The sequence below is a fragment of the Furipterus horrens genome, unplaced genomic scaffold (genome assembly GCF_987537825.1).
Source record: "Furipterus horrens unplaced genomic scaffold, mFurHor1.1.pri manual_scaffold_12, whole genome shotgun sequence".
Taxonomy (NCBI): domain Eukaryota; kingdom Metazoa; phylum Chordata; class Mammalia; order Chiroptera; family Furipteridae; genus Furipterus; species Furipterus horrens.
The window spans coordinates 31,222,280-31,294,368 of record NW_028327182.1 but is presented as its reverse complement, the minus strand read 5'-3'; positions in this window follow the sequence as shown (position 1 = coordinate 31,294,368).

The window sequence follows — 72,089 nt, the reverse complement described above, 5'->3', positions numbered from 1 at the left end:
TATGGTTGTTTGGGAGGAAGCAAACAAGCCTGAGAACAATCTGGAGGTAAATATAGTTGTATACAGGAGAATGATATATGTTTAAATTCAGGTGGTAGAGTGAGCATGAAAACAAGAGGCATATTTTATGCAGCATAAATCAAATTGTATCAATCATTTCCAAGGGCACTACTTCTACTTTTATTGACTAATATGCACACAATATTTTGTCTTCAGATATGCTAATGAATCTCTGTTGTAATCTGTAAGAATGTTGGCAATGCACAAGGAAGTTTAGGATAACTGTTGGTGAGAGTATATCCATTTGTGAGGCTGCGTTTTCAGTGACAACCTGTATGGGTTATTTACTGGGACAAAAATCATCAGAACTGTGAAAAGTTGGAGACTGTAGCTATCACACATCAGGATTGTTACAAGTTGAATACAAGATGCGGAAACCTTTGTCTCAGTGACTGGTTTAAAACAGGTACTTGAGGTGGACAAAGGTGGGAGGTTGAATGGGGGACATCTGTAATAGTGTCAATGATATAAACAAATAAATTATGAAATAATCCCTAGGCATTAAAAAAACAATACAACAACAACAAAACTGGCACTTGAAACACATGTTTCTTCCCATCCTTTTTTTCTTTCTATAACTCTTACTGGTCTTCTCAAATGCTTAAGTTAATTGTATTGCATTGAAAGGAAACAATATTTAAATTGCAAATTACTATTTTATATGTTCGAAAGCTATTTTGTTTAATTTATGCACATACACAAGAGCACAAAACAATCCAAAGTTATTAACTTCCATTATATTTTGTCATGTGTGGGTATGTAGATAGAAAAATAGGTATGTAAGTAGGTAGGTAGGTAGGTAGGTAGGTAAGTAGAAAGATAAAAATATAAAAATAAAGATAATTATTCTCCATTTATGTAAACAATGTATTATAAAGATAGGATTATTTGTTTTACTTGGACAAATGAAGGCACTTATATCTACTTGATCATCAGTACAATGCTCCATTGTCATATTTGCAAGTATAAAGTTTTAGAATATCAGCTATCCTTTTGCTAACCTATTTTAAAGAAGCTCATGTATTCACAGAAATATTAAGATACTTTTTAAAAGTACTCCGGAAAAACCTTTCTTTAGATCAATTTATTTGAAAAATTGCTTAGTAATGCTTACATAAGCAGATAATACTGTAAATATAACATTCTTACTACAACTACATTGTCTAAGGGGAAAATAAATATTGCATAATTTTTTACCTTGTTCATTCAGAAAACCCAAACAGCATCTGTTTAAGAAGGGGTAAATGGATTTTTTGTTCAAAGGACTTTTCAACATAAAAAACAGCAAGAAAACCTTTTACTTATGATCTACATAACAAACCTTTTACTTATGATCTACATAACAAACAACACTTTGCTCTCAGTAAAAAAGATTATTTTCTCCTCAGGAACCAATATGTAACAAACAAGGATGGAAGATAAAGGTATATTATTCAGACCAATTACACTGAAGAGAGACATGAATAAAGGCTGTGGCTTTGTGGCAGTTTTGACCAGGTCCCCAGTTGGGGGCGTCTGAAAGGCAACCACACATTCATGACTCTCTCCCTTCCCCTTTCTAAAAATAAATAAATAAAGTCTTTAAAAATAAACTTTAAGATTTCAAAAAAATTAGAAACTTTGGAAATTAAAATTATCCTTAAAAAACAATATATCATTGCCATTTTGTCATTTATTGTTATAATTGAGTTTAGTGGAACATTTTTGCTTCCATTTTAAAAATCTTAAACATTTATTAAAACAACATTTTCTTACAGGATAAAAAATTTATGATGTTCATTTTATTTATGTTTTTCTATGAGAAATTAAACTGAGTATCTGATAAACTAAAATACTAAGCTGAGATTTTTATACTATGATATTCTCACATAGAGAAGTCAGAATATTGATTTTTAAAGATCCACCTTTATTTGATAGACTTCATAAATATTTTATTTTTTTACACAATACAATTTTTACTCACTGAATGAATTTCATCTTTTACTATCTCTAAGTTAAGACATGAGTAACCTTAACTACAGCCAAATTTTTGTTGTTTTATATTTTTCCCATTGTTGAAGACTCAAGCAGAGTTTTTCTTAAATTAGCCACTTTAAAATTAGTAATTAATTAAAAAATTCTTTGAAGATGTCTGTTTGATTATAAAAGTATATTGGTTATTGGTATTTATAACTTTCTATAAACTTATAATTAACATCAGAGCAACCATGGAATTTAAAAGGCCTTATAATTAGTTAGTAATTTTTTTCTACTTAGTATTATGTAAACCTGGACTAGATACTTCTAGAGTGTTCAAATATAATGACAGATTCTTATAACCAATTCAAAAGGTGGATTGCCATAGAATTGAAGTAGTCCTCACGGAAAGGGTCAAGGCTGTGATAAATGTTTCAACATTGTGGTGCCGATATTCACCACACAACAGATCAAGAAATGATTCCTTTGTCAGGGGAAAGACAAATTTAAGAATGCCCCCCAAAGGAGAGTAATAGATTCTCTTTCCAAAACAATTACAGAAAAAAGGAAAGAAAATAAGACTGAAAGCTCAGTGACAGATGACTGATGGTTGAAATTATAAAATCAGTCATGAGCTACAGTAACTCAGAGTTAGAATAGCTCAAACAATTTCAGTAAATGAAATCAACTTATGGAGGGCTCAAGAATAAATGAGATTTTAGTCAGTCACTGCTACAATTTTCACCCACAGCACAAGAACACTGAAGACACAAACTGAGCACCAAAAGCACCTGTCATTTCTGTCCAAAATCAGGCAACACTGACTGGCACCAATAAATAGGGCCAACAAAGTAATTTTGGTGGGACTCCCAGAATATCTAAGAATAAAACAAAGACCTGAGCTGAAGTATTACTTCTATGGCCACTATCACTGCAATACTAATAACTACATAGCACAATTTATTAATTTGCTAAGCAAGGGGAAATATACCAGTTAAGAAATTTACTAAGTTGCTGAGGTGGGTCATAAGAGCTTTTTAAGTAATTTAAAAGGGGGTGTTCATGGTGATTGTTCTAAGTAAGATCTGAAAGTAGCACACTGAATAAAAGTAAATGAGTTCGTATGACTACACTATTCTGTAGTCAGGAAGGTGTCTTTAGTTGAATTAGTAAGTGAATGTTTGTTCATTCAAACAATTCAAATCCATGACATTTTATCAGCTTCAGCTGTTTAGAACCAGTTATAACTAAACACAACAGTTTTGTAATATTTTAGGGAAGTGCTATTGTATATATTTAGATATGAAATTGATTTCTTAGAATGTATCTCTAGCAAAAAAAGAAAAAGGGGAAAAAAAAAAAAAGAGCACCACTGTTTTAGATATAGGCAAAATGATTTGTTTGTCACATATACATTGAATTTTCTTTAGACCCTGAATGCCCAGAAAGTTTACTATTTGAAAATCCCAGGCTTCTTAAAGATGAAAAAGAAGAAAACTACTGACTGTTTTTGTAGAATTATTTGCTAAAATTAGGTTAGTGTAAATGCAATGTTTTCTTTCCCTTGCTGATCTCTTTGCATTAACGTAGAAAGACATAAGAAAATGAGCTTCTCAGAAATTATTTCATGAACAAAGTAAAGGAGAGTAGACAGATAACAGCTATCACTGTTGCATATTGTTAAAAGAAGCTTTACTAATCTTAGGATAAAAAAAAAGATGTACCAGGTGCTTATCAGCAAATTCAATTACAAACGCAAAGCCAAGATGTTTATAAATGCAAAGCTAAAATCGGGTTTAGATGATTCTGAGGAATATGGGTTGCTTTTTTTTTATGAGTCTATACCTAACCTTGATGAGACAGAAGTAAAATGGAAATCATGTATTCACAGGCAAGGGTACATATATTAAAAATAATGAAATTGGCCTGCATGGAGTAGCTTAGCTGGCAGATTGTCACAGCATGCTCCCTCATTAGTATAGTTCCTTGAAGCTTAAGATTGTTAGTATAAGCAAGGCTGAAATATCCAGGTGATTCATCTTCAAACTAAACTGTTCTTTGAAGAATGATATGGTCCACAAAAATTTTAATACTTATGTATCAGTACCAATAAAAATTACCACGAACTTTAAATGAGCACAGTTTGCTCTGGCTTACTTACACTGACATTTGAGACTAGTTCTCCTTTATGTGTAGATATTTGAATAAGCTATATCCAAAGTAAATTTTACTCGTGAAAATTATTTTTGCTTTACTTTGAGCTAGTTTGGCTTTGCAGTCAAAAGGTATTCACACCAGTATCATAGCTGACCACGGATCTTAAAATTGCCCATCATTTTGATTATTTTGGCCTATTTGCATATTTTAGAAATATTTCAGTAGAATTCAAATAACTCATATCATTTTACTTTGCTAAATATTATTTTCTAATATTATTACTCTGTCATATAAAATTTAGGAAAAGTTTTATCACTGTCATCAGTTTTAGAAAATTTGATTTAAATTGTCTTATGCATTAGTTCCTTTAAAAAAATTAGAACTTACATGCTGCAAACCTGATATATACTTGCTATATTCCCTTCTTGAGCTATTATTTTGATTTTTAATTATATTTTATAACCTGCTATTAATTACTTACAGATAACTTGTTGATGGCCAATATATTTATTTATAACCTTTATGAAGTCTAATTGTGATTACTTGTTCTGTTCTACTGTTTATTTTTTACTCCTTTTACATTGATTAAACCTCTATGTTTTGTGGCCTATGCTAAAAAAAAAATGACATTTATATGTTTTCCTAAAATTTAATAAAATGGTTGTCACAATTAAATTTTAAGTGTATTGTTTACTGTTCAAAATATTTTGATAAGTATTTTTATCTAGTAAAGGAATGATATAGAATTTTATTAAATAAAAATTCTAATGAAATCAAGGTTTATGCTTTGAAAAAATATGTTCAAAGGAAGGTACAATAATGGAGGAACTTCATTTTCTTCTTTAGAGTTGCATAAAAGACTGTGGCTTGGGAAGGATAATAAAGTTGCAGAAGTGAGCTAGTGAGAGGCTCCATGAAATCAGAGATATGCTATCTATAGACTTTAACATCCCAAACAAGGGAGGATAAGTAAACATTTGCAAATGGAATATATACATATATTTGTTGAATAAATACATGCTTAAATGACTTGACTATCAGGGACCACCCAGACCAGGTAGATCAGTATGTAGAAATGAACATGAGGGGAGAGAAGAATAGTGTCCAATGTTGTCACAGCACTGCACAAGCTAAACTCCTCACCACATTCTGTCCCATGTAGAATCAACTATAAAATGAAGAGAAAGGTGAAAAATCTGAACTGTCAGAGGCTAAATTTGAAATTGCTAAGAAGAAATCTGATGTGACAAAGAATACTTACAACAGAATAGAGTGAGTTCTTGGTACTTGAAAAAACATGGGCTAGAGCCAGAAACTAAGTTTTATAATGGAAACTAAAAAAGGTTGAACTTTTTGCACTTCTGAGTTTGGGAACTTTAATATATCATATTTGTTGTATATGGGCCTCATTTCTGATTTTAAAAATGCATGAACAGATTAAAAAACCAAGGGCTAACTAACACTAAAGAGTTATTGAGAAAATAGCTGTCTCACATACACACAGACACACACACACACACACACACACACACACACACACACACACACTGGTAACTAACTATATAAAGGTGATGATAAGTTATTTAGCTTGATTGTGGTAATCCTCACACAATGTATACATATATCTAAATATCAAGTTGTATACTTTAAATATTTACAATGGTCATATGTCAAAAATGCCTCAAAAAGTTTAAGTTATTGGTTATGAATGCTTGCTAGAATTGAGGTTATTCACTGGTATTGCTGTGTAGAGAAGTATGTCTGGCTCAGAATTTATTGTACATTCCAGGAAAAAGAATTCTTATAAAAATGACTCTAAAAGTCTTGTGACTCTGGACTACTTTAAATTTTTCTGTCAGGATCCGCTACAAATGGAAAGGAAAAAAATACACTGTTTTTAGAATGTATTGATAAGCCTAAATTTTTAAGTCTCATTAAAATTAGACACATAAAAAGCTATGAAAGAGGCACATTTCTAGTTCTTAAATGCTAAAACTTGGTCCTTAATTTTCATACCAAATGAACAATATTAAGGGAATTATGGCAATTGGCAAAGCCTGGAAAACTTTATTCAAGGCTGTTGCATTACAGGAGAGAGGCCAGAATTGTGAACCTGGCTAACTGAAACAGGAATGGAGAGTTTTTGAAAATGAGTTAGGGTGATCCTAGGCCATCCATGTTCGCTAATTGGCTTTTCTCAAAAGAAAAAATAAAACCTTCTCATGTCTTCATTACGGTGGGTAGTATTACAATTTGACTCACGGAAGCCTAGCTAAAGTTAGATTCCTATCCTCCCACAGAAACTGGGAGATAGGGGCACTAAACCTTACACTCCAAAGGGTTCCTGGGTTGTAAAACTGGCAAAAAGTTGGGAGAAGATTTACACTTCAAAGAGCAAAGAGACAATTTACAATTGTAAAAATTACTAAGTAAATGATCTCAGAAAAGGGAAATCAGATGTATTTCATATATACAATGGAATACTAACCAGCCATAAGATGATATACTGATATTTGTGACAATATGGATGGATCTTGAAATATTATGTTAAACAAAGTCAGACAGAAAAAGCCAAGAACTATATGATTTCACTCACATGTTGGATGTAAAACTGAAAGCAGCAAATGAACAAAATAGGAGAACCAACAGAAACTCATAGATGCAGACAATAGTATGGTGGTTACCAGAGGGAAGGGGAGAAAAGGCTTATTTAAGAGTAAAGGGTGTCAAATATATTCTAACAGAAGGTTTGACTTTGGTTGGTGGGTATACAATGCAATATATAGATGATGTAAAATAGAATTGTGCACTTGATACCTATATAATTTTATAAACCAACGTCACCCCAATAAATTCAATTTAAAAAGGAGGTCAGGAGCTTAGAATTTAGGGAAAAGACTGTCTAAAATTTATTCAACGTGGATGGACCTTAAGGGCATTATGCTAAGTGGACAATTCAGAGAGAATGACAGTTCTATATGATACTACTTAATACATGAAAACTAAAGTGTCAAATTCATTTATAAAATAAAAAAGAGTAAAATGGTGGTTACCAGGTAATTGAGAGGAGTAAGATTGGTGTAGTTTACGGGCAAAAACTTTCAATGAGTGGCAAATAAGTCATTAACATCTAATGCAGAGTGGAAAAACATAGGCAACAATATTGTACTTTAATTATGTAATGTGATGAAGGTGTTTAACAACAATTATACTGTAATTAAATAAATGTATCAAAATAACATGTACACTTTTACTTACACAATGTTATGTATCAAATATATTCCATAAAAATACAAGTTTAGTCAGGCTGGAGGAAACATTAATACTCTCTTGTTCAGCACTCTAAGTAGAGGAAGCATTAGATTATCCCTAAAGACAGAGCAGTGCTGCCAGTCTAGCAAACAGGTGTGGCTTTATGATCTTGTGGTCTGTAATTGACCAAGAACCATATGCCCAGGCCACTTTTGTTTCTATGTGAGACCCTTTTTGTAACTCGTGGGATAAGAAACTAAAAACTGATTGCAACATTGACCTTGAACTGTTAAATCCTGCTTCATTAAGGGGAACCAGATGGCGGGGGCGGGGTGGGGGGAGGTAATGCAAAACTACAGAGAAGAAAAATATATTTGACCTTAGTATTTTTTCTTCATACTAAGCACAGTCTTTGTAGAGGGGTTATAATCAAGAGAATTTTTGTAATTCATTGCTAGTAATTATCTGTGGTGGCTTTGCATCTTATTAGATTGAATTCATCTTATCTGGACATATTTCTTTAGTACATGGCCCAAAATTCCACAAGGTGGCTCTGAATCTCACTGTTGGAATTAATAATAATTCCAATCTCCATCTGATTTTTTCATTTATGTGCACCATTATTTCTCAAAGTAGAATAAAGCCAACATTTTCCAAAAAGTTAAAGACATCCATTGAAAAAAAATGTTGTTTTTTTTAAATGTATTTGAAAATTAGCACCATTAATTAGGAAAAAAATGGCAATTACTGAATTAAACTAATACTTAAAAGTAATAACTAATTTATAGTGCTTATTATATACTAAACATTAATTTATTTATTTATTCTTCACAATAACACTGACAACATAGTTCTTATTAAAATGGGGAAAATAAGATACAACATGCTAAGTAAAATGATACACTGAGCATTAAGTTGATGTTGATTTTTATAATCAAAGTTCATAGCGTGTTCTTCAATTAAAATACAACTTCTTAGAACTGTCCAAGAAGTTGCATTGTGAGTATGATTTGGGCATGTCAATTTCCTGAGTGTTTAAGTCATATCTAATATTTAATTTCAAATTAACTGTTTTGACTCTATTAAATAACTATATTTTTATTCTTAGATGGTGAAAGAGACTATGAGACAGCATGGATCGTATGCATTGCATCATAACCCAAGCATTTTACCATTTAACATGCTAATACCATGATAGAATGCAATCAGTAAGAATGTTTGTTTTGTTTCAAATGTAATTATACAATAATTTTTGAAACTCGGATATTCCTTTTAAATTACATGGTTTTTCCTAGCTGATTTAATTTTGGGGGAAACCAATATTTTCCTAACAATAAAACTGAATTTTCTATCACTAGTGGATACCTCAAATACATATTTGAATATTAATATTTTATTTTTTAAAATAAACTGAAAGTAAAAGAATGGAATATTAAAGAGTGAGCAATGTTTTTCACATTAATTTGAATATCAGTAGGAAACATACATTTAAAATATTTATGATTTATGAAATGGTTCTTCTAATTTTATTTTTATTTAATCAAAATCCATATATATTTTAATGTAATTCTACATATTGTAAAATATTTTATTTATTTCTAAAAGTAGTTTGTGATCTGCAGTTTCTCTAGTTATTTTTTTTTATCTGATACACATTTCTAGATGCTTCATTTATTAGCTCATCACGTGTATGTGTCTATGCATATAAAGGTGGCACATTGTTTCTTTCCTTTAGGCTTTTTAAATTCATGGGAAAACCAAGTAGATGAATTTAACAGTCAAGAGTTTTCTGGTGTCTCTCTTAACACTTGCCTAAGGGGTTATTCTTACTGCAGACATTTTACATTCAATCACAGCATAGGGGCATTTGTCAAGATTTGACAACTTAAATAAATGGTTAGTTAAAACCATGGGTGAAGGTCAATAAGGACAGGTCTAAAGTAGCTAAATTAAAAAATATATATACCAGTTATAACTTTACTTGTTATAGAAAGTGTAGCTAGGTTCAAATACAACAGAACTGCTAATGTCACTAATGACAAGTTATAGATTTACCAAAGTAACTTTTGGCTTTACAGGAAGAGGCAATTAAAATCAAAACTTTATTTTTGTGCAGGGTTTTATTACAGGACCTATTGTCATCCTCATCTATTTATGATAGGTTTAACAGGATTAATAAATCAAAAGAATTAAAAAGGAAACAGTGCAAAAGATAATTGAATTTGATAAATAAATTATATGAGTAAATTCAAGGTGATTTTTTAACCTTGTAAGTAAAAAAGTATTACTTTCTTATTTCTGACTTGCAAGTTTTAGCAACAAGTACAATGTAATTTATCTTTTCTTTTACATTGTTATATATATATATATATATATATATACACACATATATATGTGTGGGGGGTATATATACACACACACACATATATATATATATCTCAGTGTTTTTAAGAGCATGTAGTAGTTTTTACATTCAGAATGTATAACCTACTGTGAGTGAGATACATTAACTCATTTGTTAATTGAAAAAATTTTTTCTTTTGAAAATTGCTTCCAATAAATCTCTACATTTATTTAATATAATACTGTTTTTTGAAATAATTTAAATATGGTGATATTATTTGCAGAGATAGATGGAATAGGCAGTGTTGGTTTGGGTTCTTAGAGAGTGCCTTTCTGAGGAGACTAAGTTTATCTAGAGCAAAGGCTCTAAAACAAGGAGAAATTAATAAACTAAAGATGAAAGAAAAATGTGGAGCAGGAATGTGAAAGTTGTCTGTCTAATGGTACAAAATGGGATTCAGAAATGCAGAGTCATATAAAGAATGGGAAAGGGTTTAGATTTCACTTTGAGTCTCATACAAAGTTCAAAAGAAATATAAATCATAAATGGCATTATGATTTTTGCCATTTTTAAAAGGTCCTAATTTTTTGGACCTGAGTAGAAATCTAGGTAAATTTTTCTAATGTCAAGATTGATAATCTATGATAAGCAATCAATAACAAAGAAAGGTGTGTATGTATATATACATATATGGTCTGATATATAGTGTGTCCAGAAAAATTTCAGCCATTGTTAGTATAATGAGGACGGTTTACGTGACATAGATGTAACCTGGCAGCTAAGGAGAGTGGACTGGAATGTGCATGATTGAATGATGACTTCACTGTACTAGTCAGAGTGGGTGGTAGACACTGTGGAGTGAGCATGTGTACTTTGTGGCCATGACATTCAGAATGACTGAGTGAGTAGACAAAGGAATCTGCATCAAATTTTGCCTTAAGCTTGATCATTCCTCCATGGAAACTATTTAGATGATTCATAAAGCTGCAGCTATGGGCAACTGGTGACTAGGGGTGTCTTCACCACAATGCACTCACTCAAGCATCATGTCTCTTGCATAGATTTTTGGCAAAACATCTAATCACCCAGGTGCCTCAGCCCCACTAAAGCCCTGATATGGCACCCTGTGACTTCTGCCTTTTCCCAAAACTAAAATCACCTTTGAAAGGGAAGACATTTCAGACTTCTGGCCAAGATGGAGGCATAGACTGACATGCTCTGTTTCCCTCCACAACTAAGAAGAAATACAACTATCGCACAACCAGAAATAACCAGAAGTTCCAGAAAATAAACTACATGGAAGTCTAATGTATGACATTATAAAGAAGTGGTGCTCATCTGGATGGGTAGGAAGGGCGAAGTTGGGGCAGAGAGGTTTAACCGTGCTGGTGGCAGCAGCTGCGAAAATGGTGGCAGAGTGGCAGTAAGCACAGACACCTGTATTTAAGGAGAGTCAAGGAGCACCTGGGGAGCACCTCTGGCTGCAGACCAGACCCGTCACCTGGCAATTCCAACTCCAGGGAAGGCAGACCCCCCATTGCCTCAGACTGTTAGGGCCAGAGGGGGTAGGGGATGGAAGAGGAGGCTTCCAGTCTCTCAGCAGAGAGTGAATTGCAGGGATCCATCTTGGACCCCTACCCCCACACAAAATGCCACTGCGTGGTGTGAAGGGTCGCCCAGTAGTGACAAGCGCATGGGGCTCTGCCTGCTATAGTGTAGGAGGTGTAACAACCCCACACAGGAAGCAAATGTAAACATAATACTGTCAGATGGCACAGATCATGATAGATATCCTGGCAATGCAGCTGACCAGCCAACAAATATCTATCTAATCTAACTGCTCAGCAGATAGGAAATCTTTCTGAGGCATAGTTCAGAGCTTTGGTTATAAGAATGCTTAGAGACCTAACAGCAGATCTTAAACAAGATGAGGAAGGAATGAAGGCTAGTCCTGCTGAAATGAATGAAAACACATATGAAACTAGTAGTGAGGGAAAGAAAACCAGGGATCAAATCAACAAATCAAAACATAGGGAAGGGAAAAACAGTCAACGAGTGCAGAAAGACGAAACAAAAAGTGAGGAAAATGAGGAGAGGCTCAGAAATCTATGGGACAGCTATAAGCAGGCCAACATTCAAATCATAGGGTTGCCAGAAGGTGAAGAAGAACTAAAAATTGAAAAATTATGTGAAAAAATAATGAAGCAGAACTTCCCTAACTTGGGGAAGGAAATAGACTTACAGGTCCAGGAAGCACAGAGAGTTCCAAAAAACTGGACCCAGGGAGGACCACACCAAGACACATTTTAATCAAAATGTCAAAAAGTAAGACTATAGAGAGAATCTTAAAAGCAGGGAGAGAGAAGAAGAGAATTACATACAAAGGGGTCCCAATAAGACTATCAGTAAGAAGGGACTGGCAAGAAATATTCAAAGTAATGAAAAGCAAAAACCTCCAACCATGATTACTCTATCCAGGGAAGCTGTCATTCAGAATAGAAGGGCAGAGAAAGTGCTTCCAGGACAAAGTAAAACTGAAAGAGTTCATCAGATCCAAACTACTGTTATAGAAAATGTTAAAGGAACTTGTTTAGCAGAAAGAGGATCAAAACTATGAACATTAAAATGAAAACTGTATCACAACAACCAACAACAGAAGCTAGGGAATTGAAACAAAGGCAACCCAAGTAGGCAACAAGAGTGGGAAAAGAATTATAGGTATAGGGAACATTTTGGGGGTAGGTCCGTAGGGAGGGGGAAGGGGGGCAAGGGAAGGAGATGGTATAGGAATTAAGAAGCATAGCAGGAAGGAGTGGAGTAGATAGAAAGATGTTGAGAAGAACTATATGCGCAACCGATAGGCATGAACTAAGGCAGGGGGACAACTGGAGGGAGGGGTGCCACTGGGTGGAGGGAAACAAAAGGAAAAGAAATTGGGACAACTCTAACAGCATAATCAATAAAGCATATTAAAAAGAAAAAGAAAAAAGAAAGGGAAGAGATTTCAGACCACTGATGAGATTCAGGAAAATATGATGGCGTTAGCTGATGGTGATTGGGAGAATTATGTGAGGTCCCAAGGTGCCTATTTTGAAGGAGACTGAGGTTGCATTGTCCTATGAACAATGTTTCTTGTATCTTGGATCATTTTTAATAAGTGCCTCTATTTTTCATATTACATAACTGGATACTTTATGGACAGACCTCATATTTTTTTTTGCTTGGTTGTTTTGTTTTTGTTTTTTAATCTTTATTGTATTTTTTTCCAGTACCATTTAGTTCCTTTTTATCTCCTTTCCTCTGCAATCACCACCCTATTTGGAGGCAAAATTGATAATGTATAGAAGCTTATCTAATAAAGAACATGATGCATTTCCACAGGTTTTTATTGATCAAAAACAAAATATAATAATAATTGCGTAGATTTGTTCTGTAGTAAATATCTACTAATAAGAACTTAGAATTTTTATTGAGAATATCATTTTACCTAAATGAAATTTAAGTGTGTTTAACCTGTCATCAAGATTGATTGCAACTACTCATCTGTTAATACTCATCTCTATGAAATTTTTTCTTTTAACACAGAGAGATACTGCCAAATAGTGATATCAGTCCAAACCATAGTATTTTAATTTAGCATATTTAACACTTGGAATGCATTTATAGTATTCTATTAGATTTTTCTCTTAATATTTGCCTTTTTGCATACCATTTTATTGCAGAATAATTACTCTCAAATTAAGGTCAGGTGGAATATCCTCAATTGTGCAGTCAAATATATTGGAATATACTAATATTTTTTACATTTACATATATATATATATATATATGCTGCAAACTTGTGTGAGAATGATTAATGTGCTTTTTTCAAACACAGGACAGCAGAGGAAATGTATAGGCAGCATGCAAGGACCGGAAGTGCTGGTGACTGGTGCTGTGCTGTGTGTCCCAGACAGACTGGCCACAGAGACTCCTGCCTGTGATGGGAAACCAGCTAAGCCACCTGAATGATTATGCTGCAGCCACCTGCATATTGCAAAGGGTAGTATTTTTAAATGAAGAAGGAATTCCAGGCATAGCCTTGAACTGAGCTGGCAAAGAGTTGAAAGGGTTAATTGCCCTTGGGTGGGGAGGTTATTTGCCTTTGGCTTTGAGGTAGAAGCCCATTATTCCAAAACTGTGTACTTTTTAAATAAACAACCCATTTCCTTTTTAATCAACCCTCTGCCTTTGGAATTTATGGGTGGTAGGCCACAGAACCCAACATGGCTGTACAGTAACAACAATAGGTTCAAATATTTTCTGCACAATATGCTGATAAATAGCACAATTAATAACAGCAGACTTTAAGCATCTTGCATTTTTTTTAAATTACAATTTTGTCCAATTATGCCCTACTCTACTGTACATTTTGACTACTATCATTTGTAACTTGTAGCAAATTCCAATTCTAGATTAACTAAATGTGTTTTCTTTCTTTTTTTTTTTTTTCTTCTTTGAATATATCCTCAATTGTAGTTTTTCCTGAAAACTATACAGGGAGGCTAACAGATCATTGATGCATTGAAAAATCAATTATAAGTAAACAGTCTCATTTGTTTTACTTTTACTTGATGGGGGAAAAACTGGGACAACTGTAATTGAAAAACAATAAAATTTTTAAAAATGTGTATGGTAGCCTAAAATTTATCTTGAACAAATTTGATAGCTATTCTTCTATATATGGAATTTACTGCTCTTCTTTATTTCTCGGATTTGAAATTACATTGATATCTGGGAAATATTGGGCAAGTCATTTTAGGTATCAGAATTATTCCTCATACATTGTGTGTTAAGAAAGCCAAATATTTTTTTCTTCTATTCTCTTAAAAACCAGGAAAAGGGCCTTTGACTTGAATTTGACCATTTAAAGCTTTAATATAGGACTTTGTATTAGGAATGGTTTGTTTTATTAGTGTGATGGTAAACCATATACATTTAATTTTTGAGAATATACTTACTCTCTTTTAGACATAATCATTATCTTTTTGATAAAAATTGTTTGCTCCCAACAGAAATATGTCCCATGGTAAACAGAACATTATCTGTTTTGTATTGTATAGAGTAAGGCATATCCATTAGCCCTCCATCATAAAGTTTGTTTAGAAATTCTACCTTATTTTTTCTAAGTAAGTTCATTATGTCTGCTTGAATGTAAAGGAAGAAGTTCTGGCATGGTTTATGTATTGCTCTTCAGGATAAGTTTGTGCTGAGAAGGACTGTCTCAGAAGCTTATTAAGGAATTTTTTTTTTTTCCCAGTAGAGAGACTTTGTCTAGGAGTGATTGCAGCAGAGTAACAAAAAGCTAGGAGAAATCCTGGGCAAGTGTAATAGGGAAACTAAGGTAATAAAATTAAACAGGACCAAACAATTTGAACAACTTACAGCCAGCTAGTAAATTGCAAGACCTTATATTACCTAACAAAGGACGCTTGTGGACAAATGGTTTATACTTCTTCTGCCTACCCAGAGAATATATAGCTTACATCACCCTGGTCTGGGAAATAGAGAACAGAGACAAATTAATGTCATTTGTGCCAGCTAAATGCAATGATAAACCTTGCTCATTTGACTCAACTGCTTGAATATTGTAACCAAAGATTGTGAGTTTGGCTCCCAGTCAGAGCCCATACCTGGGTTTCAGGTTTGCTCCCTGGTCTGGACATGTTCAAGAGGCAACAAATCCATGGATGGTTTCTTTCTTTCCTTGATGTTTCTTTCTCTCACTTCCCTTCTCTTTCTTCCTCTCTCTCTTTCTAAAAAGCAATAAAAAAATGTCCTCAGGTGAGGATAAAAATAAATAAATACACAAACAAACAAACACAAGTACAGATAAAGTCAAGGGAACAAATAACAAAAAAACCCTAAAGTCAGAAAGACCCAAGATAAAAGTAAAACAATAAAGCAGACCAAAGAATAATCCAAAACTCTCTTATACACTTATTTTGATGCATCAGCATATTAAAAATGCACATGGAAGGTTAATGAATATCCTTTAAAATCCTCCCCTAAGATTCTCACTCACAGAAAAGAGATAAAACCCCTCAAGACAACGACGAGATATGAGCTCACTCTAGAGTATGCCCATGTCCTTTCCCAAGCATGAACTTTTTATTTCCTCCTAAACTCTAAGGGTCCCCACAAGGCATGCAACATGGGAGCTCAACCTGGGATAACCCCTTGACCCTGTCTCCAAGGCTCCTTTTTCTTTGACTTCCCAGTGAGCTATGAGCAGCCCCACCTTGGCTCATTTTTTTCCTATAACATTTCTAGGGAGCCGAGGTAGAGCACCACCTAGGCTCTCTCCTGTTGTTTCTTCTTCCTTAATTTTTTCCTTTGTTTTACTCTTCCAGCTTTAATAAACATGCACAAAAAATCTTTCTTACATGAAGTCAAGACCCCACACACTACAGGTGGGTCTGAGGCAAACTGGCACCAGGCTGGGCCCTGTCCAGTAACATAATGACACAAAGCAAGGATCTATATGAATATATATAACATGACTGATGAGTGCACTAGATCTTTGTGGCATTTATAATAATGCCTTAATGCCTCAAGATGATACTTCTTCACTAGAAAAGAACCTTACTTTCTAAAAAGATAGTAATATCCAACTTTAAAAAATTATATTTCTCAACTCATTTGCAGCTAAAGTGACACAGTTATGTTATGAAATATAAGTAAACTCATTGGAAGACACTTTTGAGAATCCTCTCCTAAATATCAAACAATTGACTGGCATGTACCATTTGGAACTTTTCCCTGTCTAGAAGAGGTATAATGTTGAAATGGAAGAGTCTATTTAGCTCATGAGATAACAAACTGCAGGTGGCATATGATTTTATAGAAGCCTCAGATTTTTGTAGTAAAGGGGCTTCTCTTAATACTTTGGCCTACTTTCACCTAAGAAAAATAAAATACTATATTTATTTATGCCATGTCTCATTCAGATTTGCTTTTACTCCTAGTACTTTTAATCATGTGGAGGATAGGATAGAGCTGACTAAAAATAACACAGAGTTTGAATATGAATTTATTTCCCTGCTTCATACTTCTGCCAACATCGCCATAATTTTATATCACCAATATATAGCTTCTGATCAATAAATTCAGTTTTTAATGTAATAAGCCAAGCTATAAAATCATTTACAAAAGGAAAGACTCTCCAAGTTTGAAATCTGCACCATTCTGAAGCAGCTGGACCCCCAGAAGAAACAAGATTGTCTAAGGGAGACCCTATTACTGAAACATTTGCAAGGAAAAGTGGGAGTGTCCATGAAAGTGCCAGCACTCACTTTATTTATTTATTTATTTTTTGCAAATGGCAGTGTTTCATCTTTTCTTATCACTGAGTAGTATTTCATTGTGTATATGTACCACATCTTCTCAATCCATTCATCTATCAAAGGACACGTTGGTTGTTTCCATGGGTTGGTCACTGTGAATAAAGCTGCAATGAACATAGGAGTGTGTATACCTTTGCAAATAAGTGTTTTTAAATATTTTGAGTAGATAAATAGAAAGGGGGGTTGCTGGGTCATGTGCTAACTCTATTCTTAATTTTTTGAGGGGCTGTCATCTGTTTTTCATGGTGGTTGTACCAGTTTACATTTCTACCAGCAGTGAATTTGAGAGGTGGGCACACAATGAAGTATATAGATGATGTGTCATAGAATTGTACACTTGAAACCCATATAATTTTATGAACCGATGCCACTATAATAAATTAAACTTTTTAAAAAGTGTCAGTATTACATAAATGATCCTTGCAAAGATGGAACACTTGTGAATCTTGCCTGCTCTCAGGCCCATACCCTTGATGTGATACTGTACCATAATTTTGCAAGATGCTACTGCTGGGGGAAACTGGTTTAAGGGGATGTGGGAACTCTGCATTATTTTTACAGTTATCTTAAAATTAGACTTTAATTTTAAAACAAGTTTGGAAACACCCTGTAAATGATAATGCTTTAATTAGGGTCCAGTGGTTTGTGTGTCATGATGGGAGTAGATATGCATGAATCTTTGACTTTGAATAACAGCGCAGTACTTGACCTGAAAAAAAATTCAAAAAATGTTTCACCTTAAAAACAAACAAACAAAAAAGTTTTAACCTCTCAGACAATTGAATGTTCTTCTACTAGTAAATATTATATATTTATTTATATTTTCTGCAATTTAATCTGTATATAGATTTGCATTTTCAGCTGTATTATATTTAAAACACCTTTATCTATATGATTTGAATAAACATAAATCAGATAAAGCTCATCTTTATGTAGTCTCATATTTTACAATATTATATATCTATGCATGTATTGAGAATCATCTTATTTACAATAGTATATAACTAAGTTCATCTTCATAAATAGAAAATACTTGAATTCATTGAAATCCAGTTTTCACGATAACAATTTTCATGTGCAGTTCTAGCCTAAAAGTGTTATATGTTTTGTCGTTTTTAATATTAATTTAATAGTAATAACATTTGAACTATTTATTACATCTAAAGCCTTACTTATTTTATTAGGATATATGTGTTCCCTTTTAAAATTAATCAGATTCAAAGAATTGATTTTTTTTTCTAGTAGAGTATGTAGAAGAGTAGATTATCTTCACCTTCCTGTCAAAAGGCTGTGTTGAAATATTAATAACTTAACATATTTTTATAAAATATGCTTATAGTTAAATGTGTAACCCAATAAACAAAAGTTCTTCAAATAACTACAATTGCTCTCATAATGCTTATCAGAGAACAATATCTCAGATTGTGGTTTTGATTCTGATTTATTTATTCATTAACTTTGTTTAAAATGTACATTGTTTTGCCATATCTGGTCAATCTAAACCAAATAATTTACTCATAAAATTGTTTTTCGAAAGTTTTTCTTTTCTCTCTTGGCTTTCTTCTCATTACCAAAAGAGTCCTATCTAAAATACATATCAACTTCAGGCTTCTTTCATGTTAAATTGACTTTTTTCTCCCCTAGCATTTGGAATGTTATGTAGTGAGGCTGTTTCTTCCTAGAAAATCATACCTTTTTTTAGCAGGTCAAGATGGAGAAGCTAAGGTATGTGTTGTTCTAGGTTTTTGAGAATATATAAATCCTTTTTTTTCCCCAGATTTATATTTTTATTTTTTTTTATCTTTCCTCAACATGAAATTATTAGATTTTGAGGACAGAGATTCAGATGTAGGCTTAAAGGATATTAGTAGAAAAAGGAGCATAATATAGACCATAACCTTTTTAGTCAAGCAAAAGACTTTAAATATTTTTTTAAATTTTTAATTACAGTTGACATGTAAAATTATATCAATTTCAGGTATACAACATAATGATTAGAAATGTATATAACTAATGAAGTTGTCACCCCAATAAGTCTAATACCCATCAGACAACATACATAGTTATTACAATGTTATTGACTGTATTTCATATGTTGTTCTTTACATCCCCATGACTAATCTTACAACTGTCAATTGATGCTAAGTAGTCCCTTCACATTTTTCATCTGTCCCTCATTCACCCTCCCATCTAGCAATTTGTTCTCTGTGTGTATGAGTTTGATGAACCACACTGCTAATGTACCAGGGCATAGTAAGTTACTCTATGTGGTTCTTTTGTTTCTATGATCACTAATGCTTCCTAAAGGAATGGTTGTAGTGATGCCTACATTCCAGAGGAGAAAAATCACTTAATCACACAATCTTACACACTAGAAATGTGAAAATAATAAAATCAGAAAAAAAATGGACATACTGTCAAAGAATAAGATAATATCTGCTATAGATAATGAGTACAATGCAGAGTCTAGTAAAAATCCAAGAAAGATAAATCATGCTGGAGAAGAAATTTGCTGTGTTGCTCACCAAGAGGAATGATCAGGGATTTTAAGGTGGAGTTTGTGGCAGTTATGTTCTCTATGTATTTAACACTAGAACTCTGCAGAGACCAAAAGTAATCTAAAAATACATACACCAAAGAATATAAATAAGTTATTAACATAAATAATTCCCATATAAATAGGTGTCTTTGAGTTTGTATATTCCTCCAATATTCAATAAATGACCATGCTAATGTGTCATGGTTGGAAATGGCAACAGCATCAGCATACTCATTAAAATTAGTTTAATGAAACCATCTTAAGTAACTCTGAAAGAATACCTGTTGTCTATGTAATTAATGTCCTTAATGAATCTGTTTAGTGTTTAATTTTTTATAATAAGTAACAAAATTTCAAACATTTGCTCATAGTGGAAATCATTCCATTGAGTTTATAGCTTGCTATTGAAGGTAACTAAATCTCTTTAATTTATTCTCTGAGGAGAATAAGCAGTGAATCTCTGGGGAGACTCTCCTGTTCTTGTGAATTACTTGTATTGACACAATCCCATTTTCTAAGCACTATTGTTCTGTTAATTCTCATTTGTGATTTCTATTAACCATGAATAAGTATTCACTGTAAGACAGTACATTCAACATATTTAATTGAATACATAGCCATGCTGAAAACCAAGTTACACAAAATGTCAAAACAGACCTAAATTTGATACATTGTTAAATATCACTTATATCTCTTCTCTTCTCTTTTCTTCTCTTCTCTTCTCTTCTCATTTACTTTGCTTTTATTTTTACAGCCCACTATTGTCTATTTAGCCAAAATGATTTTAAGGCTTTTACTCAACTGTAATAAATATTCTTGAATTATAGTTCTTGATATTATAAAGAAAGAAGGATTTTATATGCCTGATATGCAGACTGTACTTTTAATTATATTATGTCTTCTTATTTAAAACATCAAACATTTTTTAAATGCCAATTCCTTGATACAGCTATTAATTTAATTTATGCATTTAAAAAGTCTGACAGTGGTAATACCATACTAGTCATTCTAGGTCAACTTGCACAATAATTTAAATAAAAAATTTGAATAATACTGTAAAAAAATATGAGACTTTGCCAAAGTGGAATATGTTGTTAAGCAGGTTGTATATATAAAATTATTTTTCAGCTTCCTTATTTGCAGACTACAGAATATAAAATTTCCTACAATTATCTTGGTCACATTTTGCCACAGAGAGTTAATTTTATTCTATGACTGTCAGTTAGAACTGGAGAAGGCTGGAAAATCAAAATATTTGAGAAAGTAAAATAAACATACAGCAATTTTTGAGATGATATAAAGGATTGAAAGCATATGGACATATATATTAGCAGACAAATTGATGGACAGTTCAAAATATATTTTCTATTTTCAATGTGATTAAAAACTGAGACATAAACATAGTTTTTATGTATCAATTTAATGTGAAATAGAAATGATTTATGACTTCTAACCCACTTAAGAGTTTTTACAATATTAGAAGTGTAAAAAATTTTGTTTACTCATCTAGATTACTTTTTCTTAGAGAACAAGCCTTACTTACTCTCAGTGGTAGAATAGGAGAGCTGAAGCAGCTTTGACTCTTACAACTCATGGAAATCTGGTGGGATATTTGGTGCAATGCAGAACAATTGCAGTCAGTATCATAAATGTTTTAAACATGTGCACAAAGACAGATAACTGTGCAGCATTGAGCAAGAAAATAACTAAGTTTCAAGGACTGAGGTATTCTCTTTGTTGTGATCATAATAGACTTTGTTTAAGCTATTAAATAAGCAGTTAAACCAGTCACTAGAGAAAAAAACGATTAAATGTTGGCACTTTACAATAGGCTAAAGACTAAGGAGAGAAAGATAATGCAGAGAAAGAGAAAAGCTTTACAGTTACTCTCCAGCTCAGAATGGATTAAAATATATTTTCTTCTATCTCTAAGAAATTCCCATTTTATTCTTATATAAACTCACATTTTTATTTAAGCTTCAATTATTATTTTCTGTATATTGCAAATAATGATTAATTTAAAGATTTTTTTCCCCAAGATATTAGATGGATTAATTGATTTTTCTCTCTCTCGCATCTATTTCTGCCTCTTTCTCTCTCCCCCTTCTCTCTCATCCCCTCTCATTCTGAAATTACCAAAAAATGAATAAAATAAAATTTAGATTGATTGAGCAGTACCAAAGTTTTACCTCGTCACTTGGTTAAAGTCATAGTTCCACATTGTATTTGTATGGTATAGTAAATAAAGAGTAGCTATGAATTACAATATAAAATATCACTTTTTCTTACAATTTCTTATTTGCAACTTTAATATTGGAATTTATTTAGAAGTGAGAGGTACAGATTTGAGACCGATCATTTTAAAATTTATTTCTACTTCTATTTATTGGTAATTACTGGGGTTTAAACAATTAATATAAAAGTGTAAAAGATTCATGTAAATTTAAAATGAATGAATTAACAATTGTGGCTGATTTTACAATTCCTTAACCTACATGAAAATTTGCAAATGAAATAAGTAGAAAGAAATTTTTATTTGCAAATGTGGATATTATGGACATCAATGTTATATTTTGGACTTTTCATGTTGGTTCCATTAAACTTATGCTATCATCAAATAGTAGTTACAGAATCTCAGAATGACTTTTGGGGTGATAGGTGGATTTTTTCTAAAAGACTCTGTACATTCCAAATACTATTATTTTATTTTTAGGTTTTGACCTTTGAAAATACAAAGCCTTAACATTAGTCTCTAATGTGATATGGGATTCCTCTGAGAACATTATAAAGAAGAAATTTGTCCTTTGCTGATTTTCACAAGTTGTTCTGCATTCACACAGGGAAGAAACTGCTTCCAAACAAAATGCTTATAATATTTCTATAGTGTCTTTAGAAATCTTGTTTTTAAATAATTTGAACTAAAAGTAGTATAGTAAACCATTTTCTCTTTCTTTACAAAAATATTATTTTCTAAGTTGATAGGTTTTATTAAGATAATTGTTTTCATTTCATCTACATTACCTAAAATGGGGATTCAATATTTTTTATTTAAAAAGTACATAATTCTAAAGTTTAACCTCAATTAATCATTTTGATGTGAAAAATGCCTTATATGGTATAAAAGCTATTTTTGTTGTTCCAGTCATTCAGAGGTAATAATCATTAGTAGCAGTAAAAACAGCCCAGTACAAAACAAGTAAAAATATGTGATTTATTTTTTCTCTGAAGTTTAAAGTCCATATTAAGAAGGAAAAAAGATTAAAAAAATACAAAAAACAAGTTTGTCATTGAAAACTTATATTAATACTCAGGACTTTCAATTATAAGTTACTTCAAATTAAACACACAAAACTTATTTTCAAAGAATGTATTAATGTAAAAGAGGAAAAGGAAATCTTGGGTAGATATGACACTATAGTAGAAAGACACTATTCATTTATTCATTAATTTCTTTATTCCTTATTCATATATCTGTTCATTCAATAAGTTTTTGTTAAATAACTACTATGTTCAGGAAATATAGTAAATACTGGAGATAGGATGAACATTAAATTATATTGAGACATTATTTTAATCAGGGCCTGGTTAAATAGAACAGCCTTCCAAGTTAACACTTGACTGATAATTCTAAAAGCCTTGAGAAGAGCGAATGATGAGAGGAAACAAGTGCTTACATAGAGCCTGCATAACTTCTAATCCAAAATGCCTATACATATAACAATAATATGCTAAGATGGAGCAAAGAAAAGTTGTGCTATAAAAAACAGCTGGGGATACTGCATGCCAGATGATTATAAAAAGATAATTTTGACAATTTGGCACTACAAAAATAGAAGACATAACATATTCATTATTTCTCAGTGAAAATTGAGAAAGTCAAGAGTTAAAAAATAAGATATATACTGTTAGAAACTGTTGATAATGTTGTTTAGACACATTTAAACACATGTTAAAACACTAAAAACACAATTAAAGCTCTATGCTCAAATAGTTTAATTAGTGGGGGATTTCAAATTTATATTTAAATAATGCTAACTAATTATAAATATTTTTAAAATATTTTGAAAGATATTTTTTATATTATCATTATTATTTTGTTTTGTTTTAACTTGTTTTATTTGGTGAGCAACACCATCCAGGCCATCACAAAAAAAATCACAGATTGATTATGAAAAAGTGGTCAGACATTACTTAAGTGGTCATGGACACTGGAATTTTATGAGTAAAAAAACAAATCTGGTTCTCATAATCTTGAGATATTTTAATAGATTTTTGTATCTTGCATTAACTTTTGAGTAGGCTGTGTCGTGTTTTAATATGCGTACAAGGAAATGCTACTCAGTCATAAGAAAAGATGAAATACTGTCATTTGTGACAACAGGGATGGACCTTGAGAATATCATACTAGGCAAAATAATTCAAACAAAGTAAGTTAAGAACCATATGATTTCACCCATATTTGGGATATAAAACCGAAAGCAACAAATGAACAGGCAAGAAAGCAAACAAACAAAAACTCATAGACACAGACAGCAATATGGTCTTTATCAATAATTAACATTTTCTAATGCATCTTCATAAAAAGACCATTTTATCCACAGTATTATGCTGGGTATATATTTGAAAATATATCTGAAAGTATGCTTCCATTTATAAACTCAACATGTATGTATTGAGTACTTACAAAGTGCCAGAAATTGGGTTATGGTATAGAAACATAGAAGAATACAAGACAATAGAGATTGCTTTCCTCATGTAACTTTCATTTGGAAGTATTAAAATAAAAATATTTAAAAATAAATGGAAATTTTTAAAAGAATTATAAAATAAAATAATGAATAATTGTTACTATTTTTTCTAAATAGAAATAGCCAACACTTCATTTACATGTTTCTAAGGAAATATGCAATTAATGGATTACTTTCTGAAGGAAAATATAAGGGTATATGTGCATTTTATTTAAGTAAAGCAAAAAAATATGTTCAGTTCTTTTCAGATATTTTAGTGATTATTCATTCACTTACATTTTTTTCTCTGAGATTGCAGTATTGTGCTGCCTACTGTTCAATGCCTAAAAGCAGTTTCTTCATATATTTCCTTCAGTTTCTCATTTGTTTATACATGGAAGATTAATCCAGTGGAAATTATTCCATCGTAATCAGGAGTAGAAGTATAAAGTCATAAAAAGTATATATTATTTTATTGGAAGGTCATCTGAGAAAGCACAGATTCCTCATAATGAAGACCATAAGAGAAGCTGTTGAAGTTTTACAGACAAGCAATGATTAGAACTTACCTGAAATAGAATAACAGTTTTAAAGATAAAAAATATTAGAATATTTAATGTTGTAGTGTTAAAATGTAATATAATTTCTCATTTTATGTATATCTCAGCGTTTCTGATTAAAAAATCTATAGTGATTTTGAGATGCCTAGAGCAGCATCTGTGTTGTCATAATATTATTTACTTTAATTTAAAACCAACTCATCACACTGACAGATCTAAAATCCCCTTGGGTTTTAAAAATTGTTAAAAATGTTTCCTCTGTCTTGATGTTATTCTATGAATCTATATATTGTGATTTCCCTTTACAGACTAATTAGAGAAGTATGATCTACAAAGGCCCAGAGGTCAAATCAATGAAGTAGGAAACCTGTGATTTATTTCACTGGGTCATATGAATGAGTCATACTCAAGAGCAAAAAATTATAGTTGAAACTGTTCCCAGTTTGTTTAACACCCAGAGGATTAAAACTTTAGATAAGACACTCTACTAAAGTAAGTAAGTGATCAAGTCATTGAACAGTATATAAGTAAGGTTATGAGCTACAGGTATTGGCAAATGAATGGATGAGCTCGCTAGTTTCTGAGAACTTACAGATCAGAGCTCATGAACTTCTTTCTTCTTCAGATTATCATCATATTGCCCAATTCCTAGTAGGCATGCAATACATTGTTACTGACAATGAAATGAACACCCTTCCCTAGTCTAAAAAACCAAGAGGTCTAATGAGGGATGGAAATCACATTGCTAGAAAAAGCTTACATTTCCTAATAGTTCTTCCACTCACAGATATTCATATAAAAATATTAAGTCAGACTTCTGGCCAAGATGGAGGCTGAGATGGAAATGCTCGGTCTCCCTCTACAACTAGAGAGGAATACAACTACTTCAGAACAAAAGATAACTAGAAATTCCAGAAAATAAAACTACACAGAAGCCCAACATACCAAGTTATAGACCAGCGGCGCTCTTTGGGCAGGTAAGAGCGAAAGTGGGTGGTGCTGTTTGCGGTAGCATCTGGGACAGCGGCAGGGAGAGCAATCCCAGCTGCAGTCGAACTCCAGCAGCTCACGACCCCAACGCTCGGAAAAGCAGCTACTACATCACCTCCAACAATGAGACCCAGAGGGCAGGAGGACGGATTCCGATCTCCTAGTGGAATAACTGCAGGAATCCATCTTGGACCCCTGCCCCCACACAAAGCACCACAGCGCTGCGAAATAGGTTGCGGATCTCCGCTGGTTGCTGGGCAGTGACGACAAAGCACCACAGCGCAGCGAAAAAGGTTGCAGATCGCCGCCGGTCACTGGGTAGTGCAAAGGGCCACAGTGCAGCGAAAAAGGTTGCAGATCACCACCGGTCACTGGGTTGTGATGAGTACACAGGCACTGCCCCCTATAGCTGGCCCAAGAAAACAAAACGCATCTGTCAAAATGAGGCAGACAACTATAGAAATCCCGGTGGCGCAGCTTACCAGGCAACAGATGAAGAATCTGACAGATGAACAAATAAGAAACCTGTCAGAGGCTCAGTTAAGGGCCATTGTTATCAGGTGGCTTACAGAATTAACAAAAGATCTGGAAAAAGATGAGAAAGAATTGAAAAACACTCATACTGAAAGGAACAAAACCACATATGAGACAGATGGTGAGGAAATGAAATCCAGAGTTCAAATCAAAAAACCAGAACATAGAGAAGGAGCAAGCAGTCAACCAGTGCAGAGAGAGGAAACAGAAAGCAAAGAAAATGAAGAGGATCAGAAACCTCTGGGACAGCTATAAGAGACCCAATATAAGAATCATTGGTTTACCAGAGGGTGAAGAAGAACTAGAAATTGAAAATTTAAGTGAAAATATAATAAAGCAGGACTTCCCAAACTTGGGGAAGGAAATAGACTTACAGGTCCAGGAAGTACAGAGAGTTCCAAAACAACTGGACCCAGGGAGAACCACTCCAAGACACATTATAATCAAAATGTAAAAAGTTAAAGATAAAGAGAGAATCTTAAAAGCAGCAAGAGAGAAGAAAAGAATCATGTACAAAGGGGTGCCAATTAGACTATCAGCTGACTTCTCAAGGGAGACCCTGCAGGCAAGAAGGGACTGGCAAGAAATATTCAAAGCAATGGAAATCCAAAACCTACAGCCACGAACACTCTATCCAGCGAAACTGCCATTCAGAATAGAAGGGCAGAGAAAGTGTTTCCAGGACAAAATAAAACTGAAAGAGTTCATTAGATCCAAACGACTATTATATGAGATGTTAAAGGGACTGGTTTAGAAAAAGGAAGATCAAAACTATGAACATTAAAATGAAAACTGCATCACAAGAAACAACAACAGAAGCTAGGGAATTGAAACAAAGGCAAACTAAATAGACAACAAGAGTGGAAAAAGAACTATAGGTATGGGGAGCATATTGTGGGGAGGTCAGCAGGGAGGGGGAAGGGGGAGAGGGAGGGAGATGGTATAGGAATTAAGAAGCATAGTAAGAGGGAATGGAATAGACAGAGAGAGGTTGAGAAGAACTATATGCACAAACAATGGACATGGACTAAAAGGGGGGGACAACTGGAGGGAGGGGAGCCACCGGGTGGAGGGGAGCAGAGGGAAGGGAAATTGGAACAAATGTAACACTATAATCAATAAAATACATTAAAAAAATATTAAGTCTGGATTATATTTGGTATCAATCAAAACTTGATCCTGTGACCAGTTCATAGCTCTTCTAAGTCACGATTATCCTTTCAGATGACCAGGGCATGTGTTTTATTGGAGTGAAAAGGATTCCTCTTGGAATAGCTATCAAACATGGAAGTAAAGATCAGTGAATTTATGGTCACAAGTCCATTCTTATATATTTTGTCCTGTAAAGAAGATCCCCATACTAATGCAAGCTTAAGTGTAATTTGATGCTAATAGGTTAAGTAAGTCCTTGGATATACTGAGGCTGTGTGAGTAGTAAAGATATACATACACCAGATACATACCTATTCCTGAGAACAAACTACAGGTCCTTTATCACAATGCTGCTGTTGGTTTCCTCAAGTGATGGTGCCTTGGCCCTTCTTTTTTTTCTGTTCTTGGCTCTAGCAGTAGCTTGGCTAGCATTGGTAATATAAGCCAGTACTGTTCAACACTGGCATTGCCTTCACAGCTGCCACTTATGGCCATTTCCTAGTGCCCATTATGCCAGACTATGAGTTGCCAGTTACAAAGGCTTACAAAGGTCCCCTTACTAGGTCATCTTGTCTACATGGTAGATTGGTCCATTTCACAGGTGTGTGTATTCTAGTTGAACATGATATGCGACATTTTTATATTGATATGCTTATATGCACAACCATTCTCGGCAGTGCAGATAGACTCTTAAGAAGCTACACCATCGTCTCTCGAGACGGACGGCTGCCGACGATGCTTATATGCCAGGCCTACTTTTCCTCAATATTGCAATTATTTTTTTCTTCCAAGATCCTGAATGATTTCCCAGATATTAAAACTACAATCCATGTGTCTACATTTATTCTCTCCTTGAGCCCCTACTTTGTTTATGCAAAGTAGATGACAGGTTCATGGAGTGAAGTTATGACCATTGAGAAGATTTTCCCTTGTCACTATTTTTAAAGACTAATAGGTATGGTAGTATATTGCAGTTGTTAGGAATTTGACGTCCACCCTCAAAGCAAGACAAATCATCAACAAACCCAATTAAGGTGCTCGTCTTTCATCTAGTCATGAGGGATGCCCATAGACATGTGGTGAAGAAAAGACACATGTCCAATGATGATGGCTATCATGAGCATCCAGGCTTTCTGCGCACGTGTCTGACTTGTGTACTGTCACTAATTGTAATGGATTTCAGTTGTAACACTTCATTTGTGAATCAGTGGTGGTTTATGAAATATTCTAATTGTCCATATCTCTTCTGACTAGATTATGACAGATGGGAGATGTAATATAACACTGGGACAAAATCGTTACTGTATTTTTGGCTTATTCCATGTGAATATGTAATAATTTTAATCATATTTTCTTATAAAGATTTCTGTTTGAAACACATTTGCCAAATCAATGGTCACACATGCTATGACTGAGGCTAGATTAGTTTTTAGCAAAGGTATTGAGATTTTACTACAATTAGGTTGAGTTTGCAGTAGTGTACAGTCAACCTGCAGCATTCATTCTGTTTCTACAGGTAGTGAGACTGGTGCATTGAAGTACATATGAGAAACACTACTCTTACCTCTTTTAAATTATTGAGGATAGCATTAGTATTTTCAAAGCCACCTTGGATGCAATAACGTTTTTTATTACTTTCTTGTGCAGTAAAGAGTAGTTTCTGAAGACTTCCCCTAAAATGTCCTGCCATAATAATTCATCCTCTATGGACTAAAGAAACATTGTGATAAAATGGTCATCAAGTCACCACTGCAAGGTCTGTGAGCTAGTGCCTGACCAGAATTTTTTATTACCTCCCTTCTTCATATATGTTTCAATAGTCCCCAATTTTAATAAGGAAGTAGTATTATAAAATGTTGATGCTTTAGGTCTCTAGGTGTTAGTGAAAACACAGACCGTGCTTATGACATCTCTGAACATGTCTGAGAATCTTTTACACCCAGTGCACAGTTGCCAGAAGAAATGACCAAAGGTTTCTAATTAAGGGCTAAGGTATCCTTTGTGTGTATTCTAACTATCGTATTCATGGTCCTTTCTCCTGAGACCTCACTACCTCTTCAGGCAGTGTATTCTAAGTCTGATAATTGGCTTAGCTCTGGAAAATGGGCAAAGTGTCATGATTTTTAAGTGACCAACTTCTTTGGCCCCTTGATATTCCATCCTTGATTTGTTCTGTTGGCACAAAAATGAATTGTGCTTTTTGGCTGCCTACTTGTGCTCTGTTGACTGTATCTATTACCCTCTGCATATTACAACCCCTCGGATGCCACTGGGACCTTACCAAGCATCATTGTGTCTATGAGCATTTCTATTCTGATAGTTAAGCACCACTGTCTGGCCTCTATTGTCTTGTCACTAGTGAGCCAAGTTTTGTGACACCCTTTCCCAGAATTTTATCCCTGGTATCAAGAAGAGTGACTCTCTTACACTGAGTAGCTTAGGGTTGTGGTCTTTCTGTGGAACATTACCATTTTATGAGTTTTATGATTGCATGTAATATGTCACAATTAAAATATGATTCACTTGCAGGTTTATAAATTATTTTGCCATCGGTGTTATTTTGTGGAATTTGAGTAAGACTGAAGTTTACACAGAAAGTGAACCAAAGAGTCTACAAACTATATACTTTTGGTACTTGTTCTTATTTCCTTTTTTTTTTCTCCAGGAATGAAGTATCCTCAGACAACTATGTTAGACTTATGTCAAATAGAATTCTGGATGTGATGGGATAGGGACCTATTTAATTAGGATTGAATACAATTATTTATATGAGCTGCTTACCACACACATACACATGGCACATGAGTAAACATTTATCTTTATGATAGTTTTCTTTTAAGTTTTACACTTTTACAATACTATTGTTCCTTCCACTTGTATTTGTTAAAAATATATTGTTTAGATTAGTAAACCTTGCTTTTTGTTGTTGTCAAAATCAATGGAGAATTATGCATTAATAAAATCTCTAGATCATTTTTTAGAAGAATGGTGGCCAAGTAGGTGGAAGCTGAATGTACTTGCTCATGTCCCCAACTCAGATACTTTGCTGACCTCCTGAAATAGAAACTGATCATTCATGGAATCTTAGCTGATATGAAGTTTATAAGTCAAGGAGTACAGAAGAACTTCAGTATGGACAGTAAGGAGATTTTATAGATAGGTTGAAGGGGAAGTACTCTGGGCCTGGTTCTTGTGGCCACTGAGAACCTGGTCAGAGATCACAACTCTGCAGCTCTGTCACCTCCCAGGGCAAAGGACACCCAGACCCAGGCCAAGAGTGACTTGGATACACAGAAATAGAGAGATCCAGGCTACACACACATACACATGCACACACACACACACACACACGTGTGTTTGCACGTGCACAGCAGCACACCCATAGCTGCAGCTGACAAATGCCAGCTATGGCAGTGAGAGGCTCTTAGCTTTTGGGAGAGGTAGTGTGATGGAAAGCCAGACAGTGACTCAGTGCTGCAGTGGGAGTGCCCAGGGAGACTTTTTAAAAGGAGAGCTGAAGTGTGCTGGGCAGGTATCCCTCACACAGCTGCCCTGCCAGCAAGGGGCAAGGACTAAGGGTGCAGATTGCTCCCATTGAGGGCAACTGAGAAGAGAAATCAGAAAGAGGCACAGCAAGAGGATTGCTTGGCCCCAAACCAGGGCAGGGCAAAGGCAGTGCAGAGTGGAAAGTTTGGGGCTGTGTCTGCTCTAAGGGCAGTGGGATGCAAACTGGACAGGCAGAACTGGAGCACCTGAGATTATTTATAGTCAGACAGAGATGTCTTCTTGAGCACCTAAGATTATTTATAACCAGAGAGAATCACCTTCCTTAGGGAAGACTGAACTCCAGGAAGGGAAGGATGCACCAAAGCCCCCACATCCTGCAGGATCACAGCAGGAGAGGCCCAAGAAACCCTGCAGAGTGCATTTCCACAAGAGAAAGACAGAAATAGGACCACCAAAGGGGCCTATTTTGTACTTCTCTTGGGGAAACAAAATAACTGGTTCCTAGGGGTCTGTTCCACTGGGGCCAGAAACGCAGGGAGACCAGCAATACAGTGGATCAAGGGAGAACCAGGGCCCTGCCTAGCCTCAGCTTGCACACAGCTGCCATCAGGACCAAGTAAGAGAGCTTATCCCCTTACACAGACTGGCCCCTCTCATTAAATGGACAGCTAGTTCATCAGGAACTATACATTATTGGAAATAAGCTGGGACAGACAAAGATAGGTGGTGAAGGGGCACAGGGAACACATCCACAACTTTCCCAGAAGACTGAACAGTGCCTCCCAGGGGAGACCTAGAGGCCCCACCTTCCCAATCTCAATAGAAGCTCCCTCCTGAGACAGGAGAAGGTGATACAGGCAGTGCTGCCAGAAATTGGGCAACCCATTCCAGGCCCCTGAGCTGATTTAAAAAAGAGGTATTAATGAACAAAACAAACAAGTGAGCAAAATAGAACCAGAAGAATGTAAACAAGGAACGGACTGACAGTGACCAGGAGGGAGGGGGAGAGGGGGGAAAGGGGGGGAATGATCTAGTCAAGGAACTAGTATAAATGACCCATGGACATGCATAAAAGGGTGGAGATTGCCTGGGAGAGGGGGGATGTGGGTGGGGCAGGGGATAGCAATGGGGAAAAAATGGGACACCTGTAATAGAAAAAAAATTGTTTTAAAAAAAAGGTCAGGGCATGCTGGTACACAATATGGTCATAAAATGTGAGAACAAGGGAAATTTGGCATTGTTAAGTATTTACCTCTGGATGGTGTAGTAATAAAGGACTGGGAAAGTAATTCAATTCCCAATGATAATAAATAAATAAACAAACAAGCAAATAAATAAATAAACGGAGGTGAAGACAGAAGACAGAAGGCAAATACCAAACTTTCCTGAGACGAATCCCACCTTGTTCCTCTTCAAAATTTGCATTATTTTTTCTTTTGCATAACCTTTTAAAACTTCTTCCGTGGCAATTGTATTCCAACTAATTCATTATTCCTTGTCTTTTACTTCTTATCTTTTTTATTTAGATTTGTATATTATTATTTTTTTATTTCAAATCTCACATTGTACCCTTCCCTTGTCTTACTCCACCTTACCTTCTTCCTGCCCTTTCTTACTTTCATTGTAAATTTGTTTTTCTCCCATGCTATGCCTTGTTCCTATTCCTACTCTTACTTATTTCTTCTACCTCTATCCTCTCAAAAGCATTCTTCCTCCCTTTGGTCAACTCTCATTCTTTTTCTCTTTCTTATAATATTCTTATTTTATTTCTTCCTTTATAAATTGTGGCTTGTTTGGTGTGAATATTATGGCTGTCATTGTTCTTCTTCAACTGTATTCCTATTTGTTCACCACTTTTTTTTTATTTCAAATCTTATAAGTTACTCTCTCCCTTTCTTAACCTGGATTCTATTCCTTACTCTCATTATTTCTCCTTCCTGTATCCTCTCAAAATCATCTTTTCTTATTGTAGACTTCTAATATTTTCTTTTTTCTTCTATATAATATTCTCATTTTCTTTCCATTTTTACTAAACTTTTCACAGCTGTCTTTATTGATCCTGTTCTGGTTTTTCTGGAATTTTGTTCCATTTGGTTCATGACTATTTAAATTTTACTGCAAACCTGATAGTATACTCTTTTCTTTTCTTACTCCATTTTGCCTTCACCCTTCCCTGTTTTACTTACATATTAAATTTTACTTTCTTCCTTTATTCACCTTGTTTCTATTCATTATTTCTTCTCCTTCTTCCTGCTCAAAATCATTTTTCTCTCCGTTAGCTATCTCATATCCCCTATTTCCTATCTTATAATATTCTTAATCTCTCTCCACATTCATTAATCTTTGCTCTATTGCTGTTGATATTGCTGATGTGGTAGGGGGTATTTCAGCTAGCATGAGTTTCATTTTCTGGTAGTATCACTTTGATAACAGGTACCTGTACAACAGCATAAAAGGTGTGACAGGGGTTGTGATTTCTAGTCAGCCAGCTGTAGGGGAGAAGCCAACAACAAATGACCCGTCAATAATCAAAGCTCAAGTACAGCAATAAATGGCAAACTTAAAGTATACAGATCAGGAGATCAAAGAAACTGCATCACTGAGTCCCACAGAACTCCTACCACAGAAGGCCAATGCATGAAGACAGGCAGTTGAGGCAGAGAAACGTGTGATGCAGAAACAAACAAAAACAGTCACCAAAAATGGAGAAACAAAGAAATAACCTCAAATCAAAAGAAAAGGAGGAATTCACAGAAGAAGGGCTACATAATATTGAGGCAAGCAATCTCTTAGACATAGAATTCAAAATAATGGTTATAAAAATGCTCAAGAAACTCAGTGAGAACTGGAGGGAATTTTATGAGAGTTATAAGGAACTTAGTGAAAACTACAGAAGCATGAAAAAAGGACATAGAAACATAAAGAACCTGGAATAATGAAGAATACAATATCTGAAATTAAAGAAATACACTAGATGGGATTAAAAGCAAGCTAGATGAAGCAGAAGTCCAAATCATCAGGCTGGAAGACAAGGTAGAAACACCCAGTGAGACCAGCAAAACAAAACAAAAACAAAAAGTGAAAAAATAAAAAAAAAAGGATAGCTTAAGGGAGCTTCAGAACAAGACAAAATGTAATAACATTTTCATCATAGGAATATCAGAAGCAAATACAAAGGAGCAAAGGAAGAAAAACTTGTTTGAAAAAATAATGGCAGAAAACTTTCCTAATTAGTGAAGGAAAAAGTTATAAAAGTTCAGGAAGCATAAGGGTCCCAATTAAGATAAATTCAAAAAGACCTACTCCAAGAAATATCATAATTAAAATGTCAAACTTTAAAGACAGAATTGTAAAGAGAGCAAGGGAGAAACAGATAGTAACATACAAAGGAGCTCCCATAAGGCTATTGGCCAATTTTTTACCAGTAGCACTAAAAGCCAGAAGGGACTGGCATGGAATATTCCAAGTAAGATAAAACAATGTTCTACAACAAAGACTTCTCTATCAAGCAAGATTCTCATTTAAAATGGAAAGTGAAATAAAGAGCTTCCCAGACAAAAGAAGGCTGAAAGAGTACATCGCCACCAAGCCAGCACTGCAAGAGATGCTAAAGGGACTGATATAAAAAGGAGAGGGAAGAGATAGAGATAGAGAGAGAGTTAGGGTGAGAGAAAGAGAGAGAGAAATAGAGGTAGAGAAAAATGGAAATGAATAAGTACCTATCATTAATAATCTTAAACATAAATGGATTAAATGCTCTAACAAAAGCATAAAAAAACTGAATGGAAAAGAAAACATGACCTGCATATATGCTGGCTACAAGAATCCAACCTTAGAACAGGTTCAAAGTGAAGGGATAGAAAAAAGTATTTCAAGCAAATGGACATGAAAAGAAAGCTGGGGTAGCAATACTTATATCAGACAAATTAGATTTCAAAACAAAAGCCATAAAAAGGAAAAAGAAGGTCATTACATAATACTTAAGGAATAGTCCAACAGGAGGATATAAACCTTGTAAACATACATGCACCCAACACAGACTCAAATATATGAAGAAAACCTTGAAAGGCTTCAAGAAAGATATTGACAACTGCAATCATCATAGGGGATTTTAACACCCTACTGTCAACAATGGATAGGTATTCCACGCAAAGAATCAACTATGATATTGTGGCACTGAATGACACTCTAGATCAAATGGACTTAATTGATATACACAGAACTTTTCACACCAGGGAAGCAAAATATACATGTCTTTCAAATGCATATGGAACATCTTCAAAAATAAACCATACAGTAGGATATAAAACAAGCCTCAACAAGTTCAAGAAAATTAAAATCATATCAAGCATTGCTCATATCACAATAGATTGAAGATAGAAACCAACCTCAAGGAAAAACTCAAAAACATTCAAATACATGGAGACTAAATAACATGTTATTAAATAATGAATGGGTCAACAATGAGATCAAGGGAAAAACAAAGTATCTGGAAACAAGTGAAAATTAACATACAACAACTCAAAACCTATGAACATAGTAAAGGCCAATGATACATCAGGTAAGGGTTTGATCTCCAAAATATATAAAGAACTCTTATGACTCAACACCAGGAAGGCAAGCATTCCTATTAAAAAATGGACAAAGAACTTGAATAGACAATTCTCCAAAGAGAACATACAAGAGGCCCATAGACATATGAAAAAAAATCAAAAACTCAACATTTCTACCCATCAGAGAGATTCAAATTAGAACCACGATGAAATATCACCTCAATTCTGCCAGAATGGCCATCATTAATAAATCAACAAACAACAAGAGCTGGTGAGGATGTGGAGGAAAGAAACCTTGCTGCACTGTTGGTGGGAATGCAGTATGGAATTTCCTCAAAAAATTAAAAATGGAACTGACTTTTGACCCAGCATTCTGCTGTTAGAAATATACTCTAAGAATCCTGAATCACCAATTTAAAAGAACCTATGCACACTTATGTTCATAGCAGCACTATTTACAATAGCCAAGTGCTATTCAGTAAATGAGTGAATAAAAAACGGGTACATTTACATAATGGAATGCTACACAGGAGAAGGAAAGAAGGAACTCCTATCTTTTGCAACAGCATGGATAGAACTGGAATCTGTTATGCTAAGTGAAATAAGTCAGGCAATGAAAGACAAATACCACCTGATCTCACCAATAAGAGAAATCTGAGGAACAAAACAAACTAATGAACAAAATAGAACCACAGGTATGGAAACATGGAACAGACTCACAGTGACCAGAGGGGAGGGGGAAGGGCAATAATGGTGGAAAGAAAGGGAAGGAACTAGTCAAAGAACATATATGAATGACCCATGGACATGGACAACTTGAGGGACATGACTATGTGATCAGGGGGAGGGATGGGAAGAGGAGGGCAAAGGAAGAAAATTTGGGATGCATATAAGAGAATAACAAAAAATTATTTAAAAATATTTGGATCAGAAGATACATGTATAGTATCTACCTATAAGTTGTACAGATGGAATTATATAAACATATATACAAAGAAAGGTTTCACTCTGGAACATAGTGAAATAAATAATATAAAATTTTCAGAAAGAATTGTGACATACTGTGCATACTGAGATCAGTAAAGTGTACATTATTGCATAATTTATAGTTTCTAAGCAAGCTACCATATTCACAATAGTTATAGCTGCTAAATCTGAATGCTTAAGGAAACCAAAAGATACTTTCTCTACAAATGTTTTAGGTTTATATGTATATTTTGTTGATGTCGTTAATGTCAGCACTCTTGATAGAGAAGAACAAAGTTGGAGGTATAATACCTGAGACCAAACTACATTATAAGGCCACTGTAATCAAACCCCCCAGGTACTGCCATAAGAACAGGCATATAGATCACTTGAATAAAATAGAGAGCCCAGAAATAAACCCTGTGTTTATGGTCAACCAATATTTGACAATGGAGCAAAGACAGTCTCTTCAATAAATAGTGTTGGGAAAACTAGACTGTTATATGCAAAGAATGAAACTAGACCATCAGCTTACACCATACACGGGAATCAATTCAAAATGGATAAAATACTTAGATATATCACAAAACCATAAAAATCCTGACAGTATATAGACAGTAAAATCTCAGATATCTCATGTGGCAATATTTTTATGAATATATCTCCTAGGGCAAGGAAAACAAAGGAAAAATAGACAAATGGAAATACAACAAATGTAAAAACTTCTGCACAACTAAAGAAACTACCATCAAAATGCAAAGTAAACCCTCAGTATGGGAAAACATATTTGTCAATAATACACTTGATAAGGGTTTAATATCCAAAACATATAACAAACTTATACAACCCAACACCAGAAAGACAAATAATACAATTAAAAATATAGGCAAAGGACCTGAATAGACACTTCTCCAAAGAGGACATAAAGATATTCCATAGACATATGAAAAGATGCTCAGTGTCACTAGTCAACAGAGAGATTCAAATTAAAACAACAGTGAAATATCACCTCCCTCCTGTCAGAATGACTATCATTAATAAATCAACGAACAAGTGTTGGCGAGGATGTGGAGAATAAGAAACCCTATGGCACTTATGGTGGGAATGCAAAGTGGTGCAGCCACTGTGAAAAACAGTATGGAGTTTCTGCAAAAAATCAAAAATTAAACTCACTTTTGAGTCCAGTGATTCCACTTCTGGGAATATATCATGAGAATCCCAAAACAAAATTACAAAACAATACATGCACCCCTATGTTCATAGCAGCATAATTTACATTAGCCAATATCCTAAAATAGTCCAAGTGCCCATAAGTAGACGAGTGGATAAAAAAACCATGGGATGTTTACACAATTAAAAAAAAGGAAATATTACTCTTTGTGATAGTATGGATGGACCTGGAGAGTATTATGCTAAGTGAAATAAATCAGTCAGAGAAAAACAAATACCATATGATTTCACTTATTTGTGGAATCTAATGAACAAAATGAACTAATAAGCAAAATTGAGACAGACTCAGAAAGCAGGTAGACAGCTATAGTATGTGCATGTTGTGGGAAGGGTGGTTGGGAGTGTGGAGAGATTTAACAAAAAACAAAAAGGAGAAAAAACTCATGGGCACAGACAACTCTGTAGTGATTGCTGCAGAGGGGAGCAGAGGGGAAGTGGAAGAGGGTTGAGGGGAGATAAATGGTTTTACAATATTATTATTCCTTCCACTTGCATTTATTTAAAATATTATTTACATTAGTAAACCTTGCCTTTTTTTTTTTTTTTTCCTTTTTTGGTTGCCAAAATCAGTGGAGAAGTATGTGTTAATAAAATCTTTAGATCAGAAGATATGTATAGTATCTACCTGTAAGCTGTACAAATGAAACGTTTCACTCTGGAACATAGTGAAATAAATAATATAAAAATTTCAGAAAGAATTGTGACATACTGCACATATTGAGATCATTAAAGTGTACATTGTTGCATAATTTATAGTTTCTAAGCAAGCTACCATATTCACAACAGTTATAGCTACTAAGTTGGAATGGTGAACAGAATCAAAATATACTCTCTCTACAAATGTTTCAGGTTTATATTATATTTTGTTCATATTGTTAGCCTTAGCAATCTTGATATAGGAGAACAAAGATGGACAGTGACTTGACTTTGGGTGATGAACACACAATAAGGTGTACAGATGATGTGCTGTAGAATTGTACACCTGAAATCTGTATAATTTGGTAGCCAGTGTCATTCAAATAGATTTAATAAAAAAATAAAAGAACTTAAGAGGCCTACCATCTTAAATTTCTAAGTGTACAATACAGTAATAGTAGCTATAGGCAAAAAGTTATATGGCAGAGCTCTAGAATTTATTCATTTTGTGTAACTGAAACTTTATACCCTTTGAACAGCAAGTCCTCATATCCTCTACCCTCCAGTCACCAGAAACCACTCTTCTGCTCTGTTTCATTGAGTTTGACTATTTTAATAACTTATAAAATTGGAATTATGCCATGTTTGTCCTTTAATAACAAGTAAGTCTCACTTAGCCTAATGGTCTCAGGATCATGTTGCAAATGCAGGATTTCCTTCATATTTAAAGCTGAATAATACTCTATTGGGGTCTGCTGCATGGGCAACAGCAGACCCTCCATATCACCCTGCCCAGGCTCTGTAGCTTCAGCGTCATCGCAAGATGTCGATTCAACACGGGAGGAGACAGATACGATGTCACTCCCAAGTCGGACTGCACAGCCATTCTCGGCGGTGCAGATAGACTCTTAAGAAGCTACACCATCGTCTCTCGAGACGGACGGCTGCCGACGAATACTCTATTGTGTGTAAATACCACCTTTTCTTTATTCATTCATTCATGAGTGGTATCAAAAATTCAGAAATAGCTAAAGTCAAGAAATGAATCACCAAAGTAGTAATTAGCAAAAGTTTAGTGTGCAAACAGTTCACAAAGGTAGCACCCAAACCAAAATGTTGACTGAGGCTTGGGATGTATTGTTATAAAATAGCTTTTGTAGTGAAAGGCAATGGGAGTGACTGTTTATTATTCACCATGATCAGTTAAAGTAATAGAATGTTCTTAAATGATAGGAATTGGTTAGTGGTTACTTAAGATCAACCTTGGTAACTGGTTTGCTTTATTTATGATTCACAGAGATGTAAGCAAGAAATGACCCAAATCAAGTTAGGCTTGCGAAATGATCTAAATTAAAGTTTTTCGTTTTTTGTTTTTGTTTTTGGTTTGTATGCCTAAGCTGGTTTTGTCCACTCAGGGAAATTTCAAGTCTGGTCTCTGTTTTTTGTTTTTTGTTTTTATTTCAACATGGATATTTGTTTCCATACCTCAGCTATTGTGAGTAATTAATCAATGACCATCAAAGTGATCTCTTTGAGATCCTGATTTCAGTTCTTTTGGATATATACACAGAAGTGGAATTGCTAGATAATATGGTGCTTCTATTTTCAATTTTTTTGAGAAAGCAAAATACTGTTCCCCATAGTGACTATCAGATTATTCCCGATAACAGTATACAGGGTTACAATTTCTCCATATCCTTGCCAGAATTTAAATTTTGGTGTTTTTGATAATTGTCATCCTGAAAGATGTGATATTACATGTGATGCTGATTTGTATTTCTCTGAGGATTAGTGATAGTGAGATTTTTAAATATACCTGTTGGCCACTTGTATGTCTTCTGTGGAGAAATGTCTATTAAAGTTCTTTCTTTATTATTTAATCCAATAATTTGGTTTATATATATATTTTTTTTTCTTTTAAATATTTTTTGTTATTGAGATGAAGGACTTTCTTAAATGTGTTGAACATTAACCTCCTATTAGAAACATAATTTGCAAATATTTTCTCCCATTTCATAGGTTGCCCTTTTACCCTGTTGACTATTTCTTTCAGTGTAGCTTTTTAGTTTATAGTATATATTTGTGTTTCTGGGTCAATCCATAAACTCTTGTTTTTTTGTGCTTTTTTAAAATTCTTTCAACAATATTTGATAATTTTCACAGCACAAATATTTTCTTTTTAATTATATTTGTACTGAAGTATTTTATTCTTTTTAAATTTATTATTACTCTTCTAACCTGGTTTATCATCTTCATTCTTTTTTTAATTTATTTTTCATTTTTCGGTTTTTCTTTTTTGTTTTTCTACATTTTATTTATTAATTTATTTTTGGTTTTTCAGTTACAGTTGTCCCATTTTTCCCCCATTGCTCCCCCCTACCCAGCCCACCCCTTCTCCCACAATCATATCTCTCCCCGTTGTCCATGTCCATGAGTCATTTATACACGTTCCTTGACTAGACCCTTCCCTTACTTATCCCCCTTCTTTCCCTCCCCCTCCCCCATTGACTGTTATTCTGTTCCTTGTCCTATTTAGTTTGCTTGTTTTTGATGCTAGTTTAAGTAGAATTTTACTTTTAATTTTGTTTTCAGCTAGTTTGTTATAACTGAAGTTTCATTTGTATTTTGAAATTCTACCCTGCAACTTTATTAAACCAATTTAGTAGTTCTCAGATGTTTTTATTTTGATTGAGTCTTTAGGGTTTTCTATATGTAAGATCATACCTTCTGCAAACAGGGATAATTTTTATTCTTCCTTTTAAAATTAGATATAGTTTATTATTTTTTCATTGCTCAATTACTCTAAGAATTTTAGTACCACAGTAATTAGAATTAGTGAGGAGGGACATGTTTGTCTTGTTATTTTAGAGGAAAAGCTTTCAGTATTTCAGCATTGAGTATGATGTTAACTGTGGGCTTTCACATATGACGTTATTACAGTGTTTTAATTTTCTTCTATTTATAATTTGTTGTGAGATTTTATCATGGAAATGTGTTGAATTTTGTGAAATGCTCTTTTGCATTTGGTGAGATGATCATGTGCTTTTTATCCTTCATTTCCTTAATGTGGTGTATGATACTTATTAATTTGCAAATGTTGAACCATCCTTATATTCCTAGGATAAAGCCTACTTGGTCATGGTTTATAAAGCATTGGTGAGTTTGATTTGCTAATATTTTGCTGAAGATTTTTGCATTTATGCTTCCCAGAGATATTGGTCTGTTGCTTTTCTTGTAATGTGTTTGTCTGGCTTTAGTATCAAGTTAAATCTGGCCTCATAAAATGAATTCAATGAGTTCAATAGTGTTTCTTCCTCTTCATTTTCTTTTTTTTTTTTTTTTTTTTTTACAGAGCTTGAGAAGGACTCTTTTAAGTGATTGGTAGAATTCAGCAATAAGGTTTTTATATTTTGGGTGATTTTTGATTACTGATTCAATCTCCTTACTGATTATTGATCTCTACAGGTTGTCTATTTCTTCGTAATTCAGCCATGGTATGTTGTGTTTTTCTGGAATTTTATACATTTTCCTCAGTTATCCAATTTGTTGGCTTACATTTTTTCATAGTAGTCTTCTTTGATCCTTTCTTTTTTTTTCTGTGGCATCAGTTGTAATGTCTCATCTTTTATTTCTGATATCATTTATTTGAGTCTTCATTCTTTATTCCCCAATTAGACTAGCAAATGTTTGTCAATTTGGTTTATTGCCTCAGAAAACTTAGTTTCATTTTTCTATTGCTTTGTTTTTTGTTATTTTGCTTATATCTGCTCCAAATTTTATGTTCTCCTTTATTTTGTTAACTTTGAGCTTAGTTTATTATTTTTCAAGTAACTTGAGCTAGAAAATTAGGTTGTTTATTTGAAAATTTTCTTTTTTAACATGTGTTTATTGCTATAGATGTTCTTCTATGTACTTACTTAACTCTGTTTCATATGTTTTGGTATGTATTGTTTCTTTTTTCTTTTTTTTTAAATTTGTCCCAAGTTATCTCCTAATTTTCCTGTGATTTCTTCTTTATCTATTGGTTTAACAGTGTGTGATTTAATTTTCCAATTTGTGAATTTTTAAGTTTTTCTTCTGATATTAATTTCTAGTTAATTCCATGGTGTTTGGAAATGATTCTTGGTGTGGTTTTAATATTCTAAAACTTGTCATAAATTTTTTTAAAACCTAACATGTGATCTGTACTTAAGAATGTTCTGTGTGTTTTTCAAAGGAATGCATATTCCCTGACCATTGGGCTAAATGTTCTGAATATGTCTTGTTAAGTCCATTTGGTTTATAATGTTAAGTACAGTATTTCCTTATTGATTTTCTGTCTCGATGGTCTATACATCATTGAAAGCAACACATAAGCCTCCTATTATCATTGTGTTGCCGTTTCTTCAGGTCTGGCAATATCTACTTTATATATTTAAATGCTTTGAGGTTGTATGCATATATATTTATAGCTTATATATTCCTGATGAATACACACACACACACACACATCCATATACCTATATGCATATGTAATTTTATTTCATTGTGCTATATAGTTGTTCCCACTTTTTTTCTTTTTCCCCATCTCCACCCACCCCAGCCTCTCCCCACCTCCAGCCAATCCCCACATTGTTGTCCCTGTCCAGGGCTTGTGCATAAATGTTCTTTGGTTTATCCCTTCACCACCTTTCATCTTGTCCCTCCCCCTCATTTCTGGCTGCTGTCAGTCTCTTTTATGTATCTAAGCTTCTCTTACTTTTTTGTCTGTCAGTTATCGTGTTCATTAAATTCTACATATAAATGAAATCATGTAGTATTTTTCTTTCATTGACTAGACTAATTCATTTAGCATAATTATCTCCAGGTTCATCCATGCTGTTGCACAATGTAAGTTTCATCTCTTTAACTGCTGCACAGAATTTCACTGTGTAAATCTACAACAGCTTTCTTTATCCACTCATCTACTGATGGGCCCTTAGGCTGAATCCAAATTTTGACTATTGTAAATAGCACTGCTATAAACATAGGGGTGTGTATATATATATATATATTTCAGGATCTTTAGGGTATATTCCCAGAAGTGGAATTGTGGAATTGCTGGGTTAATAGGGAGTTCGATTTTTTAATGTTTTCCATAGTGACTGCATCAGACTGCATTTCCAGTAAGAGTACACTAAGGTTTCTATATTTATTTGTGTATATATATATATATGTACATATATATATATATTTGCCTCTTGTGGAAGTTTTTGACTCCAAGATATTTTTTCTGATAGAAAAATAGCCAGTGCTACTCAAATTTGTTTACAATATTGGTAGAATTGTTTTTAAGTGTTGGATTTAATATATTCTACCCTTGGTTTTGGGAAAATAAGATTAAGGCAGAAGTTATTACAAGCAAAATGAGAAATTAAGTAGTTGAGACTACGTGGTAGATTAAGGATTAGAGAAATACCAAGTTGAATGTGGACATGCACAATAAGTATGATAGAAGAGATCACAGGTCGAATGGAAGCTGAAATTACTTAATACTTTAAAGAAGAAAGAATAAAAGAGCTCAATGGGAAAATACATTAAAATTCTATTATCATTTTGATTAAAAAGCATGTCTATTTATCATTTCTTTGATGAGTTACCTTGGCATTTAATTCAATATCAGTGATTAAAAAAATAATGTCATTATAGAAAATGACAGCTACTTTGTTGCCCATGTTGTCAGAATCCAAAAAACTCTGTTGTGAAATATTATGTAGTATTCCTTAGGAGAATTCTATCTTCATATGGTTTATTTATGTTTGTGCATGTCTTGAGTAACAAATGTTCTATATACATACATGCACTGAATATATACATTATCATAGAAAAATAAAAACTGTTCTTATTCACATATAGACTTTATTGTTATTGACTTCAGGCTAGACATTATAAAAAATTTTATAATGACTTCTTTGATAATGTTATAAATTTACTTATTTGTGTAGATTTCTGTTTCCCACTACTATACCAATATTATACAATAGTATATTTTTCTGTATGGAAAGACCTAATGTTCATCATTATTGTTTTCTTAAAATCAGAATATTGCTAAATCAGTGCTTACTAAATGAGTGAAAAAGTGAGTAATATTTTAGATGTGACAAAAACTGTCTTTTGTAATTTTCTGAACTAGTAATAAAGCATGATTACTTTAAGTGAGTTTTACACAATGGTGAAATTATTTAGCCTGAGCAAAAACAATATAAAACTATATTCAGAAATAGAAGGAAATAAATATTCATTCAGAACTTTAACATTAGTTGACAGTTTTTTTTAATGTCAAAATGAACAAAAGACAGAATTACCTTAAATACTTTCCAAAATATGTACACTGTTCTAATTTGCTTTTCTAATCTTTTTTCCTAAATACTGGGCTAGAGCAATGCATTTTTGCTGGCTGACTTGATATTTATATATTTGAATAATTTAGGAGGTAAAAAAGATAGACTATAAACATTTTAAGATATTTCTGAATCATATTTCCAAGACTGAAAGAAAAAATAAAATTATGGAAATAGCGGATAAACTAAAACTTTCCAAGTATATTCAGATTCTCATATAAGCTTATATTTTTAGAAAAGAGAAGTGAAATTTTATGTTAAATTTTCACGAGTTGAAATAAAAGAGCAATACTATTATAATATCATTTAAAGTACACCAGATGCTTATTTTGTTGGTTTTATTTAAACTTGACTGTTCGTGGACATTATCACTTGCTAATTTGGCTTTCTATTTTATGGAATTTTAAAAAAATGCACTGCAGAGTTTTCATAGAGATATTGCAAATTGCCAAGAGTCAACTTCTTTCTAGAGATCTTGCCTTATCACAGTATATCCATTGAAAGCACAGATACATTAATCTCTCTTCAACTGTACAGTTTAAGTAGTACTTGCTGCAGAGAAGATTGTGAGAGGAATGGGGAAGAATTCAGAGAACTGGAATGGTATCTCTTATGGCCTAGGCCATATCACTCAGTTCAGTCAAATACTTAGAAAATATATATTTAACAATAAATGTAATATAAGATACATAGTTTTATAATTCCAAATGCCTGGCAACTTCAAATGTATTTTTAATTTTCATTAATTATTTAATTACTATTCAAATTTTTAAAATATATAATTTAAATTTTCTATATATATGAAGGCTGTCCAGAAAAAGCCAGGCCATTGTTGTTATAATGAGAATGGTTTGCACAACATTGATGTGACCTGATAGCCAAAGAGAGTTAACTGGATTATGTGTGCCTGAACAATGATGACTTCACCTTACTAGACAGTGGGGGTGGTAGATGCCATTGAGTGAGCATGTGTACTGTGTGACTGTCACATCAGAATGACTGAGTGTGTAGATCAATGAATCTTCATCAAATTTTGCATTAAGCTTGAACATTTCTCAGCAGAAACTATATGGATGATTCAGAAAGCTGAAGGTATGGGCAACTGGTGATTGGCATCTTCATCACAATTATGTGCCTGCTCATACATACATCGCATACAGTTTTTTTGTGAAACATCAAATCACCCAGGTGACTCAGGCCATCTAGAGCCCAGGTTTTGCTCCCTTCAGCTTCTGGTTTTTCCCAAAATGAAAATCACCTTTGAAAGGGAAGAGATTTCATACACTCAATGAGATTCAGGAAAATATGATGAAGCAGCTGATGGCAATTAGGAGAACTGGGTGAGGTCTCTAGGTGCCTACTCTATAGGGGACTAATACTTCATTTTCCTATGTATAATGTTGGTTGTATCCTGTATCTCCTTTAATAAATGCCTCTATTTTATATATTATATGGCTGGATACCTTCTGGACAGAGCTCAATAGCTCCTTCCCATTTGAAGGAATATATGCAGAATACAAAATTAGGGTAACAAGTAAGTTTCCATTGCCTTACATGTATATTTTAAGGTTTTTCAATTACTCTGATTCAGTTTGGGTAGTATATAGGGGTTTTAAACTGTTTAAAAATATATACATATGGATTATAAAACAACAGTGAGGTATCCTGCATCTATATAAACAACTCAAACAAAGCCTAGTGAACCCTTGGGTAGAAAGATAATCTGATTTCCAGAGATATCATACTATTAGATTCAAATGTCTAATTTTTAATAAAAAATCATAAGACATATGAAGAAACAGGAAAGTATGTACAACTAAAGGAAATAATAAACTAAGAAAAATGTATATAATAAAAAACTGATGGCAGTACTGGACAGACCTTAAAACAATTATTTGAAAGATGATCAAAGAATTAATAGAATACCCAGAGAACATCAATAAAACTATATGAATAAACTGGAGATATCAATAAAAAGATATAAAAAGTAAAAAAAGAAATCATATAGACAGTCTGGAATTAAACATATAGTAATTGAAATGAAAAAAGAAATCCACTAGAGTGACTCACAGGCTAATGAGAGCAGGTATAAGAAAGAATCAGGGAACATAAAAATGAATAAAATTGAAGTCATTGATTCTGAGGAACAGAAAGAAAAATGATTTGAGAAAAGTAAACAGAGTTGAAGGACCTGTGGTGGTTGCCAGGGGCTTTGGGGAAAGGAAAGGGAGAGTTATTGTTTAACAGTATAGATTTTTAGTTTTCTGAGATGAAAGATTTAGAGATGGATGGTGATGTTGGTTGTATCACAATGTGAATGTACTTAATACTACTGAACTATACTTGAGATAATAAATTTTACCACTTTTTTTAATTGAAAGGAAAAAGTAAGATTATTGGGAAAATTTGAATAGAAACTGGTTATTGAATGAAATAAATAAATTATTATGTTAGAATTTTCATGATATTTTGGTTATGTGAAAAATTATTTTTAGAGATGAATACTGAAGTATTTAGTGGTGAAAGGTGTTGATATAGTGTAATGTACTTCAACAACAAAATAGGGGGAGAATGTGACAAAATGTCAATAACAGTTAAACCTAATTGACATATACATGTGTTCGTTATGCTATAAAATATTTTTGTCTCAATATTTTGAAAAAAACTTTTAAAAAATATTCCATTATTTTAGAGCTCATACAATCTATGACTTTGTGTTTTTTTATATATTTGATTTGTTCATAGAACATCATATTAAGAAATAAAAAAGTAAATAGTATTGTTTTACATTACTTCAAGTAAAATCTTGCCACTAATTTAGTGTAAATGTTTTTTATTTTATAAATTTGTTTTTTTCATTCAGTTATGAACAAGTTATGACAAAAATTTTGTGACTAACTTTATTGTAAATATTATTAAAATGTTCCATTAAATTTCAGTGTAAACATTTCCTGAAATATGGATAGGGAGATTCTCAGGAATGGAATTGTTGGCTAAAGAGCATGCATGTTTATAATTGTAATTGATGTTACCAGCTATGTTCTTAAAAATGTGCTAACATGGCATATTTTTACTGTTGATTTTTAGGGATAAAAGTATTTGTTCCACTTTTGATGTAGCTTTTTGGCTAAAGATAGATACAGGCTATGGATACTTTGGGCTTCTCTCCAGCTCAGTCACCCCAAGGGGAAAGGGAATGACATACTCTTATTAATGAGAAGGAATAAAAAGACTGCATACTGATACCTGGGTCCCTTTTTCTTTCCTTTTTTGAAACTGGCCTATCTGGTGTGGACACATATCCCACTTCCATCATATAGTAAAATGCTCACTTGCATGAGAGAAGTCTGCAATTGCTAAACTACCTGAGATAGAGTGGGTAAGATTTCCAATAATTTCAATCACATTTTCAGACAGTAGCTTTTATCTTTAATACAGGTTATTTTTGACTACCTACTCCCTTATAAATTGTCACATTTCCTTCAGAACCAATTTGGACTTCTGCCATAGCCAGAAAAAGTGGCGTCAAGTATCACTAACACTGTGAACTGGACACCAATGAATAAGCCTTTCAAATTGAGGGACAAACTGCCTTTTCTACACGGCAGGGCTATGGGTGCTGGCCCTCAGTACAAACCTGTGAGCCTCATAAAATAGTTCAACCTTAGGGATAAGTATGAAGAGCTCAAAAATGTACCTCTAGTCTTGAGCATAGGTGAGAGATGTGTGTGTGTGTGTGTGTGTGTGTAATTATTTAATATAACATACAACAAGACTGATTTAGGTGAGAGGAAGAACAGTTTTATGAATTTTAACATGTAGATACATTTGTATAACCAACATCAATATCAGAATATGAAACAAATTAACCATCCTATAAAACTGTTTTTCCACCCTTGAGCTTTGACAACCACTGTTCTATTCACCATCATACTGTAGCCTTTCAAGAATGTCATGTTACTAAAAATGTAATCATATAGCTTTTTATATAAGTCTACATAGATAAACTCACCCTGTATTAATATAGTGTGGAGTGTATATCTTTTCAGACAAACTTACATAGATAAACCATTAATACCACTGAGATTCACCAAGTTATTGTTTGTATTGATCATTAGTTCTCTTTGTTGCTGAGTAGCTTCACTGCATTTAAAGGAGTTTATTTATCAATTTCCTCATTTAAAGATATTAGGATTTATTTTTAGTTTTTGGTATTAATAGAGTGCTATAAAAACACATATACAGATTTTGTGTGAACATAACTTTTTATTTCTTTGGGTTAAATATCCAGGAGAGGAGTTGTTGGTGTGATTAACTTTATAAGAAACTCAAACTTTTTCAAAGTGGCTGTATCATTTTGCATTCCCACCAGTGAAATACGATAGTTCTAGTTTCTCTGAAACCTCACTAAAACGTGATGTTGCCTATGTTTCCAAAAATTGTTTTACCTCTGGTGTTAAGAGCATAGTGACTTAATTTTCATTTCTTTAAGAAAAATGGTAAGCATTTAAAAAAAATAATCTTTATTGTAGTTTTTCCATTACAATTTAGTCCCCTTATAGTCACCCCCAGAGATTGCCAACTGTTGTCTATGTGCATGAGTCCTTTTTCTGTTTTGCTTGATCCTTCCAACTCCTAACCCCCCACCACCACTAGCTGTCATCTGTTCTCCATCTATGAGACTGTCTCTGATTTGCTTGTTAGTTTAATTTGTTCCTTAGATTCCACATATGAGTTAAATTGTATGGCATTTGTCTTTCTCTGACTGACTTATTCATTAGCATAATGTTCTCCAGGTTCATCCATACTCTTGCAAAGGGTAAAATTTTCTTCTTTTTTATGGCCAAGTAGTATTCAATTGTGTAAATGTCCCATAGTTATTTTATCCACTCGTGTGTTGATGGGCACTTGGCTGCTTCCATATCTTGGTGGTTGTAGATAACACTGCTTATGTTTTTCAAATTAGTGTTTTGGGTTTCTTCTAATTATTCCCAGAAGTGGAATTGCTGGGTCAAAAGGGAGATTGTTTCTAACTTTTTGATGTATCTCTATAATGCTTTACACAGTGCTTACACCCTTCTACATTACCACCAATGATGCAAAATAGTTTCCCATTCACCATATCCTCACCCACACTTGTTGTTTGTTGAAGTATTGATGATAGTCATTCTGACAAGTGTGAGGTGGTATCTCATTGTGGTTTTAATTTGCATCTCTCTGATGATTAGTGATGATAAGCATATTTTTGCATGTATATTGGACATCTGTATGTCATCTTTGGAGAAGTGTCTATTTAGGTCCTTTGCCCATTTTCTAATTGGATTTTTTTGATTGATGTTGAATTCTATAAATTCTTTATAGATTTTAGATATTAACCCCTTCTCAGATGTATCAGCAAATATGTTCTCTTATTTTATGGGGTTGTCTTTCTATTTTGTTGATTTCCTTTGCTCTGCAAAAACATTTCAGTTTGATGTAGTCTCATTTGTTTATTTTTTCTTTTGCTTCCCTTATATCTGATAAAAAAAATTGCTACAAGCAATGTACAAGATTTTTCTGTCTATGTTTTCTTCTAAGATTTTATGGTTTTGGGTCTGACATTTAAGGCTTTGATCCATTTTGAATTTATTGTTGTGTTTGACATAAGAAGGTGGTCTAGTTTTATTTTTATGCACATATCTGTTTAATTTTCCTCAAACCATCTCTTGGATTTATATATATATATAATTCCATTTATTTCTGCTCTGATCTTTATTATTTACTTTCTTCTAATCACTTTGGGCTTTGTTTGTTGTTATTTTTCAAGTTCCTAAAAGTGTGAAGTTAGATTGTTTATTTGAGCTTTTTCTTGTTTTTTTAAATAAGCTTATATCAAATTTATCTCTTAGGATTTCTTTCCCAGTGTCCCACAGATTTTGGATTGTTGTGTCTTCAGTTTTACTTGTTTCAAGGTATCTTTTGATTTCTTCCTTGATCTTGTTGTTGATCCATTTATTGTTAATAACAGGCTACTTGGCTGCCATGTCTTTGTGTGTTTTTCAGTGTTCTTCTTGTGATTGATTTCTAGTTGCATAACATGTGGTCAGAAAAAAATGCTTGATATAATTTAATTTCAATCTTTTACAATTTATTGAGACTTGTATTCTGTCCTAACATGGTCTGTCCTTGAAAAGGTTTCATGTGCACTCAGAGAGGATGTATATATTCTGCTGCTTTGGGGTGAAATGTTCTGAAGCTATTAATTAAATCCATTTGATCTAGTGTGACATTTAAGAACACTGTCTCTTTGATGATTTTCTGTGTGGAAGATCCATCCACTGAACTCAATATGGCGTTGAAATTCCTGACTATTACTGTATTTTAGTCAATTTCTCCCTTTATGTCCATCAAGATTTGCTTTAAAGTATTCCAGGAGAGATCCAAGATGGCAGAGAGGTAAGTGGAAGCTACACTAACTTGCTCCCAGGACCCATCTAGAATTAAAACTTAATTGTGGAGAAATCATCTGGAATAACCAACTGAACACTAGCTTGAGAGAAGCCTTATAACCACAGACAGACAGAAAAGGCCACTTCATCATAATGTAACTGGTGGGAAGTGCAGAGATGTGAAAGGGCTTGTTGGGCTTCCATGCATGTCAGCTGAAGATACTGAAAAAGAGCTCAGAAGCTGGGGGTTCTCCCTGAGAAAGGTGTGGTCTAAACCCCCAGTGGGGCTTCTCAGCCTACAGCAACAGAGTGGAAAGTAAAGTAGCATCCAGTTGTGAAAAACGAAAAGCTGAAGCATTTTTTTTAACTGGCTTGAAACAGCTAGAGACAAATATCTCTTAAATGCAACACGTACAAAAATAGATTGGCACCAACTTACCGTGAGCTCAATCAGAAAGAGGGAAGAGAGGACTAGAGACACTTATGGAGAGTCTGGGGCAATGGCTTTGAGGAGAGAATTGAGGGAGCAGCTGACCAGATTCCAGTGCTCACTCATTATCCATATTGCAGGCAGACCACTCCCTTCCAAGTGGCTTCAGCCACAGGGGAAGCAATGGCTCTGCCAGCAGGAATTAATCTTCCCCACTCTTGGTTCTTAAGCCTGATGGCTGATCACAGACTGAATAGATTAACAACTAAAGGAGACAGACAAAGGCAGTAGATCCCTGGTAGCCTCCAACAGGCTGCCTAGGCCCAGACTGGGACATGATCTGATACCACCAGGAGCAGATCCAGAAAGTGCAGATCAGTCTAAGAGGCAGAAACAAACAAGAAGAGTCACAAAAATGGGTAGACAGAGAAACAACCTCCTATCAAAAATAAAGGAGGAATCCCCAGAAAGAGTGTTAAATGAAATAGAGGTAAGCAAACTATCAGATATGGAATTCAAAATATAAATTATAGGGAAGCTCAATGGGATCAGCAAAGTCAAAGAAAACTACTAAAACTCCTAGGGAAACTACAAGGAACTTACTGAGAATTACACCAGCAAGAAAAAGGGCATAGAACCTACCAATAAGAGCCAGGATAAATGAAGAATACAATTTCTGAATTGAAGAACACAGTAGAAGGAATTAAAAGCAGGCTAGAGGAACCAGAAGGTTAAATCAATGAGTTGGAGGTTAACATGGAAAAAAATTCCCAGAGAGTGCTTATCTTTGAAAAGATAAACAAAATTGACAAGACTGAAAAAGAATGAAGGTGTTTTAGGAGAGCTGCAGGACAACATGAAACATAATAATATCCGTATAGAAGAACACCAGGAGGAGAAGAAGAAGAACAAGGGATAGAAAACCTGGTGGAAAAAGTAATGAGAGAAAACTTTCTTAACTTGATGAGAGAAAAACTGATGCTTATCCAGGAGACACAGAGAGTCCCAATGAAGATGAACCCAAACAGGCCCACTCCATAACACATTATAATTAAAATGGCAAAACTCAAAGACAAAGAGAGAATTCTAAGTAGCAAGAGAGAAAAGCTAATAACATACAAGGGAGCTCCAATAAAGCTATCATCAGATTTTCAACAGAAACACTACAAGTCAGAAGGGAACTGCAAAAAATATTTCAATCAATGAAAAAGAACGGCCTACAAACAAGACTACTCTACTCAGCAAGGCCTTCAATCAAGATGGAAGGTAAAATAAGGAGTTTCCCAGACAAAAGAAGGCTAAAAGAATACATCTCCACCAAACGAGCATTGCAAGAGATGCTAAAGGGTCTGCTTTAAGAAGATGAAGAAACAGAGAGAGACAGAGAGAACCACAGGTAGAAAGGAGGAAAATGACAATGAATAAGTACCTATCAATGATAACCTTAAATGTAAATTCATTAAATGCACCAATCAAAAGACATAGGGTAACTAAATAGATGAGAAACATGACCCACATATATGCTGTCTACAAGAGACTTGTCTCACAACAAGATATCCACACAGGTTAAAAGTGAAGGGATAGAAAAAAATATTTCAAGTAAATGTACATGAAAAGAAACCTGGGGTAGCAATACTTATATCAGACAAAATAGACTCCAAAACAAAAGCCACAAAAAGGTACAAAAAAGGTCATTACATAATACTTAAAAAATAGTCCAACAGGAGGATATAAACCTTGTAAACATATATGCACCCAACATAAGAGCACCAAAATATATAAGGAAAATCCTGAAAGAAGTTAAGAAGGACATTGAAAGCAACACACTCATAATAGGGGACTTTAACACCCTACTGTCAACAAGGACAGGTCTTTGAAGCAATAAACACCAAGGATATTGAGGCATTGAAAAACACTCAAGATCAAATGGACTTAATTGATCTATATAGAACTTTTCACCCCAGATAAACAAATTAAACATTCTTTCAAGTGCACGTGGAACATTTTCAAAGATAGACCATGTGGTAGGACACAAAACAAGCCTCAACAAATTCAAGAAAATTGAAATTATATCAAGCATCTTCTCGGATCACAAAGCCTTGAAACTGGAAATCAACCTCAAGAAAAAGAACCTCAAAGACCTTCAAACTCATGGAGAATGAATAACATGCTATTAAATAGGTTAACAATGACATGGAAGAAATCAAGAATTTTCTGGAAACTAATGATAATGAAAACACAACAGCCTAAAACTTATGGGACACAGCGAAAGCATTCCTGAGAAGAAAGTTCATAGCAATGCATGCCTATCTGTAAAAGATAGAAAAATCTCAAATAAAAAATCTAAGCATATAGCTACAAAAACCACAGGAACAACAACCAACAAAACCCAGAGTGAGTATAATCCAGGAGTTTGTTCTTTGAAAAGAAAAACAAAATTGACAAAACTTTGACCAGGCTCATCAGCAAATAAAGAGAGGACCTAAATAAACAAAATCAGAAGTGAAAGAGGAAAAATCACAACTGATACCACAGAAATACAAAGGATTGTAAGAAATTACTATGAACAACTATATAACAAGAAATTTGACAACCTAAATGGACAAATTTCTGGAAACATATAGTTTTACAAAGCTGAATCAAGAAGTAGCAGAAAACCTGAATAGGCCAATAAAAAAGAATAAAATTGAAGAATTAATCAAAAAACAACCAGCACACACAAACCCTGGACCAGATGGCTTTACAGGTGAATTTTACAAAACATTTAGGGAAGAACTAACTCCTACCCTTCTCAAACTATCCAAAAAATTCAAGAAGAGGGAAGATTTTTAAACTCTTTGTATGAAGCCAGTATTACACTAATCCCAGAACCAGGTCAAGACATAACAAAGAAAGAAAACTACAGGCCAATATCACTGATGAACATGTATACTAAAATCCTCAACAAATATTAGCAAACCAGATCCAGCAACACATTAAAAGAATCATATACCACGATCAAGTGGGATTCATCCCCAGGGTGCAAAAAATAGTTTAATATTCACAAATCAATAAACTTAATACACCACAAAACAAAATGAAAGACAAAAACCACATGATTATATCAATAAATGCAGAAAAAGCATTTGATAAAGTACAACACCCATGTATGATAAAAACACTCAGAAAACTGGGAATAAAGGGAGCAAACCTCAACATAATAAAGGCCATATATGAGAAACCTGAAGCCAACATCATACTCAATGGCCAAAAACTGAAAGCATTCCCACTGGGATCAGGAACAAGACAAGGCTGCCCACTCTCTCCACTCCTATTAAACATAGTCTTGGAAGTTCCAGCCACATCAATCAGACAATAAAGAGGGGAAAAAAGGCATCAAAATTGGAAAAGAGGAAGTAAAACTGTCATTATTTGCAGATGACATGATAGTGTACATAGAAAACCCTATAGACTCCACGAAAAAAACTACTCAACCTAATAAATGATTTTGACAAAATCGCAATAAATCGAAAGCATTTCTACATACCAACAATAAAATATAGAGAGAAACTAGAAAAATAATCCCATTTATTATAGCAACAAGAAAAATAAAGTACCTAGGAATAAACTTACCCTAGAAGGTAAAAGATCGTACTTGGAAAACTATATAACACTGAAGAATGGAATTAAGGAAGATACATATAAATGGAAGCATAAAATATGTTCATGGATGGCAAGAATCAACTTCATTAAAATGTCCATATTCCTAAAGCAATTTATAGATTCAATGCAATCCCTATTAAAATACCAATGACGTATTTGACAGACCTAGGACAAACACTTCAAAAATTTATATGGAACCAAAAAAGACCCCGAATAGCCACAGCAATTTTGAGGAAGAAGAACACAGTGGAAAGAATCACAATACCTCATATCAAACTATACTACAAGGCCATTGTAATTAAAATAGTCTGGTACTGGCATAAGAACAGACATGTAGATCAATGGAACAGAATATGGAGCCCAGAAATAAACCCAGGTCTCTATGGTCAACTAATATTTGACAAAGGGGAAAGAAACATAAAATGGAGTGAAAAGAGGCTCTTTAATAAATGGTGTTGGAAAAACTGGACAGGAACATGCAAAAAAATTAAACTAGACCACCAACTTACACCATATACCAGAATAAACTCAAGATTGATCAAAGACTTAAATGTAAGTCATAACACCATAAAAATCTTAGAGGAAAAACAGGTAGTAAAATTTCAGATATCCCACAAAGCAATGTTTTCACCAATATTTCTCCTAAGGAAAGGGAACAAAGGAAAGAATAAATCGATGGGACTACATCAAACAAAAAATTTGCTCAGCAAAAGAAAACATCAGCAAGATGAAAAGGGAACCAACCACATGGGAAAACATATTTGCCAATGATACCTCAGACAAGTGATTGATCTCCAAAATATATAAAGAACTTATATGACTCAACACCAAGAAGACAGACAACCCAATTAAAAAATGGTCAAGGACCTTAACAAACACTTCTCCAAGAAGACATGCAGATGGCCCATATGCATATGAAAGAATTCTCAACATCACTAGCTGTCAGAGATGAAAATAAAAATCACAATGAAATACCACTTCACACCTGTCAGAAAGGCCCTCATTAACAAACCAACAAACAACAAGTGCTGATGAGGATGTGGAGAAAAGGGAATGCTAATGCACTGCTGGTGGGAATGCAGACTGGTGCAGCCACAATGGAAAACAGTATGGAAATACCTCAAAAAACTGAAAATGTAACTGACTTTTGATCTAGCAATTCTATTGCTAGGATTATACTGGAAGAATCCTGAAACACAAATTCAAAAGAACCCATGCACCCCTGTGTTAATAGCAGCACTGTTTACAATAGCCAAGTGCTGGAAACAACCTAAGTGCCCATTGGTAGATGAGTGGATCAAAGAACTGTGGTACATTTATACAGTGGAATACTATGCAGCAGAAAGAAAGAAAGAACTCCTACATTTGCGACAACGTGGATGGATCTGGAGAGAATTATGTTTAGCAGATTAAGCCAGGCAACAGAAGACAAATACCATATGATATCACCTAATACAGGAAACTAATGAACAGCACAAACAAATGAGCAAAACTGAACCAGAGGTATGTAAACAAGGAGCAGACTGACAGTAACCAGTGGGGAAGGGGAAGGGAGAGAAGGGAGGTAAGAAGGGAAGGGTCTAGTCAAGGAACTACTATAAATGACCCATGGACATGAACAACGGGGTGGGGGTTGACTGTGGGATAAAGGATGGGCGGCGTCGGGGGAAGCAATTAGGGAAAAAGTAGGACAACTATAATTGAAAAACAATAAATAAATAAAAGAAAAAAAGAGTATTCCTCTGCAGAGTAATAACTGAGTTTAGTAAGGCTCAAGAAATAGTTTATATGCATAAGATCATCTGTATTATTTTGTCACCAAGAATATATGTTACTTAAATAAAAAGTTATTTGAAAAGTTATAAAAAATGGATTTGCTTTACATATTGAGGTGTTCCTATGTTGTGTACGTAAATGTTTACTAGGGTTACATCCTCTTGTTTGATTGTTTCCTTTATCATATTGTAGTGTCCTTCTTTGTCTCTTTCTATAGCTTTTGTTTCAAATTCTGTTTTTGTCAGGTATAAGTACTGCTACCCCAGCTTATTTTTTTCCTTTTCAATTTGCATGAAATATATATTTCCACTGATTTACTTTTAGTTTGTGTGTATCTTTCAATCTGAGATGGGTCTCTTGGAGGCAGCATATGTGTCTTGTTTTCTTATGCACTCAGCTACCCTATGTCTTTTGGTTGGGGCATTTAACCATTTACATTTAAGATGATTATTGGTAGGTAAGTATGTAGCTTCTTTTTATTGTTAGACTGTTGTCCTCTGTTTTTTAATTTTTTCTTTCTTTTTCTTTTTCTTTTTTTTTTTTTTTTCTTAAAGCAAGCCCTCAGCATTTGTTGTAGTACTGGTTTGGTTTTAACAAACTCCTTTAGCTTTTTTCTTGCCCTGGAAGCTCTTTATTGTGACATCCTGACAGTTTTGTGTTTACCTTTGCTTCCTGAGTGGGGTTGTCACACCTCCTATGCTATCGGGGGTGGAGCCCCGTGCACTTGTCACAACCGGGTGACCCTTCTCACCACAGTGTGGCATTTTGTGTGGGGGTAGGTGTACAAGATGGGTTCCTGCCATTCACTCTCCGTTGAGGGACCGGGAGCCTCTTCCTACATCCGCACTACCGCTGGGCCTCACAGTCCGAGGCAATGGGGGTCTGCCTTCCCCAACTTTGGAATCGCAAACTGACAGGTCTGGTCTGCAGCTGAGGGTGCCCCCCAGGTGCTTCTCGCCTTCCCTTAAATACAGGTGTCTGTGCTTACTGCCGTCCTGCCTCCATCGCTGCTGATACCGTGGACAGCACAGCTTGACCTTTGCACTCCGGCTTCGCCCCTCCTGTGCGTCTGGGCAAGCACCACTTCTTTATAGCTTTATACATTGGACTTCCATTTATTTTCTGGAACTTCTGGTTATTTCTGATTTTGCAGTATTTGTAGTCCTTCTTAGTTGTGGAGGGAGACAGAGCGTGTCAGTCTAGGCCTCCATTTTGGCCAGAAGTCTAGTATCTGTTCATTTTAATTGGATTGCTTTTTTAGTTACTCTGTATATCCAGACACATGGTTTGCAGTGAAAACACTTCACTACATGTAAGACACTAGTTTTGGTGCCTTTAACAGATGCTACTTACCAGTCTCATACACTCATTTTGTAGCAATAGCAGGAATTGGCTGTTAGCAACTCACATGTACAACATTCTCTAGAGGATTGCTCTGACTGATGTGAACTATCTCAGAACGTTTGGGTGATTAGACTCCTAAGCAATCTTTCATAGGTCATGGTCTGCAGCCAATGACCAACACCAAAACTAAAGTAGCCCTAATCACTATTTTCTTGATATTATGTCTTATGTCATAATTTACACACAGAGTTCTCCCTGGGATTAGGGTAAATCCAGATTTCTTCCAAAATCACATTTTGTTGTTATTGTTGTTCAGGACAGGGATAAACATTTTCTGTATAGTCATCAATAGTGAATATTTTAGCCTCTAAGCCGTACGGTCTCCATTGCAACTACTCAGCACTGTTGGTGTAAGAAAAAAGCAAACTAAAGCTACATTGATTATAACAGTATGTTACCGGCATAAAAACAGACACAAAGACCAATGAAACAGAAGAGAGAGCCCAGAAATAAACAAATCCATGCTTACAGTATATTGTCAATTGATCTTCAATAAGGTTGCCAAATACACAATGGGGAAAGGATGGTCTCTTCAACAAGGGTACTGAGAGCAGTACCCATAAGCAAAACAATAAAATTGGACCCTTATCTAATACCATATGCAAGAATCACCTAAATTGATTAAGGACTTAAATATAAGACTTGAAACTGTAAAACACCTAGAATAAAGCTTAGGCTAAAGCTTTATGACGGTCTTGGCAATGTTTGTGTGTGTGTGTGTGTGTGTGTGTGTATTACACTACAGTCAAGAGCAACAAAAGCGAAAGAGACAAGTAAGTCTGCATCCAATAAAAAGCTTCTGCACAGAAAAGAAGACAACCTGTAGAATGGGAAAATATTTGATAAATTAATTTCCAAAATATGTAAGGTTAAAGATATCCTTCAACCAAATAGCAAAAACAAGCAAAAAACCTAATTAAAACATTTGACAGAGGACTTGAATAGACATTTTTCTAAAGAATACATATGCATGGCCAACAAGTATATGAAGAATGATGTTCCAAGCCAAAATAAAATATCATCTCACACCTATCAGAATAACTGCTATCAAAACAGCAAAGATAAGTGTTGGTGAGCATGTGAAGAAATGGAAACACTTGTATACTGTTTGTGAGATATAAAATGGTGCAATTTCTATGGAAAACAGTACGGAAGTTCCTTGAAAATTTTTAAAAATTAAATTAACATATGATCTAGACATTTTATTTTGGGGAATGTATCCAAGAGAATTGAAATTAGAATCCAAAAGAGACACCTGCACTCTCATGTTCTTTGCACCATTTTTCACAATAGCCAAAATATGGAAAAGAAACCCTAAATATCCATTAAAAGATGAATTAATTCAGAAAATGTGACATATATATGCATATTATATATCTCACATATATCAATGATAATATATAATGATATTCAGCCTTGAAATGGAAGAAAATCATATCTGCAATACCATAGATGAATGTGGAGGGCATTATGCTACATTAAACAATCTAGTTAGAAAAGAACAAACACTGTATGATTGATTTCACTTATATGAGGTATTTAAAATAGTCAAAATCATAGAAACTGAATATAGAATGATGGTTGGATTCTAAGAGGAAGTAGGGAATTACTGTACAACTGGTACAAACTTACATTTAATCAAGATGAAAAAAATCTAGAGACCTGTGTAGCACGTTGTGTGCATATACTTTATTGTACACTTAAAATCTGTTAAGAGGCTAGATCTCATATTAAGTGTTCTTCCCACAACTGCAAAAGAAGAAAAGAGCCTGGTTGTGTTTCAATAGAAGTTTATTTATAGATACAAAAATTTGAATATCATATAACTTCAACATGCCTGAAAATATTATTCGTTTTCTCCCTTTCAGCCACTTAAATTTATTTTTAAGATGTACAACATGTTGATTTGATTTATTTATTGCAATAGGATTATCAACTTTGTGTTAGCTAACATCTCTATCATGTCACATAATTACCAAATTTAAGTCTACTCTATTAAAAACTTTGAAGTTTATAATACAGTATTATTTACTGTAATCACTATGTTGTGCATCGTATCTCCAGAACTTATCTATTAATTGCAAGTTTATATGCCTTTATTAATAATACACATATAATGTCTTTTTGGAAAAAAAACACATTTGCAGTTGTGATAAAAATAAAATATTTTTTATAAGATTTTAATTTAAGTGAAAAAGAATACTTATCACTCCATATATGCATATATGTTGGTTTGTTCACATGGCTGTATTAATACATATACACTCTTTATAACCATATATTCCAATAATGATAGAGACAACACTTTATTTTATTTTATTTTTTTTACTGTATGTTATTTTATTTTATTTTTATTTTTTTATTTTTTGGTTTTTCAATTACAGTTGTCCCCTTTTCTCCCAATTTCTTTCCCCCACCCAACCCACCCCCTCTCCCGCAAACATATCCCTCCCCGTTGTCCATGTCCATGAGTCATTTATATATGTTCTTTGACTAAACCCTTCCCTAACTTATCCCCCTTCTCTCCCTCCCCCCTCCACCCTATTGACTGCTATTCTGCTCTTTGTTCTATTTAGTTCCTTTGTTTGTGTTGTTCTTTAGTTTCCTGTATTAGGTGATATCATAGGGTTTTGTTTTTTTTTTTTCTTTGCCTGGCTTATTTCACTAAGCATAATTCTCTCTAGTTCCATCCGTGTTGTTGCAAATGGCAGGAGTTCCTTCTTTCTTTCTGCTACATAGTATTCCATTGTGTAAATGTACCACAGTTTTTTGATCCACTCATCTACAGATGGGCACTTAGGTTGTTTCCAGCACTTAGCTATTGTAAACAGTGCTGCAATGAACATAGGTGTGCATAAGTTCTTTTGAATTGGTGTTTTAAGATTCTTCAGGTATAATCCTAGTAGTGGAGTCGCTGGTTCAAAAGGCAGTTCCATTTTTAATCTTTTGAGATAATTCCATACTGTTTTCCATAGTGACTGCACCAGTCTGCATTCCCACCAACAGTGCAGTAGGGTTCCCGTTTCTCCACATCCTCGCCAGCACCTGTTGTTTGTTGATTTGTTGATGAGGGACATTCTGACTGGTGTAAGATGGTATCTCATTGTGGTTTTTATTTGCATCTCCCTGATGGCTAATGATGTTGAGCATTTTTTCATGTATCTATGGACCTTCTGTATGTCCTCTTCGGAGAAGTGTTTGTTCAGGTCCTTTGCCCATTTTTTAATTGGGTTGTCTGTTTTCTTGATGTTGAGCCGTATCAGCGCTTTATATATTTTGGAAATCAGTCCCCTGTCTGTGACGTCATTGGCAAATATGTTTTCCCATATGGTTGGTTTCCTTTTCATCTTGCTGATGTTTTCTTTTGCTGAGCAGAAACTCTTCAGTTTGATGTAATCCCATTTATTTATTTTTTCCTTCATTTCTCTTGCTTTAGGAGATGCATCCGTGAAGAAATTGTTACGTGAGATATCTGATATTTTCTTGCCTATGTTTTCCTCTACGACGTTTATGGTGTCACGACTTACATTTAAGTCTTTGATCCATCTTGAGTTTATTCTCACATGTGGTGTAAGTTGGTGGTCTAGTTTCATTTTCTTGCAGATCCCTCACCAGTTCTCCCAGCACCATTTGTTAAAGAGGCTCTTCTCACTCCATTTTATGTTCCTACCTCCTTTATCAAATATTAGTTGACCATAGAGGCCTGGGTTTATTTCTGGACTCTCTATTCTGTTCCAATGATCTATATGTCTGTTCTTATGCCAGTACCAGACTGTCTTGATCACAGTGGCTTTGTAGTATTGTTTGATATCTGGTGTTGTGGTTCCTCCTGCTGTGTTCTTCCGTCTCAAGATTGCTTTTGCTCTGCGGGGTCTTTTTTGGTTCCATATGAATTTATGGAGTATTTGTTCTAGGTCTGTGAAATATGTCATTGCTATTTTAATAGGGATTGCATTGAAGCTGTAAATTGCTTTGGGTAGTATGGCTATTTTGATGATATTGATTCTTTCCATCCAAGAACATGGTATTTGCTTCCATTTATTTGTATCTTCCTTAATTTCTTTCTTCAATGTTATGTAATTTTCAGAGTACGGGTCTTTTATCTCTTTGGTTAAGTTTACTCCTAGGTACTTTAATTTTCTTGTTGCTATAGTAAATAGTATTTTCTTTTTGGTCTCTGTCTCTGATATTTTATTGTTAGTGTACAGAAATGCCTTAGATTTCTGTATATTTATTTTGTACCCTGCTATTTTGCCAAATTCACTTATTATATTGAGTAGTCTTTTAGTGGAGTTTATAGGATTTTCTAGGTATACTATCATGTCATCTGCATATAATGAAAGTTTTACTTTCTCTTCCCCAATTTGGATGCCTTTTATTTCTCTTTCTTGTCTGATTGCTGTGGCTAGGACTTCCAACACTATGTTGAATAGGAGTGGAGAGAGTGGACAAATTGTCTAGTTCCTGAATTCAGGGGGAATGCTTTTAGTTTTTGTCCATTGAGTATGATGTTGGCCTAAGGCTTCTCATATATAGCCTTAATTATGTTAAGGTATGCTCCCTCTATTCCCATTTTGCTGAGTGTTTTCATCATAAATGGGTGTTGTACCTTATGAAATGCTTTTTCTGCATCTATTGATATGATCATGTGATTTTAGTCTTTCATTTTGTTTAGGTGATGTATTATATTTATTGATTTGCGAATATTAAACCATCCTTACATCCCTGGAACGAAGCCCACTTGATCGTGATGTATGATCTTTTTGATGTATTGCTGGATCCTGTTTGCCAATATTTTATTGACGATTTTAGCATCGATGTTCATCAGTGATATTGGCCTGTAGTTTTCTTTATTTGTTGTGTCTTGACCTGGTTTGGGGATTAGAATAATACTGGCTTCATAGAAAGAGTTTGGGATTTTCCCCTCTTCTTGGATTTTTCGGAACAGTTTGAGGAGGATAGGAGTTAGTTCTTCCCTGAATGTTTTGTAGAATTCGCCTGTGAAGCCATCCAGTCCAGGGCTTTTGTGTGCAGGGAGATTTTGGATTACTGTTTCAATTTTCTTCTTTGTTATTGGTCTGTTGAGACTTTCCACTTCTTCTTGATTCAGTTTTGGAGGGTTGTTTGTTTATAGAAATTTGTCCATTTGTTCTAGATTGTCAAATTTCTTGCCATACAGTTGTCTGTAGTAATTTCTAACTATCATTTGTATTTCTGTGGTATCAGTCGTGATTTCTCCTCTTTCATTTCTGATTTTGTTTATTTGTGTCTTCTCTCTTTTTTTCTTGATTAGACTGGCTAGAGGCTTGTCGATTTTGTTTATTTTTTTCAAAGAACCAGCTCCTAGTTTTGTTGATCTTTTGCGTTGTTTGTTTAGTCTCTATGTCATTTAGTTCTGCCCTGATCTTGATGATTTCGTTCATTCTTCTTGCCCTAGGCTTTGTTTGTTGTTATTGTTCTAGTTCTTGTAGCTTTATGGTTAGGTTTTTTTATTTGAGATTCTTCTATCCTTTTCAGATATGCCTGTATTGCTATGAACTTCCCTCTCAGGACTGCTTTTGCTGTGTCCCACAGGTGTTGGGATGTTGTGTGCTTATTATCATTAGTTTCTAGAAATTTCTTGATTTCTTTTTTGATGTCACTGTTAACCCATTCATTATTTAATAGCATGTTATTCAATCTCCATGAGTTTGGGTGTCTTTGATTTTTTTCTCTGAGATTGATTTCTAGTTTCAAGGCATTGTGATCTGAAAAGATGCTTGATATGATTTCAATTTTCTTGAATTTGTTGAGGCTTGTTTTGTGTCCTATCATGTGGTCTATTTTTGAAAATGTCCCATGTGCCTTTGAAAAGAATGTATATTTTGCTTCTTTGGGGTGGAAAGTTCTATATATATCAGTTAGGTCCATGTGGTTTAGTGTGTTGTTCAATGCCTGTATATCTTTGATGTTTCTTTGCTTTGATGAGCTGTCTATTGTTGATAATGGAGTGTTGAAGTCCCCTACTATGAGTGTGTTGTTGTTGATATCCTTTTTGTGGTCTTCTAGTATTTGCTTTATGTATTCGGGTGCTCCTATGTTGGGTGCATATATGTTTATCAATGTCATATCTTCTTGATGAATTGTTCTTTTAAGTATTATGAAATGTCCTTCTTTGTCTCTTTTTATTGCCCTTGCTTTGAAATCCATTTTGTCTGATATGAGGACTGCTACCCCGGCTTTCTTTCCTGGTCCGTTTGCTTGGAATATTTTTTTATATCCCTTTACTTTCAGTCTGTGTAAATCTTTTGTTTTGAGTCGTGTTTCTTGTAGACAGCAAATATGTGGGTCCTGTTCTCTTATCCATTCCGTTACCCTATGTCTTTTAACTGGAGCATTTAATCCATTTACATTTAAAGTTATTATTGACGTGTATTTATTCATTGCCCTTTGTACCTCTGTTCCTCTCCTCTCTTGTTCTTTTCTTCTTTTTTCTTAGAACACACCCTTTAGCATCTCTTGCAATGCTGGTTTGGTGGAGATGTATTCTTTCAGCCTTCCTTTGTCTGAGAAACTCCTTATTTCACCTTCTATTTTGAATGAGAGCCTTGCTGGGTAGAGTATTCTTGGTTGTAGGCCTTTGTTTTTCATTGCTTGAAATATTTTTGACCATTCCCTTCTGGCTTGTAATGTTTCTGTTGAAAAATCAGTTGATAGCCTTATCGGAGCTCCCTTGTATGTTATTTGCTGTTTTTCTCTTGCTGCTTTTAGGATTCTCTCTTTGTCTTGAAATGTTGCCATTTTAATTATGATGTGCCTTGGATTGGGTTTTGGGGGGTTTCTCTTCATTGGAACTCTCTATGCTTCCTGAACAAGTATAACTTTTTCTCTCGTCAGGTTCGTAAAATTTTCTCTCACTGTTTCTCCTATCAGTTTTTCAATTCCATGCTCCTTTTCTTCTCACTCTCTAATTGCGATGATCCTGATATTATTTCTTCTCATGCTATCCTGTAATTCCCTTACATCTTGTTTATATTTTTTAAATCTTTTTTCGTTTTGCTGTATTGTCTGGGAGTTTTTCTCTACATTATCTTCTAACTCACTAATCCGATCCTCTGCTTTGTTTAGTCTGCTTTTGACTGATTCTACTGTGTTTTCAGTTCAGAGATTGAATTCTTCAATTCTTCCTGGTTCTTGTTAACAGTTCCTATGTCTTTTTTTATGCTGGTGTAGTTCTCTGCAAGTTCCCTGTAATTTTCCTGGAGCTGTTGGTAACTTCCTTGGAGGTTGTCATAGTTGTTTTTAAGGATATTGAGTATATGGAGCTTCTTTACCGCCATTGTTTTGAATTCCATGTCTGACATTTGGACTATGTCTATTTCATCTATCTCTCTTTCTGAGGATTCCTCTTTTCTTTTCATTGAGGGGTTATTTTTGCGTCTTACCATGTTGGATTCTTTTTGTTTGTTTTTATTTATTTGTTTGTTTTTTGTGGGGTATGGTCTGCTTTGACTTCCCTCCTTTGTGGTATGAGATTCTTTATGGGAGATCTTGGGATTTCAGTGGTGCAGTCTCTTTGATATCCTGAGCCTGATGTTCTTGAGTTACCCTTTATGTCGTTTGTTTATGCTCTCTGCTTATATTTCAGATGTTCTTTGGTAGGATCTTCCTTCTGGCTCATTGGTTGGGAGTCACTCTATCCACTTTGTCTTGAGTTCTTTTGGGGAGATGCTGTTAAAAACATAAACATACAGCCCAGGCAGGAGACCCACACCCTCAAAAAATGTCCCCCACCCTCTATCCCGCTATGGTCTGCCAACGAGCCGTGTTAATATAAATGTAAAGAGATTAGAACTTTTATACTATAAGGAGAATAGATAAGAGTTGTTTTTAGGGAGGAAAAATATAATTTTTGATAGAGGGGGTGATAGATTAATAATAGTTGAGACTATGCAAGCCAGTAGGTAATATTTACATTGTATGTTAATAAAAATAGAAGAAAAGGATGGAAAAATTAATAATATAGTAAGAAAGTGGGATTGTATTGGGTTTATATAGTAATTATATTCTGTTATTTAGAGTGATAAGGGGGCTACACTAGACACACGAACAAATAAACAACGATTGAAGAGAAAGGATGAGAAGGAGAGGTTATATGCAACACATTAGAGATATAGTTTGTTTTTCTTTTGGAAGGAAAAGAACCAACAAAAAAAGAAGAAAAGAAAGAAAGAGAGGAAAGAAAGAAAAAGAGAAAAGAAAGAAGAAAGAAAGAAAAAAGAAGAGAGAAAAAAATAAAAATAAAATAATATTCCAAGAAAAAAAAAGAAAGAAAAGAAAGAGAGAAAGAAAGAAAGAAAGAAAGAAAGAAAGAAATAAAGAAAGAAAGAAAGAAAGAAAGAAAAGAATAAAGAGGAAAGAAAGAAAGAGGAAAGAGAGAGAAAAAATGTGGGGAAAAAAAAAAGGGATGTTTTTACTCTGTTTTAGCCTTGTTGTGTCGCCTTCTTTTTCTGTGTCCGCAGCTGGTCTAGTGTGGCAGTTCAGAGGTTCTTGTTTCTTGCAGCACTGGTGTGCACCCGTGGTTGCCGCAATGGTGTGCCCCCGCGGTTGCTGGCACAGCACGTTCCCTTGCTTCCCACTGGAGCCAACTGAGGTGTCCTTTTGCGCACGCCCCTGCCCCGCGATTGGCGCCTATTTTTGCTGGGCCGAGGTGTTTCTGCATTCGCGCCTAGGTGTCCCCGCGCCCGCGCATCCCTGCACATGCAGGCGGCCTGATAGCTTGCCCCACAATTGGCTCCTATTGTCCCCAGGCTGAGGTGTTTTCGCACTCGCACACTTGTGCCCTTAGTCCCGCTGAGCCGAGCTCCAGGAGTTGGTCTCTCGCCTCTTAGGGCGGGGCCCCGGACACTTGTGCTCAGTGGAAGTGAGCATCTGTGAGTCGCTGCTGCCTTCCTTCTCTCACCCGTCTGGGTGGGCATAAACAGAGCCCGAGCTAGTGGTCTGCTTTCCAGCCTGGGGCCCAGCACCAACGGGAGCTGGCTAGGGGTGTCTGTGCACGGTCCTCTGCGTGTTCAGTGGGCCCTCCCTGTGCCCGTTGTGGCACTGATCTTATGTCCGTTGGGGGTGTCTGAGGGACATCTGGACTCACTGCCCCACACACCTGGGCCAGTGATTGAGAGCACTTCCTTATGCGTGCCCCTGGGAACCAAGGGTAGGGTTGGGGAGTGGATGAGTGCACCTCTGCACCTGCGCTCCTCAAGAACGGCCTACCACCCCCAAACTTTCCTCCCCTCTCCACCGTCCACTAGAGAAAAATATAAAGGAGAATTATGTTCTCACTTGCCCGGCAGCACGCTATCGCCTGTCCTTCAGCACCAATGCTACTTGGTTGAGTCCTGTCTCTGCCAGCGGGCAGAGATCTGCTCTCCTCCCAACTCCTCTCCGGAGTAGCCTGTGGTCACCAAAAAGCCTTTGTGTACTTCCAGCCACAACTCGGGCAGCCACCCCAGTCAGGAATCCCATTTCGTCCCCTTTTCCTCCGCTATCCTCACTAACCAGGTTGTTCCCAGATGGATTTTCTCTAATCCAGCAGTGCTTTGGCTCGACCCCTGCCAGTGTCCAGCTGTTCACTGAGATGTTCTGTCTGCAATTAGCCCAAACTGCAGACGGGTCTTGGGAGCCTGAAAACACAGTGTCCCCTCACTCCTCCGCCATATCTCTCTTTGAGACAACACTTTAAACAGAGGTAGAGAAAATTTTTATATACATTTGATTTATAAATCTCTTATTTTCTCATCAAAATAATAGTTTTTTTATGTTTGACTAGATTGCCCTGGATTTATATCTTTAAAAGGTGTGTATGTGCTTTTTTCCTGTTATACTGATGCATGTAATGAGATGACAATTACTGTTAAAGGAAATATAGACTGAAGTCTGTAATGGCATTGTTTCTTTTCCATAAATTTCTGATATAGTATGGGAATATACACACAGACCAATTCAGTGAAATGCTATTTTGCATATGTTGCACACCCTATATGTACATATATTTTTATGAGATCATTTTAGCTCAGTAAATTAATACTTTTTCATTTAAAGAAATATTGAATACCACTGCTAATATAATGTTCTTCACTAATTACAAGATTGGAGCTCCAAACACCATATCACGGAAGTACATCCAAAAGAGGGTGTAGACAAAAATGACTTTTCTTTTTTTATATGACTAGTCTTTTTTCCCCCATGTGTTTTTATCTTGAATAAAACCTTTCCCAGAATTCCTTAGGACTCATTCAACTTGGTCACAAATACTCTGTTATGTGTGACTAAAATATACCAAAAGATAATGGGCTAATAAGATGAGTTCAGACTAATAATATCTCTTTCTCATTTAGAAGAAAAGGTTAACATGTTATTTAAAATATTAAGTTGAAAATGGAGAGAATAGAGTAAAATTGAAAGTCACTTTATAGTTAATAAATTATGAATCCGGATACTTAATCATTCTTCCTACCTACATCCACACAAAGACTTTAATCTTGGTGGCAGGTAAATATAAATAGTTAATTAGACATTTAAAACTTTCAGAAATATTTCTATTTAATATCACAATTTGTGGGGGAAAAGGATTTTGAAGTCATTTTATTTCCACGTGGCAGCATATTGAGTTGTAAAATACAGAGTATTACAATTTAAACATTGCTGAAAATTAGAGAATAAGGCATGGACTCTAAATTCCTTAACATAGTCTTATATGATAAAATTAAGTTCATCATGGTTTTCAGAGGCAGGTATTAGTTGCCTGCTCCAGTCTTTACCGACTGACTTCAGGAGCCCAGTTAATGATTCTGAGGCATTCTCAGAGGTTTTCTATTGACACACTTGCTCCACACTTCTTAATTCCTCTACAATGGTAATTTGTAAGATTGCATGCTTGCAAAATCAGGTTTATTACTGAAAGCCGTTCATTTGCTTTCTATAGGGTAGTGCTGAATGCTCATATTTGTGTACTTTATCCCAACCCTACAGAGTTGAGCTGGCTTTCTGTGGCCACTCTACAGCCTTCTGCAAAGTCCCACTCTTGGCTGCGGTTGGGGAAGCACACATGGAGCAGGTCATGGGGAGGATGTGTGAGTGGGTGAAGCATGTGGAGCACTGTAGACCAATTGGAGTATCTGCAGAGGATACGTGCCAATGGCCCCTTTGCTGGTTTCCTGATATAGTCCATGAAGTGGTTAGTAGGGATCTGTCCCTTCGATACTTTTTTTATTTGGAAGACACGAAGCTGAACTTTGAGCTGCTCACCAACCCCAGGTCATATAATCATGACATGTCATCCTGGATGGGGAGCGAAAAATATATAGTCTTTCTGTCAACTTTCTGCTCAGCTGGAGAAGCTGAGCACTCACATGCTCTCATTTTCCCCTAGGGGAATGGAATAATCAGGGGCTGAGACTTCACTCTTGGTTGTGAGCTGCACCACCATCAGAGAGAGATGATGCAGGTAAAGTGAAATTGTTTCTCTGGCCCTCTTTAATGCATCCAGACTAGGATTTTATTTTTGTTCTAACAGTGCTCTAGAAATTTTCCACTCCCAGACTTCCAGAGGCTTTCTTTCATAAAGGGGGTGATTGTCATAACTGGAGTCGGGGGAGACAGCAGAAAACTGCTATACCACATCAAACAAGGAAAAACGTTCTGGGGTGGTTTTCCTAGAAGATTTATCTTAGACAAATTAGGTGTTATAGCCAAATACTTCATTAAGAAGAGTCAGACACTGATATGAAACTAATTTATATAAAATAGTTTTATTGATGTATGTATAGAACATTTATATAATTTTAATTCATAATAATAAATATTTCTGTCACATTCTTATGCTACCCTATAGTTCATATGTACATAATAACATATTTCCAACATCCATTGCTATCTTATGATTTATGTAAAAATATAACTAAATTAAATTAAAAGTTAAGTAATTTATAAGTGTTAATTATAGTTTATTTAATACATGAGGTTTATTTTAATTAAATATTATTTCAAATTAATAATAAATACTGTGTACAATATAGTTGTTGGTTCCAACACAACTTCCTGAAATTCTGCACTTTAGCTATTCAGATAAATGCAAGGATCAGTAATCAATGTATATCACAGGCAAATTCAAAGTCCTGAGTTGTTACTTAAAAATACTATGGTCTGAAAACTGTTCTCTGCTAATTAATAAAAACTCTAGTAACTGCAATAAAAGTAACACATTTATATTATTTATATTGAACTGTAATAGAAAAATATAACCAGCTACAATGTTACATATTAGTCCCACTGCAACATTTTTAAAGTATAGGAAAACTTTGAATTTCTGTTTAAAACTACAATATTTTGCTTTCTTATTACTTATGTTTTGCAAATTGTTAACCTTGATTTCAAAAGATATGTCACTTTCTTAACAAAACAACTGATTTAAGCAGCATACCTACAGATATTGCAGTTATTCTGTGAGAAATAAACAGTTTTCCAAATTTAAGAATCCATAAAATATAGAGGTCACCATTATTTGCATCATAGTATGATTGCTGATTCATTTATTGCATTATTCCATGCCACGTAGTTACTATGAAATTTGTGCCAAAGCATTGTTGTCAATCTTAGTAATATGATTGCTACAATCACTTTTTATTTGATAGTAAATTATCTTATTCAGAAAAAGCATCAGTCAGGAATGTACATTTTTAAATTAAATGTATTGGGGTGACAATTGTTAAAAGATGTTTCACTGTACAATTCTATGATACATCATCTGTATATTACCTTGTAAGTCCGCCACTCAAACTCAAATCATCATCCATCACCACATATTTGACCCCCTTTGATCCCCTTTACCCTTTATTACCCCCTCCTATGGTAGCCACCATACTGTTGTCTGTATCTGTGAGTTTTTGTTTGATTTTCTACTTCATCTGTTGCTTTCAGTTTTATATCCCATATATGAGTGAAATCACAATGTTCTCAAGCTCCATCTGTGCTTTCAAAAATGTCAGTATTTTGTCATTTCTTATGGCTGAGTATTATTCCATTGTACGTATTTGCCAAATTGGAAAGCCACATGCAAAAGAATGAAACCAAAAGACTGTTTGTGCCCATATACAAAAATTAACTCAAAATAATCAAAGACCTAAATTAAGATCTGAAACAATAAATTACTAAATTTATGCACCTTGGTCTTAGAGAAGATTTTATGAATTTGACCTCAAAGGCAAGACAAGTAAGGGCAAAAAAAAGTGAATGGGACTATAACAAACCAAAAAGCTTCTGCACAGCAAAGCCAACAGCCAACAAAACAAAAGTCAACCAACTTAATGGGAGAAGATATTTGCAACAACAGTTTTGACAAGGGATTAATATTAGATTACAATTGTTTTAAAAATATAGTTAGACCTAATAAAGGTAGGTAGTAAATGTTGTGTACTTACTATAATCAAGTAATTTATATTAAATCTGAAGTTATTTGCAAAGTATGT